General features: G+C 50.7%; 3 protein-coding genes across 7 annotated transcripts; 1 reads left to right on the top strand and 2 right to left on the bottom strand.

The window, feature by feature from the left end:
- Positions 1-4,450: 4,450 nt before the first annotated feature.
- OSER1 (oxidative stress responsive serine rich 1) lies at positions 4,451-13,478 on the bottom strand. The gene is made up of 4 exons (XM_040981443.1): positions 13,372-13,478; positions 9,750-9,865; positions 7,383-7,493; positions 4,451-5,478 (listed from the first exon to the last, which is right to left on the bottom strand). The coding sequence occupies exons 2-4, from the start codon at positions 9,824-9,826 to the stop codon at positions 4,791-4,793; spliced, it is 876 nt and encodes a 291-aa protein (XP_040837377.1). The 5' UTR covers positions 9,827-9,865; positions 13,372-13,478; the 3' UTR covers positions 4,451-4,790.
- Positions 13,479-25,727: 12,249 nt separating this feature from the next.
- Positions 25,728-46,283, top strand: GDAP1L1 (ganglioside induced differentiation associated protein 1 like 1). 5 transcript variants are annotated; one of them, XM_040981095.1, is made up of 6 exons: positions 25,728-25,982; positions 33,731-33,976; positions 34,649-34,822; positions 37,443-37,540; positions 38,217-38,331; positions 45,917-46,283. In XM_040981095.1, the coding sequence occupies exons 1-6, from the start codon at positions 25,733-25,735 to the stop codon at positions 46,258-46,260; spliced, it is 1,227 nt and encodes a 408-aa protein (XP_040837029.1). In that variant the 5' UTR covers positions 25,728-25,732; the 3' UTR covers positions 46,261-46,283. The 5 variants fall into 5 exon arrangements, with proteins under 5 accessions (XP_040837029.1, XP_040837030.1, XP_040837032.1 ...); XM_040981096.1 differs by having other exon boundaries at positions 25,738-25,982; positions 33,784-33,976; XM_040981097.1 differs by having other exon boundaries at positions 25,803-25,981; positions 33,774-33,976.
- Positions 46,284-52,394: 6,111 nt separating this feature from the next.
- On the bottom strand, positions 52,395-57,154 carry FITM2 (fat storage inducing transmembrane protein 2). Its single transcript, XM_040981442.1, has 2 exons — positions 56,958-57,154; positions 52,395-55,486 (listed from the first exon to the last, which is right to left on the bottom strand). Exons 1-2 carry the CDS (start codon positions 57,128-57,130, stop codon positions 54,871-54,873), a joined length of 789 nt encoding a protein of 262 aa, XP_040837376.1. The 5' UTR covers positions 57,131-57,154; the 3' UTR covers positions 52,395-54,870.
- Positions 57,155-61,996: the final 4,842 nt, after the last annotated feature.

Genomic DNA, 61,996 nt, shown 5'->3' with positions numbered 1-61,996 from the left:
GATGTTTGTTTCCTTCCACTCCACTGTCACAGGAAGCTGAGGTAACAGGTTAACCCTCTCGCATTAAATGCCCAGCAGGAGCAGGTGTGTGGCCTGCCAGGTAAGATGCAGGCTGAGATGCCCACGGCCCCGGATCAGAACATCTGAGTTTGATTCTCAGCTTCAACTTCGGACTCCAGCTTCCTGCTATTGCAAATCCTGGCAAATGGAAGGAGGCTCAAGTGTTGGGCTCCTTCCCTTCATGTGGGAGACCCTGATGGGGTTCCCAGCTCCCCACTTCACCCTCAGCTCAGTTCCCACCATTGCAAACATTTGGGCAGGGGTAAACAAGCAGATGGGCGCTTTCTGCCTCTGTCTGCTTTCCTCTGTCTCTCTGCTTCTCAACTTTTAAAAAAAGATTTATTTTCTGTTTTATTGGAAATTCAGATATACAGAGAGGAGAGACAGTGAGGAAGATCTTCCATCCGATGATCCACTCCCCAAACAGCCGCAATGGCCGGAGCTGCGCCGATCCGAAGCCAGGACCTCAGAGCTTCTTCTGGTCTTCTGGATGGGTGCAGGGTCCCAAGGCTTTGGGCCATCCTTGACTACTTTCTCAGGCCACAAGCAGGGAGCTGGATGGGAAGCAGGACCACTAGGATTAGAACCTGTGCCCATGTGGGATCCCAGTGCAGGGTGAGGACTTCTTCTCAAATTTTTAAAAGACTTTCTAAGAAATGCCAGGCAGGTGGCCACAGTTCTGTGCTATATCTCACTGGCCAATGCTAAGTGGAGCTGCTCCCCAGGGGCCATTGAGCCAGGCAGCTCCTCCTACGGGTACAAAGAAGCACCTGCACGACTGAAGAAGATTCAAGAGCTTTACCCCAGACCCAAGAACTGGAGAGTCGGGGAGCCCCGCGGCCACAATGCTCTTTTAAAAAGCTCCCCCGAAAAATCTCTTTCTTGGTAGTCATCATGCTATGTTCTCAAATATATTTATAAACTCATGAATCTGTTTATAACTGGCTAAACAGCATAGGCAGATTGGGGGTTAGATATGTGTTCAAGTTCCACTCCTGTCCCTCACCAACTGTGGTTCCTTGTTGACTGTTCATTTCTCTAAGCCTCAAATCGTTCATGGCAAACGGTCCCCACCTCCCAGAGCTACCGGCATCAAAAATGACGGTGCACCTTGACTGGGTGAAGATTATGTTAGATAATATGATTTTTAAAAAGGTTACAATAAACTAAACACATGACAAATGTTACCTATGACAGATATTATCCTCACATCATAAATTGCCTTTTACACCATCATGCAGAATAAAATTGCCACCAAAAAAGGGAGATGTCCCAAACATGAAATACCCTGACATGGAAACATTCTTGGTCTTCCCACTCCATATTAGCCTCATTTCCAACACTGCTTAACCAAGTCACCTTCAAAGAAACTTTGTAAAAGTTGAAGCTCAAATGCCAGATTTGCTACTGACCTTACACGTCTGGTTTGTTCACAAAAACAGGGAAAAGGAGACCCCTTGTGGCCATATGTGCATTACAACAGCTTTTCCTCAGGCAAACAATTCTTTAAACTCACTGGATTGACTAAACATGAAAGGAATTTTAGCTGTTTTTAAAGGGAGTTATGACATTCTCTCTTCCTCACTCCAGGGTTCTTTCCTGTTATGAGAAGCAGCCACTTCCTCCCTCCATTTCCTTCTAAGCATTTCAAGCTTGAGCTTGCATCCCAGGAAGCATCCAGAACAGAGGAGGACAGACCATGGATGTGTCCTGAGTCCTGCTCAGCCATTACAGTGCTCAGCCCCCCAGGCATTTCCTGGCCTGGTTAGGCACCCTGCTTACGTGTTGACTCTATTCAAACTGAGTTGTTTGAAGCAAGGGTTATCTTCTTGGCAGGCTGTGCACCTGTCACTCTGGGCCAGCTGGATACAGAGCAGGTCATCCTTGGGCAACCAGGTCTCCCTTTCTTTATTCAGTGTTTCGAGTCTTTCTCCTGGTTCTGCCCCTCCTTGCAAGGCTCCTCTTAGGCCCTGACCTCAATTCCTTGGGAATATCCCCAAGCTTCGCTCTCTGACTTTTCTAGCTGCACTCTCTTCCTAGGTGATCCCCTCCAGTCCATGGTTTATGACAATATTTGTAGGTTGTCAGATTTCCATGTTGGTGGGTTCCAAGTTGGCAGTCAACAGGCCACAGGTAGAAAAATATTTTGAATTGCATCTGAACATGTTATCATTTCCTTGACAATGCAGGATAACAGCTATTCACATCGGCTTTACATTGCATTGGGTGTTGCAACCTGGGGACTGAAGTATGCAAAAGGATGCGCATAGGTTCTATGAAAATAGCCTGCCATTTTACAAAAGAGTCTTGCACATCCAGGGCCATCAGTATCTGTGGGAAGCCCTGGAACCAATCCCACAGGGACTTAGAGGAACAGGTGTAGGGCACATGGCCAGCCTGCACCTTTCCCCTGATCTTCATACTAACAACTTCCAGCACAACATTACAGGGTCTCATAAGCATCTCAGATTTGACCACCCAAAACGGATGCCTGCTTCCATTCCAACTGCTCCACTTCCAATCTTATCCCCTCCTAACAGCCTAGGAAAGCAGTTGAGGATGGCCCAAACTCTTGAGTTCCTACCCCCCATAAGGGAAACCCAGATCTGGGGAGTAAACCAGTAGATGGCAAATTTCTCTCTTCCCCTCTCTCTGTAACTTTCAAATAAAAATCTTTCAAAAAACAATTACACAACTGGTTTGCAAAACAAAAATAACTTACATGTCATTTCGATACAAGTAGCATGTTAAGCCCAGCTCACATCTATTCGCATTTTTCAGGTAGTTCCACAATCTCCAGGTTGAAAAAAAAAAAGGTGAAACACTGGTTGTGGACAAGCTAGCATTTTTATAACCAGAAACATAAATGCTCTTGCTAAGGGAGTCTCCTTGAGACAATCTAAGAGGACAAAATTGGCTCCACATTCATTTTCCAACAGGTATGCAATAGTTTGCTGACGTACAGTGTGTGATATGGTCACTGAATATGGGCAATGCTAGATTGCCTTCTATTAAGCCAGATTTCCAAAAAGTGTAAAACAGTGTGCCTCTTCTCACATATTTTGGGGTTTTACACTTTTTGTTCTTTTGCATCAAGGCATGTTCACTTGTAACATTTTACAATTGAGAGGAAAGATCAAGATCCCACACACTGAACCATGGCCAAAGCAGGTCTCCCACATGGGTGGCGGGAACCAGTTCCCACAGCAGTCACTGCCGTCTCCCAGGCTCTGCCTTTCAGGAAGTCGCAGTCAGAGCAAACTGGGCATCTAACCCTTGCACTCTGACATGCAATGCAGGTTCCCTTGCTGGTTAGGAAAAAACATCCACCCTATTTCTTAGACAGTATCTTTAAAAATTTCTGAACTGGTAAACACTGAGACCTAACTCACTTGCTCAAAATGTCATTTTGGGGCCTGAATTCGTACTGAGTCCAAAATGCTTTGGGAATTGCTGCCTTACACTCTAGCCTATCTGTGTCAGCAGGATTTAGGAAGCTCAGTTCACTTCTGGTGCTGTGGTGGTAAAGCACTCTTCCTCTCCCCCCCACAGCAGCTCTAAGCTCCATACTAAACTGGTATGAGCAGGGCTCTCCCACTGCTAAGTTCAGGGCTTTTCTAGACCTTCCCCCCACTCTGAGTACAAGTCAGCAGAACCAATCTGCCCATCACGAATCAGCTGCAGTCAGCGGCAGGCCTAGCAGAATCTTGTTTACAATCTCAATAGATTTGTGGGTAACATGGGCTAGACACTTTCATTAAACTTGGTAGCATGCTTAGGATGGTGTGACAAAATCTAAGCTACGAATACATACAAAGTTGATTTTGGGGCCACCTGAGCAAGAATTCATCCTTCAGGTAAGACTAAAGATATTCCCCCCACCTCGCCCCACTCATCTCCACAGGAAATCTTGCAATAGCTGCCTTTAACAGGCACAAAATATTCTCAGGATTGCTGGAACGAGACGGCTAGTCAGAGATAATAACCAGGAAGAACCTTGGAGTGCAAGTACGGGACCTACGAGACCTGTGGATGGCAAGCAGCATGCCATCCATAAAAGTGGCAGAGAAGATGAAGGTTAGCTTCAACCCCACAACCCCTTTCCCCAAGGGAAGCTCGCTTGGAGGCACGTGCACCAGCAGGGGCTTATCCAGTGCGGTAATGACTCCTTCAAACAACACAGGCAGGCCAGCTAGTTTATTCAAATTGACTGTAAATCTTAGATACCTGGCTTAACAACAAGGTAAGAAACCTGAAAAGATACAGTAAGTCTGGTGTTAAATCAGAGATAGTTAAGTCAATCTTAACAACTTGTGATATTCCAGGCTGGCAACTACAACATGACAAACTTTCAATCCAGTTACAAAACCACATTTTTTTTTCCTTTTGGCTACCAAATCTTAAACAGACCTGAAAATGCATTGTTTACAAAGGTTTTTACAGTATGCTACTGCTGCCAGTCTCAAGTGGTCACAGTTTCTGTCCCTTGGGTACACTTGCAAATGGTGGATCTTGCTGGACTTTGATTTGCCTCGGTGTGGATATGTAAGAACTCTGAGTAAGTGTAAAGAATGAAGATTAACTGAGATGCCAAGAAAAGTTTTTATTGCAAGCACAGTGAGCAGAAAAGAGATGTCTTCTCACACAAAAGTAGCCACAAGGGCTGCCAGTAACTCAATCTCTTTGACAACCCTTCATTGGTTTAAAGCATATGAATTAGCATCTCTCTATCAGGTATACATCATTTCTGCCATGTGGGACATTTTCTTGGGTATATACAAGTAATACTCCATGTAGCCGGATAGGTCCTCAATGGTCACGTCATCCACATAGACCCGAGCCTGCTCAGAACAGGAGCGGGGAGACCCAGACAGAGTTCGGGTATGCAGCGACTGTGAGTAGTCCTCAAGCGTGGATCTTCGTTCTGGAGCCAAGGGAGGGACATTCTGTAGGCCTGAAAAGGAATACACTTCCATATCATGCCATCTCTGACACTGGCACGCCTTGCCTGTGCATGCACACGCTTTGCCCTGGTTTAGTTTGGAAACAGACTGAAAGTCAGAGAGATCATTGGCCTTGAGACTTTCCTGGGAGCCGTGGGTAACATCACAGGAGTCTTCCTTCTTACTCCCCGCCGGGAGCCTGGGAACCGAAGTTCTCAAAGGCTCAACGACTGCCCCTGTGTGATTGCCGTCGGCAGAGGTCGAGCTTTCTCCTGCAGTGAACTCCTTTGGGGATGACATTCCCAGCCCACTGCCGCCATCAGGTGAGTCAGTCTGGCTTTTGTGCTTGAGCTGGCTGCAGCAAGAAGACGCCTTTGTACTGCAATGGATAAACTTGGGAGGATGGAGTACAGGAGACTTAGAACGTCGACGGCGCTGTGTTCTCACTGCTCCTCGTGAAGACTTCCTGGTAGACCTAGAGAAAGGAAACAGGACAAACACTGGGATACAGAGCTCTTCCGGATTCTTCATGGTGACTAGAAATGTATCTCCTCTGGCGTTACCAGTCTCCTCGAAGGTCACACATCCCCTGCAGACAGACATGCTTGCCTCCATTTTCAAGCAATCTGTGTGTCTCAAAAACTTCTACATCTCCTTATTAGCAAACCGTGGCAGGTTAACGGAAACACCTGGATCCATCATGTGGTACACGTGCCCCATCCCCACCCGAGCTCCGGACTTGGGCAAGCACACCACACACAACTGGAGCTGATGCTGTGGAGCTCGACGGTGCGCCCACAGGCTGAGTGGAGTCACTTCACTCTAGCCAATGCTACAAAGGGCCAATACGCCATTATCACTAAGTAGAGCAGCAGACTGATGCACATTTCTTTCACTGGCAACAGCTGACCAAAACAAACATCAGATTCCTTCTACAGATTAGATTCCCTCCCAACTTCTGGAGATTTTTCAGATACTGGGAGTTACTGTACATAATATATAATCAGTCATAAAATTTTTAAATAGGGTCCGACTTGGCAACCTAGCGGCTAAGGTCCTTCTGTTGCATGAGCCTGCATCCTATACAGGCACTAGTTCTTTTCCTGGCTGCTCCACTTCCCATCCAGCTCCCTGCTTGTGGCCTAGGAAAGCAGTTGATGACGGCCCAAAGCCTTGGCACCCTGCACCCGTGTGGGAGACCTGGGAGAGACTCCTGGCTTTTGATTGGCTCAGCTCCAGCCATTACGACCACTTAGGGGGAAGTATACTATCCCTCCTTCTCTTTGTATATCTGACTTTCCAAAAAATAAATAAATCTTTAAAAAATTGTTTTAAACAAAGAAAAAACTGAGGGAGTAAAGAAAAAAAAAGAATCCAAACTATCAAGGAAATTAGGAAAACAAGACTTTAAGAAATAACCAACTATACTCTGAAAGACAAAAGAACAGAGTAAAAACATTGTAGCAAGTTTTTAAATATTAATTTTAATATTAATTTCTGTGTTTGTGAAAAGCATGCATGGTAAACTTTAGAGATTATCAAAAGGACAGAAACAAAGTATACAATTTCCAAACCAGTGAAGGGAAAAAATTAAACCTTTTCAAATTAAAATGGTAGCAAGGATAGGGAAGGCAGGAAAAAGAGGAAAAAATTATAGCAAAAGCACAATATATAAGCTAAAATGCCCAAGTACTTGTACTAAACTTAGCAATTTAAAAGAAAGTGAAAATGAGTAAAATAGAACAAAATAAAACCTAACCTAAAGCTATTTATGTGACACACCTAAAATACAGATTGGCTGAAAAAAAAAAAAAAACACAAGATGAAGCAAATACTACTAACTAAAAGGAAACTGGATTAGCTAATAGAATTCCAAAGTAGACTCTACAACATAGGCAATTATGAATGATTATGACTGTTACTGAATGTTTCAATTTACCAGGAAATAAAAAATTTCAAACTTAAAGGAACTCGGGCTGCCAAAAGCTAACGAAACCACAACCAGAATATATAAAACAAAAATACAGACCTTAAGAAAATGGACAAATATAGTTCTACAAGGGAAATTTCAACACAGGTCCCATTACTGACAGGTCTGACAACCAAAGGATTAAGCCGGTACATTCAATCGCCTGCCTCAGTAGACAGAGAACCCCAGAAGCTTTAGTTAAAGACTCACTCCTCTCAGACACACACAGCACAAAACTCACTACAAGCCGAGCTACCCAGAGAGCCTTAACAAATTCACTCACAATTCAGCAGAAGGGGGCCCCTCACCTTTTAGTCTTGGTTTCTGTATTAAAACCAGCTCTTTTCTAGGAACACTCTAGGAAAATTTTTTCAAAAATATTTAAACTCATCTCAATATAAAGTTCTTACCCATGCCAGCTGTCTTTAGCTGCACCTGCAGCCTTCAGCTTGGTATCATCCGCTGTTCTGACCGACGTTCGGACATTCGTGCCTTCTCCCACAGGCAGGGACGCCACGGACCTGGGGACACAACACAGTGAGTGTCAGAAGCCAGGCAGCGCTCTCCTCAACCCGAACACAACTTCTACCAATACCTTTAGCTTTCTTGTATTTCAGATTTCTCAAAAATTGCTTAGCTTTTAGTGTAAATTCTCCAAAACCAAATAAGGAGGCTCCGTAAAAGCCTAGAGCTGCAAAATCATAAGCCAAGAATGACTCTGAAGTATAGCCAGTGGTGGATATAAATAGACGTTTAGGCTGTTTATCTGGGGCAGATCAAGCCTTATACCCAGACAGAATGCCAACGACATGGACCATGTATTTATACAGGCAAACCAGAGCTGTCAAGACTAAGTCTAGGAAAAAAGACTTTAGAGAACTCAATCTAATTTGAAAATCAATACATTTTAAAATATTACACGACCTTCAGAAAAAATATTCTAATTTTCACAACCGATAAACTGTTACTCAGAGTTAAATCTCTAGGGATCAAAGGTAATAAAGGTTCCCAGTTAAAAAAAAAATTAATAAAGAAAAACACAATCACCTATAACCTCCTAACCAGAGATTAGCAACATTAAACATTAGCCTGTCAGTGTAAATCCTTGCAGCCCTTTTCAGCACATAAAACGCGCATATACACAAAGCTGACTATATCTAATGGCACTGACAGAAAAATCTCTTAGAAAAAGACATTAATACACTAAAGTAAAAAGATACTAATACATCACTTTAAGTAACTGGAAATAAACTAAGTATACAACACCTGGAAAAACATACTGACTGTACTCTATAAACTATAGCACAACCATACAGTGGAATATCAGAATGTACTAAAAATTAAAGATCTTTTAATGATGTGAGAGAATGCTTGGAATAGCAAGACAGCACGGGCAGCTCTGTGTATAACACACACACCCTCAAAACAAATGTTAACATCATGATCCCTACTTCCTTTCTTAGCCTTTTTTATTCTTGAAAATCTTTCTAGAATATGTGTGTATTATTTCATGGCCAGACTGTTATTTTATAATACATATATACAGATTGATCCTGATAAGACAAATACCATCAGGGATCAAAACCTGTTCAACAGGATCAAGCTGAATTCCTGAGCAGGCTTGGTCAGTGTGTGAGTCAGTCCCTCAGATGTCCCTTTTGTAAACAAGCGACAATATGAAACACTCAAGACATATGACACACTACGCAAGCTGTACTCTGCTTTGTCACACTCGTGACTCACCCCTTCCACTCCTATTTGGTTTTTCCAAGTGTTCTCCAAGGTTGTTGCTTCTATAATTTTGCTCAAGGAAGATCACAAGGCTACAAATGTGTAATTCTCAATCATATACTACATGTGTCAATAATTCAAAAAGTGTTTTCCATTCCAATGAATTTCTAGATGCACTGCAATGGCTGTATTTTATATTTCAGTCTCTTAAAGCCTCAGGAAAGCTGCCTATGTATCATTCCCATTGTAGTGATTTGCGTCTATGTTTGTATACATTCCTTTGTGACCCTCATCTGAAAATGAAATGACTGCAGTTTCTACCTTGTAAGATGACAGTGAGGATTAAATAATACACACAGAGGACTTAATCCAGTGTTGATACAGCAAATGAGTAACAAACATTAGCAATTACTACCATTATCTATTGTGAAATGTTCTATTCTGGTCTTTCAGGATAGGGTTTCATTCATGAAGATAAAAAGTTGTAAATCCATTAACATTCAGAGCTGTTTTGTAGCCTAAGGCAACAAGTCAGGGTGAGAAGTGAGAAATATTAACATTCAGATGGCAGCTGGGCTGCAGGTGCTCTAATTAGTGTGGCCAAAGGGTCCCAGATTATCGATTGTCAGAACACCACTGAATAGAGGTTTCCATAGTGATAGACTGCCATCACAGACCATGAAATCAGCAGCACTCCTTGGCAATGTCTACTGGGCCAAATCATTTTTAGTGAAAACCACCGATTCCTGAGAGGTATGAAAAAACCTCTGAAGGGACACCTGATAAAACAATGTTTTGGTTAAAAAGAGAGAGAGAGAACCCTCCTCAAAGTTACTCAAATCATCCCCCAAGGAGTAGAAAGCGGCTGCTACTCTATAAGCTCAACAGAAAGGTTTCATGTCTAAGAACTTGGTGGAATGAATTACTATACGCTTTTGCATCTTCCATTAATGAGAAGTATTAGAAAAAGAAGAGTCCTTCAGGGAAAGGGGCTATTTAAATCTGCTAAACAAATCCCTCAAAATAACATTTTACATATTAGTTACCCTGATGCATCCACTCTCAATTTCTTGAAAGCAGTTTGCAGACTCTCCTCCTCTCCGTCCTTGGCTTCAGATTTCATTGTTACAGGTTTTACACTACTGTGGACTTCCAGTTAATTCTAAAATAGAAAAAAAAAAAGTAATGTGAAAACAGGATTAAAAGTGTACCTCGTTAACAAGCCATATTTCTGATTTCATTTCTATCAGAAGAAAAGGAAAATAAATTTTCATTTCTAAAAGATCTCTGTAGATGACTGGGAGATTGTAGGCTTCATTTAAAAGGAAACAAATGAAATGATACAGAAAATGTACATGCAACAGGATTTCAACTGTACAAACACTTAATACTGTGGGAAAGTTTTGGAAACAGTAACACCTAAATTCTGCATTTCCATCCACCCCTAAACAGGGAAAATCTCCCCAGTAATGGAAGATGAGAAACCCGTAGACAAAGCCATCTTTCCAGCAGAAATAAGGAGGGAAAGCTGACAGCATGGTGCTTTGAGTTTTTCAAATGAAGCTGTCTGTTCAAACCCTAACAATTTAACATAAATTGTTTGACACAACTTCATGACTGAAAACAGTATTTCTCTGGAGCAATTATGACCCAGTTATCAACCTTGATGAGAATGTGTTTTAAAGAACCAGGTGCTGGGCCCGGCGCGGTGGCGCAAGTGGTTAAAGGTCCTCGCCTTGCACGCCCGGGATCCCATATGGGCGCCGGTTCTAATCCCGGCAGCCCCGCTTCCCTTCCAGCTCCCTGCCTGTGGTCTGGGAAAGCAGTCGAGGACGGCCCAAAGCTTTGGGAACCTGCACCCGCGTGGGAGACCCAGAAGAGGCTCCTGACTTCGGATCGGCATAGTATCGGCCCGTTGCGCTCACTTGGGGAGTGAATCATCGGACGGAAGATCTTCCTCTCTGTCTCTCCTCTCTGTATATCCGCCTTTCCAATGAAAAAATAATAAAAAATAAATCTTAAAAAAAAAAAAAGAACAAGGTGCTAGCTACACTGTTAAGGCAGGAGGAAAAGTCTATTTCAATTTCTGATTATTCGACACTCTATCTAAAAGAATATTTTCATTTTTTTCCTCATAAACAAAAATGAATTTACTCTTGCAATTAAAAGAAAAAAAAGAAAAATTAGAATTAGGAAGTAAAAATTATAAAATTACTGTTCTGTAGATGTGCCTCTAAATGATCTCCTCTAACTGAAGTTCTCCATTTCTTCTAGATTTTCATATTTAAACAGAGAAGGGAGAATGGAGGGTTAACCAGGGCAGCCAGAAACACAACAACAGTCTGTTAATAAACTCTAGAATCTAGTCTCTATTCTTTCACTCAGGACAATAAACCAGTCACTTTCAAATCCTGAGCAAAACATTAGCAAACCAGTATCTGAATGTATCACAAGGAATCAGAATTTTTTTAATTAAACAAGAAATAGAAGACCGGAAGATGTTACCAGCACCCCCTGCAGCCCCGTTAGGTGTCACAGCTGCGCCTCTCTCAGGGTGGGCTTGGTGTCGCTAGGAGACCTTTTAGAGGCCAAACTCAAGGTGTTACAATATGTTTGATATCATGGAGCCCTGTAGTATTACCAGCATAATAAGCTACACCCATTTATTCGTGTGCAAAGTTATAGTATTTTAGTCAAATCTCCTTGGAGAGCACTAAAAATAGTCACAAGAAAAATTCTGCTAGCTTTCAGCTTAAGCTCCTAAGACAAAATTTAAATACTCTTTACACATATTCTGCCGGGTTTTTTTTTTTAACCAGTACAGGAATATGAAGGAAAGGGTGTTCACAAGGCCGGCAGGCAGCGTCCTCCCCCACCCCACCCATGAATAAAGACCAAAGATCGCACATGCCAACACATCTGAAGCTCCAGTTATAAAGCGTGCTGTCGTCGTGGACTATCAATAAATTCTCTGCTGGAGGAAGACTAGAGGTTGGCTCTATCCTCAATGACCTGAGTAATTACTAACACAAGGAGTTACTAAATCAGCCGAGCAGCCGCCCCAGCCCGCAGACCCCAGATGACACCTTTCGGGCCACTCTGGAATCAGTCACCACCATAGTTTTCGCTATGGGCAAAATTCATTCTCTACTAAGATGTACAGAATTCCTGCTATTATGCTGGGTATCAGACCGGATGCTGGGGACAGAGGGGTGAAGCCGGGACTTCCACTTCTGAGAGGACTAGACTGTCCTTCCTGGCTTCTAGAAGCTCAAAATGTAACGCTGCGCTAAAAAAGAAAAAAAAAAATGGCACCTAGATATGTAACTTAATTACACAGCGCTGACTTAATAGCAGGGCAGCTGATCATCTAGATGTAATAACACACACTTAGTTAACGCACTTGTTGACACACTGAAAGATCTATCGTCTTAAAAACAAAAACCACATCAAAATAAACATCTGGCTACAGACTAAAAAAGTTCAGGACTGAAGTTCCATTTAAGCTATCTTCACACTTGCAGCACCTCGGGTCACTCTTGCCCTTTTTCTGTTATTTTAACGCACAGCAAAAGTGAATCGTGGACATGACTTTATGAGCCAAACTAGAACACGTTCGTAATTAACACGGTTATCACGCCCCTCTGGACTTCTCACTTCCCATTCGCTCAGACAAGGGCTTGTGTGATCCACTAACTCCCAACTCCACCAGCAGGACCCTGCTATGAACGCTAAACCGACGGCCGCCCTCTCTGCCCTCACTTCAGTCTCCGGGGAAGTTAAGCGCCTGTGAAAAGCGACTTTGTATGAAGTCGAACCACACCGGGCAACCAAATTTTACCTTGGATTTTCCCCTGGTCTCCACGGAACCTCTCAGAAATAACAAGTACTTTTTAAAGTTCCTCCCTCAAGAGGAAAAACGGCTTTTCCCGGACTTTCAACCGAGAGTCACAATCTTAATTAAGAATCAGATTCGACCGTTTCAAACCCAGCCCTCCTCGAACCTCCAAATCCGGCTCCCCGCCCCACATCTCCAAGAACCATCAGGAAGCGTCCTCTTCACAAAGTACGACGGCTTTTTTTTTCCCCCAACTTTCCCACCGGGAGGTGAAGCGGGGAAAAGCCCCCCGTCCAGCCCCCGGGACCGAGAGGCCCGTTCGCACCTCCACGCGCCCCCCGCCAACGCCCGACGCCCACTCCTCACTCCCAACAGGGCCGGGAGGGTTCGGACAGTGTGGCGGGGACAAGACCGAAGCGTCCGAGGTCCGGGACCCTCGGCCCGGCCCGCGCGAGAGACTTCCCCGGCCAGACGCGGAGGAGGCTGGAGCGGGGGCCGAGGGGCCGAGGGGCCGAGGGGGCCCGGGATCCCGCAGCGGCGCCGGCGAGGGCGAGAAAGGGCGGGAAAGGGGGGAAAGGGCGGCACTTGGGAGCCAAAAGGGGAAGCTCGGGCTCGGGCGGGACCGTGGACCGCCGCCCGCCGGACTGGCCAGGACAGAGTCGGGCAGCGCGGAGCTTCGGCCGGCCCAGGCCGCGGCGGAGCACGGCGGGGTCGCTCGGCCGGTTAGGCCCGACCCCAGGCGGGTCGGCGTCCGGAGACGACGCCCCCAGGGAGCCGCCCGTGGCCCGGCCCCGCCCGGAGGCGCCTCCCCGTCGCGGCAAGGGCCTCACCTCCGCACAGCCCGAGCGCTCCGCTGAGCCGGCCCCGTCGCTCCAGATCGTCTCGCCCTGGTCGCCGCGCCACACTGACCCGGATCCAAACCGGCGGAGGGGGCGGCCCGCGCCGCCCGAAAGTCGCACTGCGCCTGCGTCACCTAGGTCCACGCCCCGCCTCTCTGGTCAAGCCCCTCCCACCCCAGTGACTCGGCAGCGAGGTAGACGGCTGCTGCGCAGGCGCCGGACAACAGCCGCGCCTCTCCAACGGCCCGGGCCTGCCCCTCTCGGAAGCACGTGCGTCTTGCGTCATTTCCTGTTATTCTTCGCGCTGCCTCCTCCCTCAGGCGTGGCTTGGCTCGGTCCGCTGTGGGGCGTACATGCTTCCCCTGCCCTCAGGTGAGCGGGAAGGCGCTCTCGGCAGTCGCCAGGTCGGCTCCACTGCCTCGGGAGTCTCCTTGGAGCCCCCTTGGCCTCAGAATTCCGCGAGGGGTCACATGATGACTCGCATGATGGCTCAGACATCTTTTGGGGGGAAGAGGGCGTGCCCTGGGTGTGCCTTGGCCATCTGCTGTTTCCACCCTGCACGTCCGGCTCCCATCTATGGGGGCTGTCCACGAATCTTTTTCTCAGGCCTGGTCTCCTTTGGGGGGGTGGTGAGAACCTTAGGAGCACACCCCCGCTCCGGTGTTTGGCATAGAAGTCAGAGGGCTCTCACCACGTCGCTCGTTTTCGGGATCTTCCCGCATCTGTGATTCTGACGGTGGCTCCCAGAGCCGACAGCTCCAGCCCCGGGCCAGGCTCAGCTCATCTGGCCACAGTCCAGCCGCAAGCCTGCACATCTGCAGGCTTTCCAGGGAGAGATGGCTTTTCTGGATTGAGTAGGGCCCAGCCCTGCCCTCCAGGGAGGGTGTGTGTGTGTGTTTTGTTTTTGAGCCCAAACTGGCCCCATCCCGTTTCCTTCCCCAATAGCGCAGGGACAGTTACCTGGGTCCCGTCTGCAAACCCACAGTTCGTGGTATAGACGTCTCCGGTGTCCCCAAATGAAAGCGATAACCATACTTGGAATTTTGGTCTCTTCCCCAGCTGTGGACAGAGGCAGTGAGCTCTAGCTCCCTGTCAGTTGGGACTCCAACACTGCGTTGGGTTGCTTAGCTGTGATGGCAGCTCAGCCAAACATATAAAGTACATTTCTAAAGATTTGTCATTTATTTGAAAAGCAGAGCGCAGGGAGGGGTAGAGAAGAGATCTTCCATCCACTGGTTCACTCCCTCAGTGACCTCTGCAGTTGGGGATGGGCCAGGCCAGGTTGAAGGCAGAAGCCTGAAACTCCATGCAGGTTGCCCACGTGGGTGCAGGGGTCCCAGGATTGGGCCGCTGTCCACTGCTTTCCCGGGTACATTAGCAGGAAAGTAGCTACATGTTTGTAAAATCAATCAGGACTCAGACCTGCACTCCAGCATGGAATGCTGTCATTGCACACGGTGGCCTAACCCATTGTGCCAAGATGCTAGACACAAAAACACACTTTTGATTTAGCATACTTCAAACTTAGGTTAGTTTTATTGGGATGTAACCCCATTGCAAGCCAAAGAGCATCTCTGTACATGGTTACTAAAGCATGTAGTGGATCCTAGGTCAAATATTTAAATTCTCTCCTTTCATATGGGAGGCTCAGCAGCTGACAAGGTAAAAGAACATCGTTGTGGCACAGCGGGTTAAGCCGCTGCTTGAGACACCAGCATCCCAAATGCCAGTGCCTGGGATAGCGTCTCGCTCTGTGTCCCGTTCAGCTCCCTGCTGATGTGCACAGTGGAAGCGTGAGCACTTGGATCCCTGGCCCAGCCCAGCTCAGCTCTGCCTAAAGACCTTTGAGGAGTGAACTAACAAGTAGGAGAATTCTCCCTCTCTGTCTCTTGCTCTGCCTTTCAACTGAACAAAAATAAATGAACCAAGAAAAAAAGGCAACGAAACATGCATTGTACCCTAATAGAGGCTGCGCTCTGGAGAGCAGCAGTGGGGCCATGTGCTCCCTTTTAGTAATCCCGAGATGGTGACCAGTCTACATGCTGGGTAGACTGGGCTGCAGGCACTTACAAACTGGTTCTGGTTTCCTTTGTGTCAGGAATTAAACTGTCTAAAGCTTTTTAGTCCATGGCACCGTTCTCGTCTTCTTGGAGAGGAGTATGGAAACAGAAAACTATGATGTTTCTCCCCCTCCCCCTAGAAATTACCAATAAATTTTATCAAGACCAAATGCTTCAGTTGCCACTGCAAATCACAGCTTCAATTACAAGCTCAGCCACCCGTGAGAGCCAGGAATGTGTCAAGGCTGGCACATCGGGTGCCCAGTGTGTAACACGGTTCCGGGGGCTGGTGGGTGGTCACTACAGCTTTGGAGAATGCAAGTTCAAAATCTTGACAGAGTTTATTTTCCAACTCACATGGCTGCTGTCCTGCAGGTGGAGATATAGAAAAGTAGTGTTTTCTTGCGTTTCAGTCTCAGCTTATTCATTACCTTAATATACTTTTTAAATGACTTTGGGATAGAAAGTTGTGATAATAATAACATGTATCTTAATTTACAGTTATTATTTGACCTTCATAAATAACTTGTGGAATAGGTACTTTAAAAATTTTTTGTTTGTTTGTTTATTTGAATGGCAGAGTTATGGGGCGAGGGATATTTTCCACCTCTACTGGTTCACGTCCCAAATGGCCGCACTGGCCAGGGCTGGACCAGGCAGAAGCCAGGAGCTCCTTCTAGATCTCCCATGTGAATGCAGGAGCCCAAGGACGTGGGCCATCCTCCACTGCATTCCCAGACTTGTTCGCAGGAAGCTAGATCTGAGCCTGAGCCTGGTGCTGTATTGGATGCTGGTGCCACAGGTAGAGGCTTAAGCTGCTACCCCAGCACCAGCCCCAAAATCAGTACTTTTATTAGGTCCATTTGAGGGGATCTGACTACACCCACCCTCCTGAGCTCTAAGTTACACATCCGTCCCTGGCCGTTCCCCTCCCCGAGCCCTGTGTGCACCTCATTGCACCCAGAGTCCGGGGAATACCACTGCATTGAGGAATGCTGCGGCCCAGGCTCTCACGATCCAGCCTTGCCTGACTGCACATCCTTGAACCCCCTCAGACACTCCCCTCTCGAGTCTTTTCCTCTGCTGGGTCATCGCTTAGCCACTGAGCATCTCTTACTCAATTCCTGCTCATGTCAGTTCCTCAGAGAACTTTCTCCGGCCACCTCAGCAGCCCCCTTCACGCTGCGTCCCTTGGCCTTGATTGATTTTTCGTCATGGTACATATTTACTACCTATCAGCCTGTACTTGTGATCAGGCCCCCTCAGCAGAGTAGAGGCTACTTGAGGATAAAGATTGCCTTTTTATCATTACTTTTTTAAAAAAGGAATTGAATCTAAGATACTTATTGCCTCTTGATTTAGCACTCTGAAAATATGACTATGTTTTTTTTTTAATTATTTTTACTGGAAATGCAGATTTAACGAGAGAAGGAGACACAGAGCAAAGGGTATTCTATCTGCTGGTTGACACCCCCAAGTGACTGCAACAGCTAGAACTGAGCTAATCTGAAGCCAGGAGCTTCTTCTGGGTCTCCTACACAGGTACAGGTCCCCACAGTTTTGGGCTGTCCTGTACTGCTTTCCCTGGCCCAGCCCCCCCTGACACGCAGGAAGCTGGATGGGAAGTAGGGCAGCTGGGACATAAACTAACACCCATATGGGTGAGGACTTAGCCACACTGAGCCATCACACTGGACCATGTATATGTCTTATAATTAGTAGTGTGCCCTGGCTTAATTACAAGTATTTTCTTTCTTAGTTGTACCTGCAGAAAATGTTGAGTCTTTAAAATGATTGATGTTTTAGGGTTGATGAAAATTGCAGTAGAGTGGTGGGATAGCTGCCTCTCTTATCAGCGTGCCTAGGCTCAGTGCCTGTTCCTGACTGGCTCCATGCTAACGCAGACCCGGCTCATGGCTCAGGTGCATGGTTCCCTGCCGTCAGTGGTCTGGCTGTTGAGTTCCAGGCTTTGGCTTTGGCCTGACCCAGCCTCAGCCACTTGTGTTTGGAGAGTGAGTCAGCACATGGGAGTTCGTCCTCTCCCTCTCCTCACCTCACCCTCTTTGCCCTCACAACAAAAAAGACAGCGCAGCTCCAGGGCCTCTCCTGTGTGTGTGAAGGCAGTGAATGTTGGTGCCAGAAACTGTGTTAACATTCCAGTCCCTGCAGCTATTTTGTTAGGAAGTACTTCCCGTTCCTAGGGCAGTGTGGCAGTGGCCGTTGAGCGTGTGGGGACCGTTTTGGAAGCTGGGGAGGAACAGAGAGAGCTGTGTCCAGCTGACTCTGGCCACAGCGGATCGGCTTCCCTCCTGTCCTTAGTTCTGTTGTGCCCAGATTTTAGATACCCACAAATCACCAGGAGTCTGAAGTCGATCCAAGTGCACAAGGATGGTTTATTTAATCAGCACATCCGAGCCTGGGTTCTTGGTTGAGAGCAGGCAGCTGGTTGACCAACCGACCGGCCAGTCAGCGGGCCAGGACCGACACACCTTACTGGAGTGTGGCCCCGAACAGCACCTTTATAGGGGCAGGTCATAGCCTGCTCACATTCCCTACCTATCTGGCCTAGACAGCCCATGTCTCCAGCAACTAAGGGAAGCACCCACTTAATTATTTGGAGCCACCTGTGAGATAACCAGACTTAGGTGAGCCTTGATTCATAAGAATTGGGGCCCATCAGTGCTAAAGGTCACATAGGCCTTTTAGCCTGCAAGCTCATACAGTTTCTTAGTAGCAATGAGCCATGAGCAAGTGTTTGGGATTTTGATACTGAGGTTCTTCAGTTCCACTTGTCCTTTTCACAGACCACCTGCTGCTTGCCTGTCCAGCAGCAGCTTGTGGGCTGGTTGGGAAGGGATGGGAAACTGTGGGGGCAGTGCAGGGAGGTGTCTCCAGAGCTCCCAGGAGGAGGTTTTCAAAGTCAGGCATGGCCTGGGTGGTGGGAAGGGTTGGGTACTGGAGACCAAGGCCATATGTGCTCAAGGAGATAACCATGTGAGGGAGTTTGGATTTTTGTCCTGTGAGTGAGGAATTTTCTTTTAAAGATTTGTTTGTTTTTGTTAGGTAGATTTACAGAAAGAAGAAAAAATAAGAGTAAGATCTCTCTTCTGCTGGTTTACTCCCCGGGTGGCTACAACAACCAGAGCTAAACTGATCCAAAGCCAGGAGCCAGGAGCCTCTTCTGGGTCTCCCACATGGGTGTAGGGTTCCAAGGCTTTCCCAGGCAACAAGCAGGGAGCTGGAGGGGAAGCGGAGCAGTTGGGACATGAACTGGCACCCATACAGGATGCAGGCGCTTGAAGGGGAGTATTAGCCACTGAACCATTGCTGGGACCCAAGTCAGGAATGGTAGAACAGTGCTGTGCTGGTGAGCATGTGGTGCCAGGCTGGCAGCTTTTTCAAAAGCAGGAGAGACGTCAGAGAGACAAGTGGAAGACATTGGAAATAACCCAAGGGAAGGTTTGAACTAGAAGTAGGTGGAAGAACTTGGAGGAAGACATAGATTCAGGAGACTGGTGGGAGTGCTGGGCAGAGCCTGCTGGCTAGAGGGGAGCCAGTACTGAGCTCCGTTCGCTAGGGATGGAACCCCAGGCACAGGTTTGGGGAGCAAGTCAAGATGCTGGATCGAGACATAGGAGCTTGAATGCAGCTGAAAGCAGGAATCAGGTCGTTGGGGATCTTCACACCATAACCGGGGTTTATCCAAGATTTCTCCTAAGCGCACGACAGTTCCAGAAGCCAGGGGAAGTGACCGGAGTGCTTTTGGCAAGAAAGCTCTGCTTTCATCCTGGCTGGCAATGGTCTAAAGAGTCAAGAGCAGGGAGCTGCCAAGTATGTAGAATGGGTCCACAAACTGAAAAGTGGCAAGGATCAGGCTTTGGTGAGAGACAGAGCATGGATAGAGTGGAAACAGTGAGAGGAAGCAGAGCAGGATATTTGCCTTCCAGTTTGAGCAGCTGAATGGATATGGTTATTACTAGTTAAATTATCGCATCTAGTGGACAGGAAACAGAGGTAGAGTCCCAGGAAGGAGGGTGAGAGCAATGGCTGCTGTTTTTATAGTTCTCACTGTTCGCCAGAAAACTCCTTCCCATCTTCATTGACAACCCTAGGAGAGTATCATTGCCATCTTCAACTCCCGATCAGGACGCTGAAGGGAGAAGCGAAGTCACTTGCTTGAAGCCCCATCCATTAAAGTTTTACCTGGACTCCCCTTCCCACAACTTCTGTTCCCTTTGTGTAAGTTGAGAGGTGCTCCCACACACTTCTCACTTAGCTGCACCTGAGCAGCGGCCACACCCAGCACTGGAGCCCATCATGAAATCAATCAGCTCTCAGCAGAGGAATGCAGGTGCCTGCTGAACTGTGCTGGGGCCTGGGGCCTCCTTTGACATTGGATATGAGGGACAGGGTATTTAGCAACACTCTTGCCTTCCAGGAGAGTGGGGACTGATAAGCATCTTAGTCCTGCCGTGGTCTTCCTGTTCCCAAAGCTACTGTGGTCTGCTATCCTGAATGGGGAGTGGAGGGGGACTCTGTGGTGCTTCACCAGTGACCTGGCCTCAGTCTGCAGCAACTTCCATCCCAGGACTCGTAGCTCCAAAGGGGGATGGGGAACTCTGACCAACCACTACCTATGCCCAGCAGAGGGCGCCCTAGGCCTACAGGTTTTCTGTTCAATTGCTAAAGGACTTCCAATTTGCTGCCTCCCTCTACTTTTCACTCTGGACTTTGTAACCTTAACTATGTGACAGCATCAGGACTGCTTAAGGCTGAAAATAGAACAAGTAAAGCCACAGACGGGAAGAACCCAGACTGAGACAACTGAAAGCAGTGTTGCAAGAGGTTCCCCGGGGGCTGGCCTTACTGAAGCTCCATCTCCTGTTGGTGATAAGAATGTGTTTGGTTTGTAAAAACTGATCACACTGCAACATAGTGCAAGTACATTTTTATGTGCTGTTAAAGTTTAAAAAATTTTTAGGAAAAAAAAATTTTTCAACACACACAAAAAACTGCATATGCCACACATAGGTTCTTGGTTAGAGTGAGCTGGGATTTTTCTCCTTCCAATCATGAACTTTTTTTTTTAAGACTTATTTATTTTTCTTGAAAAGTCAGATATACAGAGAGTAGGAGAGATAAGAAATCTTCTGTCCACTGATTCACTTCCCAAGCAACCACAACAGCCAAAGCTGAGCCGATCTAAAGCCAAGAGCCAAAAGCCTCTTCCAGGTCTCCCGTGCAGGTGTAAGGTCCCACGGCTTTGGGCCATCCTCGACTGCTTTCCCAGGTCACAAGCAGGGAGCTGGAAGGGAAGTGGGGCTGCCGGGATTAGAACTGGTGCCCATATGGGATCCCGGTGCATTCAAGAAGAGGACGTTAGCAGCTAGGCTACCACATTCTACCCCAATCATGAACTTTATCCAAGCCTTGTGATCCCTTGAGACAGCCACAAACTCCAGCTTAAGAAACCTTGTGCAACAAAACACTGAAAGCAAACAAGGGGTATGAGGGACTGATGGCTCACAGAAGGGGGCATCTGATGGCCCTGACACGTGGGAAAGATACTTGACCTCCAAGTCATTCGGAGTGCAGCAGAAATGCACTTTCAGCCCCTACAGAACCCCAGTCTGGGGCATGCCCTCTGGTGGTATTATGAAATGGACAACCCTGTTGATTTGGCATTGTCTTATCAAAACAAAAAGCCTTGAAGCTACCCTGTAGATGACATCTGTGCACCTGAGTTATGGCTTAGGTAAAAGATTATCCATTGCAGCATCCAGTGCAATAGCAAAACCTTAGCCACAATTCCATGTGCAGATCATTGGAGGAGAAAGCCTTTGAGTTCCTTCAGTGAGCTACTTTGTAACCAGAAAAGAAGCTTGAGGGAGCTCCTGTGTCCTGAGAAAAGCTCTCTGAGATAATAAAAAAGAAGCAGATGTACAGCTAACAGCAGATTTGGGGGGCCCAGCATTTTGGCATGATTAAACCACGCCGTTATGGTGCCAGCAACCCATATCAGGATGCTGATTCAAGTCCTGGCTGCTCGGTTGCCAGCCCATAACCCTGCTAATGTGATTGGCAAATCAGAAGAAGATGACCCAGGAACGAGGCTCTGCTGCCCATGTGGGAGACCCAGAGGAAGTTCTGGGCTCCTGGCTTCAGTTTGGCTCATACCTGGACTTTGCAGCTGTTTGGGGAATGAAAACAGCTTGAAAAATTCCCTTACGTTGAACTGCAGCCTCTCTCCCTGTGACTTCCTCTGATTCCAGAGCTTCCTAAAACACCCTCTTTGGCCTAAATACCCAATCCTGTGACCTCTTCTTCAAACCTGTGCTGTCCTCCCTTGACAGGAAGGTCCTACAGGTTCCCTGTTGACTCAGCAGTCAGTGCACAGGCCCAGCTTTTCCAACGATACAACAGCATGACAGATGGCCACAGCAAGGGGGCCAAAAGGCCCAGCTCCTTGAGGACAGACTATGCTGGTGAGCCTAGCAAAGTTTCCACAACTCCGGAATTGGGTGGGGATGGATGAGAAGACAAGAGCAGCCCAGACTGAAGGAACTTATTCACCATCCTCCAAAACGAGCTCATGTCCCTCAGAACAGAGCTCCTCACACTTAAGCACCTGCTCATTTCCTGGGAGTCCGGCAAAGCTGTGGGTTTTCATTGAGCAGGCCTGATGCAACTGAGACTGTGTGCCTACCCAGTGATTTCCTTCCGATCAATTCCTAAAAAAGACAAACTCCAAGATGAAGCTATAGGCATATTACTGTTTTCTGTTGACCCACAGTCTCTTACCTGAAATGGAATTTTGGAATTCAGGTTTCCTGGGATCGTAAATGGCAACAGAATTGCCCTGATTGGCTTTGACCCTTGGGTGTAGGAGTGAGTCCCATCCTGACTCCACTGGCTGCCACATGATGGGTTGGGGGAGTCACAGGAGGAGCAGAAGGGGTGCGGGAATCTGTGTCCGCTTTGCAAGCTTGATTATGAATTGTCTGTTTATATGCTCTGTCTTCTGTAAAATCCTGATGAATTGGTAGGATCTTATATATGATTATTTTCTGGCCTTATATTTCTCCCAGTCCATGTCTTACCTTTCAACTTGATCTCATAACATATTTTTACAAACAAAAATAACAAAGCTTTGTGTGTCCAATATGCCAGCCCTTCTCTTATTCTTTTAGTTCAATCATGATGTGATATGATCTGAGGAGCAAAAATGACAGTATTTTCAAAGTCTTGATAATTAGAACTGTACCCAATGCATAATGATAGTATTCTGGAAACAAGAACCAGAAGAGTAAGACTGGGAATTTAGAGAAATGGAGAATTTCTCAGTTGCTTCAGCTTTTTTTTTTTTTTTTCATCTTCTTAACAAAAACAGTCTTCTCCCTTAGGGAAATTTGGATCTGGAAGGGGACTGCATCTTTTGCAGCTCTCGTAGAGACACTTACATCCATAATTAAGTCGTAGAGGAAGAACAAAAAACAAAAAACAAAAAAACCATAAATGTAGAGGCTTTTTGGGTTTGAATTACAATTTGAGTAGGTCTACCTTTGGAAACTTGGATCTTGCATTTAAAACTAATTTTTTTAGAAAGCTCTCATTCCAAAGAACCATCACGATTTTACTTTAAAAAAAAAAAAAATCCCTGCTTTTATAAATTGAGCATTCTCTGAGAAGAAGCAAAGCTCCTGCCAGCTCTTCCTCCACCTGCTCCTTGCCCCAGTCAGGGCACTCATTTCACTGTGCGGTAATTGCCCAGGTCCCCACGGAAACAGATAATTCACTAGGAATAAACTTAAAATGGCTCTTAAACGTTTGAGAAGATGATCAGCTTCACTCAAAATTAATGAAATTCAAATGAGGAATGCCAACCGATAAATGCAGATAAAAGGACAAAATTAGAATGCCATCATTGTGCAACCTTTGGTAATTGATTCAGGCAAGGACTCTCAGTGGATACACACCGGCGCGGGTTGGATGAGGAAACATGCAGATTGGCCGCAGAGGTGTGTATGTTACCTAAGCCTCGTAACCAAACTTGGGCATCATTAATAGTGGGAGATCCGGACCTGGTGTGCCTTTTAATGCAGGAAAATGAAGCACACAGTCTTTGGAGTATTAACTAAATTTTTGCCTCCCCACCCACATTAAACCTGAATCAAATGCATCCTTCCTTCTAGATGCTAGCTTATAGAAAACGAAGGGGAGAGTGTAAAAGTCGAAGGACACCACAAAGAATCAACCAACAAGACATATCCCATAGGGCAACGCTGTGCAAGACAATCGGCCCAGTCCCTTCAGAAGTCACGGTCAAGGGGAAAAAAGGAGTGGGGCCATTCTAGGTAAAAAGACACCTGAGGGATGAAACAGAATTCTCTTGATGGTCCGTGAAGGGATCCTCGAAGGGAAAAACAAAATACTATTTTTTATTCTATTTGGACAATGACAAATGAGCTTTGGGGCAGGTGTTTAGCCTAGTAGATAACACCCCGTGATGATCCCTGCATCCCACATCAGCATCCCTGAGCTCAGTGCCTAGTGTCGGCTCCTCACTCCAGCTTCCTGCCCCTGCAGACCTGGGGAGGCAGTGGTGAGGGCTCTGCTAATTAGATTCCTGTTACCCACATGGGAAACCTAGACAGAGTTTTCTGTATAGTCTTGGTAGATATCTAGAAAGGGAATCAGTGGATGGGCACACTCTGTGTGTCTTTCAAATAGAACAGAAGTCATTTTAAAAAGGGTTGCAAACGTGTTAGAAGAGGTGTAGGGAAATGAGCATATTCCTTTATTACTAATGGTGAATAAGCATGGAACCTCTTCAGTGGGACCTTGGTGAAAACATGTGCTTAGATCCAGCAATTCCACTTCTTTTTTTTTTAAGATTTATTTATTTTGTATTACAAAGTCAGATATACGGAGAGGAGGAGAGACAGAGAGGAAGACCTTCCATCCGATGATTCACTCCTAAGTGGCCACAGCAGCTGGTGCTGTGTCGATCCAAAGCCAGGAGTCAAGAGCTCTTCCAGGTTTCCCAAATGGATGCAGGGTCCCAAGGCTTTGGGCCATCTTTGACTGCTTTCCCAGGCCACAAGCAGGGAGCTGGATGGGAAACGGGGCCGCCAGCATTAGAACCAGCGTCCATATGGGATCCCAGCGTGTTAAAGGCTAGGCCCAAGACAGCATTATTTTTATAACAACAGAAACAGTATATATGCCCAACAACAACCTAACCTCCCTAGTATAGCCATCTGCATCTGTTGTCTCAAGATCAGCTTCTGTATTTGCTCAATGGCAAGTGAATTAAAACACGCTCTTTCTGGAAGAGGAAGCATGATGTGTTCAGGAACAAGGCATGAAGTGGAAGTGTTTAGGCCATGTGATAGTAAAGGCATCGAAGGCTTTGTCTAGACTCCTGTGATGGAGTCTTCTCTGGTCAGGAAACTTGTTGGTTTCCTGGGACAAAGGTGTGACCTTGAAGCCATGACTTGACATCTCTAGTCTTCCCTGCCTCATCTGGGAAAGGGATTATTGTGCAGGTGGAAAGGGAGTTTACATTGATGAATGCTTGCCGTGCTGCCGTCTGTTTCACCTTGTTGTCCTGACCTTGCAGCTCGGAGTTGGGTGCTGAAGTCAGACCGCCCAAGTTCAAGACTCAGCTCCACCACTCAGGGGACATCTGACCTTGGGCAAGGTCACTTAACCTCTCCGTGCCTCAGTCTGCTCCTCTGTAAAGTGAGGCTAAGAAATTCTCAGGAAAGCTCCATGATCAAGCTGTGAAGCCTTAGGGACAGAGTGCCTGGGCCCAGTCAGTGGGTGCAGTTATTTGTTAAATAAACCACAGTGTGATCCCTTCCCTCACAGAGACCTTTGGTGTAGGACTGGGGAGAATTGGGGGTTGGGGGTGTGCAGGGAAACCACAGTTTCCAAAAGAGAGGCCCTTCTTTTTCCGGGCTCTGCCCCAGCAGCTGTCGGGAGAGGTGGCTGCTCCTGGTAAGACAGGAGGCAAGAAGGCGTCTATAATGGTGGCATCTTTGACAGGTGGCTGGCCACCTAGGAATTGTTTGGAGATCCTCGCTCCCCTTCCCAGAAACCTGACACGGAGGAACTGGAGGATTTCCTTGCGCAGCGGGCCAGGGGCCGTGGGGTGCAAGGCGGAGAAGGAGGTGGGGGCGGGTGGGGGCGGGAAAGGAGCTCCCGGGATCCCCGACCCCTCCCCCCACTGGACCAGTGAGTAATGACATTCGCGGGGAGGGAGGGGGCAGGCTCAGCGAGGCCATGTGATGCTGGGCGAAGCGAGCCGCGCCGCACCGCCGGAGCCTCCTTCCTGGCTCCCTACGAGTGCGGGCCGTCATGGCGACCCCCAACAACCTGACCCCCACCAACTGCAGCTGGTGGCCCATCTCGGCGCTGGAGAGCGATGCGGCCAAGCCGGCGGATGCCCCCGACGCGCCCGAGGCTGCCAGCCCCGCCCATTGGCCCAAGGAGAGCCTGGTTCTGTACCACTGGACCCAGTCCTTCAGCTCTCAGAAGGTAGGGCCTCGGTGCGGGGGCTGCGGGTCGGGGCGCCCACGAGATGGCCGTGGCTTCTGGGGCTGGGGTTGCTCCCAAGTGGTGCCTGGCCCTGGGTGGGTCCCTGGAGCCCACTCCCTCCCCAATTCCAGGGGCGCCCATTCTGCCCCATCCCCGTCCCCACCCCGAAAGGGGCGGGTGCTGAGGGACCCGTGCAGAGACAAAGGCACGGACGCTGCTGCTGCGAGGGCGGCCGCGAGGGGCGCGGGTGCTGGGGGAAGGGGTAAAAGCACGTCCTGGGGTCCAGCCCTCTAACCGCCTCGCAGGCCCCTCCAGCTTGTCAGGGGCCTTCTTCGGGCTGGAGCTTGGAGAGTCTGACTAGGTGGGCTAAGTGCCCCCTATCTCGAGCTAAGAGGGAAGGAGTTAACCCATAGATAGCCTCAGGCCAGCCAAGCTCAGCCCAGTACCTCCTGGTTTCCCTCTTAAAGACAATGTCTTGACCATTTGGACCCTTTCAGACCCAGGGGAGCTGGGTGGGTAATGGGGAGGTCAGCCTGTGCCGAGCTGCTGGGGTTCCCTCAGCCGGAACTGGGCTGAAGCCTTACTGCACTCCCAGGGGTGTGAAATCCCACCCCATCCCTGGGGCAGGGATTCAGCACCACGGCCAGGGCCCGGGGCCAGGCACCCACAGGCTGCCTGACTCCTCTTCTCTCAGAAGATTCTTTTGTTCCAATCATTCATTTTACAGATGGAGAAACAGACACCATGAAAGGAAAGAGCCTTGAGTCCAAAGAACTTGGGTCTGAGCCTTAGCCCAGGGTGGTCTCACCATCTGGGAAGAGAGTGAATGTCAGGGGTGATAGTGACCATTGCTTCTAAGTCCAGGAGCTGCAGGGGCTGTTGAAAAGGCTATTAACTCCATGTTCTACTCCAATTTGAGTGTATTAGGATCATGCAATGGCCTTTATAGAACACGGATGGCAAGATTTTACCCCTGGTAAAACTCTGGTTGGCGAGTTCTGGAGTAGAGCCCCAGCTGTGCATGTCCAGCAGGGTGCTGAGGAGGCCGGCTCACCAATCTCCTCTGGATAGCCGCCATGGTAGAGCACAAACTCAGAGGGCCAGACTGTCCCCAACAGGACTGTTGCCTTCTAACTCACTGTGGAGCTTTGCACAGGTCACTTGGCCTCTCCAAGGTCTCAGTTGTTTAACCTGTAAAATGGGGCAATGCAGTAACCTCTTCAGAGGGCTGTTGAGAGGGTGGTAAGAGGTGATGCACAGCAGGTGCTGATGCTGATATCTGCCCAGCAGTCAAGGCCCTTCTAGTGGTGGGTGATGTTATTTCACTTTAGTGTCAGGTAAAGGAGGGGCCAAGGCTACACAGGTCCCACAAGGACTCATCCATGTATTTGGTTCATGTATACTGGATATCTACTGCATGGCCGGCCCTGTGCAAGGAACTAGGGGCTGGAGGTGCACCAAACTGACCTTCAGATTCCAGAACCTTTTCCCACCTAGCCCCTCAAGAACCAGGGCTGGGGCTGGACAGGAAGCAGGGTTGTGGCCTCTTCCCTTCAAGGGAGCTTCCTGTTTCCCCTCACCATGGAATAAGCCCCCTTAACCCTGAGCTTGGGGCTAATGTGGTCCCCTGGTCAGGGACGAGACTACCCATGGGTACCTGATTATTGACCAAGACTCTGCCTGAGCCAGCCCAAGCATCTCCCTGCGTCCCCTGCCAGGGCTTCGCCTTGCCTAGGGGCCCATCCTGGACTCTAGAGGCAGAATAGCCTGGCCAAAGCGCATGGGCTCTCAGTCAGATGACCCTGGGTTCCAGTCTCATTTGGGTGGCCAACTGGCTGAGTGACCCCAGACAAATCATTTCACCATTCTTTTCCTCAACATCATCAGCCAGAAAAGGGGATTTTCATATCCTAAAGAACTGCTGGGTGCTTTAGAGGAGTTGGACGGATGTTCAGTAGCTGCCATGCAGCGGGGGCTTAGTAGGCGAGTTCCCTTTCCTCCCTCTAGTCTCCAACATGCAGAGGATCCCCCACTTTGTGGAGAGTCCAAGAGACTTTCCACAACTGTACCTGCACCACTCATAGCAGAAAACAGCCCACCTCCAGGAGTACCCCCAGAGGGCAGCAGGACAGTGTGGGGGTGCAGGGCCCAGATCGAGCAGGCTTCAGTCTCAAACCTGCCACTGACTAGCTGCATCATCCTGCAAAAGTTGCTAACCTCTCATGCCTCAGTTCTCCACCTGTGTAAACCGAGGACAATGACAGAGTTGATGGGATTGTCGTGAGGATTCAGCACAGCCTATCCACACACACAACAAGCACCATTAGCAGGGCGTGGGCTTCACCACTGGCTACACCTCAACACCCAGCCCTGCCTCACATCTCTGAGGCTCAGCTTCCTCCTGGGTTGGGGGTAACTGCACCTGCCCTGGAGGGTCATGCAGAGTGACGTCCCATGTTATCACACACTCAGCACAGTGCATTTAGACATTCACACAGAGTGTGGACTTGGGAAATGATGGCTATGAATGCATAGGGCAGGTGCCCGCAAACACCCGAAGTTGTGATTGCCCCCATTGGTGGCAGGACTGAGGTGGAGAGAAGCAAAAACACAGGAAGTCCAGAGCCCAGGCCCCCTTTGCTGGAAGTCTCACTAACTGGCGATATCACCTGACCCTGCTGGCCCTCAGCTTTCTCACCAGGGTAATGGATTAATGTTGGATACAAACTGCCTCCTTCCCTCCCTGGCAGGAAGCTGCTCAAGTTTCTTTGTGAAACTGCCTTTTTTCAAAGATTTATTTTATTTTATTTTAATGGAAAGGCAGATTACAGAGAGAAGGAGAGACAGAGAGGAAGATATTCCATCTGATGATTCACTCCCCAAGTGAGCGCAACAGCTGGTGCTGTGCCGATCCAGAGCCAGGAGCCAGGAACTGCTTTCCAGGTCTCCCACGCGGGTGCAGGGTCCCAAGGCTTTGGGCCGTCCTCGACTGCTTTCCCAGGCCACAAGCAGGGAGCTGGATGGGAAAGGGGCTGCCAGGATTAGAACCGATACCCATATGGGATCCCGGGATCCCGGCACATTCAAGGCGAGGACCTTAACCATTACGCTATCGCACCAGGCCTGCAACTGCCTTTTGCTTCTCCTTCTGTCTTTACACCTGCTATTTTTTCAAAACTAAGGCTGTTATTTGTTAGCTGTGTGACTTTAAAAAGGAGGGTTATTTATTAACAACTATTCATATTTTATTTAAAAGGCAGATTTTACAGAGAGGCTCAGAGAGAAAGGTCTTCCATCCACTGGTTCACTCCTTAAATAGCCATAATGGCCAGTGCTGAGCTGATCTGAAACTGGGACCCTAGAGCTTCTTTTGGGTCTCCTTCCATAGGTGCAACAGCCTAAGGCCTTAGGTCATTCTCCCCTGCTTTTCTAGGTCACAAACAGAAAGCGGAATCAGAAGTGGAGCAGCCAGAACACAAACCAGCACCCATTTAGGATACCAGCACTAGCAAGCAGTTGATTAGCTTACTATGCCACTGTACCAACCCCTAATTAAGCATGTGAAAGCTACAGAAAGATATCCTCCATCCACTGGTTCACTCCCTAGATGGTTCAACGGCCACAGCTGGGCCAGTCCAAAGCCAGAAGCCACCAGCTTCGTTCAGATCTCCCATATGAGGATGGAGGCCCAAGTATTTGAGTCATCTTCTGCTGCTCTGCAGGGAACTGGATCAAAAGTGGAGCAGCTGGGACTCAAATCAGCACTTATATAGGATATCAGCACTTCAGGTTGAAGCTTAGCTTGCTATGCCATGGTGAAGCCTCTAGCTGTGTGACTGGCCATGTTACTGTCTCTGTGTCTGGGTCCTCTTGCGTAGAAGCAAGGTACCTGTGGATACACAGTCCATTGGAGTTCTGTGAGGATCAGTGTGTTAAGTACCTGTTAAGCTGTCAGAACAGCTCCCTGCATAGCTGACATGTTACATGAGAGCTCACAGTTGTTGTCTGAGGACCACCAGCAATCCCTTCAGCAGGTACAGCTCAAGGTTCCCTCTCAGTCCTCAGGATCTGCCCTTGTCTTGGATGTACCTTTGAGGAGCCCCTGACTCAGTCTTTGGCCCCTGAGGGTAACAGACTCAGGTCTGGGTCATGCCAGGGGCCAGTCCTGAAATGCAGGAAAGGCCATGGAGAGGCAGGAGAGGATGATGACTCCTGCGTCTCCCCCCCCCCCGGCCTTGTCTTTCAAACTCTAGGGCACTGGCCCCCCAGCCTGTCTCCTATGCTGCCCTTGACCATTCATGGCAATAGGTGAGAACCAGCAGGGCTACCTGCAGCCCATCTCCCTGTGCTCCTGCTCAGAAGCCCACAGCAGCTCCCCAATCCCTCCACAGGAAATCCAGAGCCTTCCCAATGGCCTCAGGCCCCACTACATGGGGCCAACTTTGCTTGGGTCCCAACCAAGTGAGGGGATGTATAGAAGCCCTTATCAACTGAGTAAAATAAAATGCATAAGAGTATAGGGATCAAAAAAGAAGAAGAAGAAGAAGAAACAAATCACACTTGAGTACAGCTATTGAAATATCTATAAAACCGAGTGTGTCATATGACATGTGTCATATAATGACATATGAACTCGTTTCATAAACTGACCTAGTGGCAGGTCTGCTAAGTGCTGTCATGTTGAAGTCGCGATGAGCAGACGTGGTATTTCAAGGTAACCCCAACATTGAGGAAGTGCTGTGAACACTGCCATACTTTATCGCCTACGTTCATAATTCAAGGAAACGCTAAATGTCAGCTTGAGATCGCTGACAGTAAACATGCAATTTTCCCATCCATCCCAGTTCAAAGACTGTGTTTATTGGCGGGCTTCTTGGCCTAGGTGCTACAGTGCCAAGGCTCTGCACATGGCCCTTTCTGACCTTACCTCCTCAGGATCTCCCTGTCCACCCTGCTGCAGCCACCCTGGGAAGCTACCAGATGTGTTGTCACCTTGCTGGCTGTGCACTGGCCCTTCCCTCTGCCTGGCACACCTGTCTCCAGGGCCCAGGACGCACCACTTCCTCACCTTGTCCCATCCTTCCCTCAAGGGTCACCTTTTCTAGCAAGGAGTGCCCCGATTAGCCACCTACCTCCTCAACCTGCAGCACCCCATTCTCCCTCGCTCTCTGGCAACCATACTGGCACAGAGTAGACCCTCCAGAAGTTTTCAAAAGAGTGATGTTACATGAAAAAGGTGTTACATTAAAAAGATATCTGATTCTGTAAACCTGAAACTACTCTAAAAATAGTCTTAATTTAAAAAAATATATATTTTAAATAATGTGAAGCTCAGAGATTTTCTATGCCTTTTACAAAGTAACACAGCAACTCAACAGCCTTCCCTGGGGCTTGGCTCACTGTCTGGATGGTTCGTGGCTCTGGGCCACTGCACAGCCTCAGCTGACCCTCAGGTAGCTCCACACAGGGTGATTTTGCCTCTGAAGGTTGTCCCCTCCCCAGGCTGCAGCCATGTCTGACCTGGGAGGAGCAGGGGCCACCCTACCAGAATGGAAAGCCAAGGGCAAAGGCTTAGTTTGATCTCCATTTGTGTACATTCACACAAGTTGCAGCTGGGAGGGGAGACTCCATAGCCAGGTAGAACCTTGGCTGCTTAGGCTGAAGGAGGCCAGGGCAGGTAGAAACTGGAGCCTGAATGGTCTTGCTCCAGCCAAATTCCGACCTCTACTGCTCTGGAGCTGCCACAGGACACAGCTGCCTGTGACCTGTGTCTCACTACCCACTCTCACCCACACACATGTCCAGACCAGCACACTCACACAGGACTGGAATGTTCATACACACGCCAGCTCACTCACATGCACTTGCTCACTCTCCCACCCCAACTCACACACACCCATCCCCAAACAGCTGCTGCCGGGGCTGCTCATGGTCTTCACCTGCTCCTTCCCATCTCCGTGGAGGGTACTGTGTCTGTCCCTGGCCAAGGAGGTTAGGACAGATAGCCGTATCTCCTGCCTGGCATGTACGTGGTATCTGCTCCCTGCAGGGCACTATGGGAACACCAAGTCCAGACCCCTTGTTTGAGGCAGAACAAGAGCTCAGAGGGGAGCAGTGATAACCCTGAGGCCACACAGCATTGCTAGGGCAGACCAGGAGGAGAGTCCACATCCCTGCTTCCCAGCCCAGGCACTCTTCCTGAACCACAGGCCCCACTTGTAGGATCTGCTTCTGGCTGGCAGAGCAGGCCAATCTGCCAAGAAGAGTTGCATGCTTAGGGCTCAACTCCCTCTCCCTCCTGACAGTCTACTTAACAGAGGAGCATGTTGAGGTTAGCTGGGAGGGTGGGGTGCCAAATATTTCAGAGCATCAACCAGGGATACAGGGGTTTCTGTGTGTATCTGTGTGTGTGTGTGTGCTAATAGTGATGAAACAACATGTACATAACCCTATATACTGGGCCTCCAGTCACATCACTCTATCCCAACCAATCCAGCTTCAAAAATGTATAATACATAGCCCATTTTATGAAAACTAGAGGTCAGAGAGATCAACTGACTCATTCAGAGACAGCAGAACAAAGAATGCAGAACGCATTTGCATGCAGGCCTGTCCAGTAGTCAAGACACATTACCCCTTTTATAATCCTACAAGGTCTCACTCCCTTAATCCTTACCATAGCCCTCTGAAGAAACTGCTGTGGGACTACCAGGAAAGGAAACCGAGGCACATAGGAGAGCAACTTGTAAAGCTCACCCAGCAAGTCAGTGCCCAAGGAGGAGTTGCGGCGGACCTGCCTGGGCTCTGCGCTTGACACCAGGTGGCCTCCACGGGGAGGGAGGGGAGGCTTACAAGGCGTCTGATGGCAGGAGTTGTGAGGCTGCTTGCTGAGTTGCTATCCATGGGCAGGGTCCTGGGCTGGGTGATTTCTAAGCATCACCAAGGACCAGGGGTTAGGAGCAGGCTCCAGTCTGCAAGCTGTCTGATAGCTTCCATCTGTTCAGATGTTTTTCTGAAAACCCTCTCCCAGGAATTGTAAGGGGAGACTTTGGGGGGGTCGTGGAGAAAGGCCCAGGAATCCCTGAAAGAACCCCTGTGCAGAAAGCCCTGGGATGGGAGTCAGGAACCATTGCTTCCAGGTTTAAGTCTGCTGCTCAGTTGCCCTTGACTTTGGAAAAGCTTCTTGCTGTCTGAGCTTTTGTGTTCTCAGCGGGAAGGATAGGGAACTGCCCCCTGCTCTGTCCTCTGCCAGAGGGCATCCAGATGGGAAGATGTTCAAGGGTAAGAGGGCTTGGCGGATGACGGCGAATCATTGTTCACTCCCTTCTGATCTTCAAATAGTTTAAGAAATTTAACAATTGACTCTGATGATGACTAGACCAAGCTGTGTCCTGCTCGTGACCAGTGATGGCGTAGGTATGTAGGTACCAGGTTCTGAGTGGTTCTGTTAACACCTCCAATCCTGCAAGTCGGAAAGCTGAGGCTCAGCAAGTTCAAGGTATCTGCCCAGCGGCACACAACCACAAATCCTATCCCAGCCATGCCCAGCTGTAAAACCCAGCTCCTTACTCACTCGGTTTCATTGTGCCTTGTCCCCTAGCAAGCCTGGACCACTCCTACTACCAAGCATCTGTCCTTAGGAGCCTTCCCCCAACCAGGTGCCCAAGGACAGGCTGAAGGCAACAGTGTTCCCTCCTGAGTGTGACCTCTGACCTTCCTCCTTGCACATCCCCGCCCTGCCTGGGCAGAGTGTCCCCTGTGTCTCCACCCGCCTTCCCCGCTCTGCCCCTGGCAACTGCAGGTGCGGTTGGTGATCGCAGAGAAGGGTCTGGCGTGTGAGGAGCGAGATGTGAGCCTGCCACAGAGCGAGCACAAGGAGCCCTGGTTCATGCGGCTCAACCTGGGCGAGGAGGTGCCCGTCATCATCCACGGCGACAATATCATCAGTGACTACGACCAGATAATCGACTATGTGGAGCGTACCTTCACCGGAGGTACCATCCCATGGGACCACACACATACACAAACCGGGAGGGCCCAGAACCCATGGGAACACGGGCGAGATTCAATAAGGTCACTGGTAATGAACCATGGGGCAGCAGGCAGGGCCTCAGGGGAGCCCCCTCTGGTACATGAGGAAGACAGCAGGGCCCAGACACCTGCCCCAGGAGCTTTGGAGTCACAGTCCCTCAGGACAGGATGGGGGTTCAGTCTCCAGAGTCAAGGTCTGGATCTCCCAGGGGTCCCAGGGCAGGTGCAAGGCACGGGCAGGGCTGGACTCCTCAGGAACATAGTACCCTGCTCCAGACACCCCAAAGCCCATGGCAGCCCATGGCCTCCCTCGAGCCTAGGAGTTCACAGTCCCCCATCGAAGTGGACAGGGCATCCAGGCGCACGTAGGTTCTGGTTAATAAGATTATTTGGTTGTCAGGATTTGAACCAAGGAGACTTCAGTTCTAGACTTCCAAGTAGCCCACTTCTCTGGAAATCAGGCAGCCCAAAGCTGAGATACCTGCCCAGCCACAGGTCTCGGGCAGAGAGGAGCTGGCCTTCAGAGCCCACCAGGAGAGGTGGCCAAGTCCTGCTCAGGGATGGGTCTGAGGCCCCTGGGGCAGGAGGTAGCTACAGCTCAAGGTCTGAGGCTTTGTCACTGGTGGTGCCCACAGAGCACGTGCTGGCCCTGATGCCCGAGGCAGGGAGCCCACAGCATGCCCGGGTGCTGCAGTACCGCGAGCTGCTGGATGCGCTGCCCATGGATGCCTACACACACGGCTGCATCCTGCACCCTGAGCTCACCACTGACTCCATGATCCCCAAGTACGCCACAGCCGAGATCCGCAGTGAGTGCTGGGTACAGCCAAGTGGGTCCCTCTGTTGTGCCCTTCATTCTTTTCCTCTCTTTTCAAGCAAGTCCTCGCTCCTAGACCTATTCCTCCCACTGCTTGGGTCTGTCTGTCTCCCTTTCCCCACCACTACTTCTTCCCTCCCTCCTGCTTTCTCTGTTGGTCCCTGCCCTGTGTGTTCCATGGTTCTTTCTCTCCACCACTTCCTGTTTTCTCTCCTGTTGTGCTTTTATCTCATCCACCCTATTCCATCTCCCTCTGCTAGTCTCTCATTCTCACTTTCCCTGCCCCTACTCTTGCCTCTCCTTGCCGAGCCCTGCAGCGGTTTTGGGGCCGTCCATCCTCTCCAGGCTGAGGATCCTTGGTAGACACAGCACTCACTAAATGACTGCTTCCTCCCTCCTACAGAAGGAGGTTGATGTTCAAAGGCAAGGAGGGGCTGTCAGGAGAGGAACTCAGCACTGTCCCTTTCAAGTCCCCTTGAATGAGACACGGGAGTTATCTATACTGTCCTGCCCCTGTACACCCAACAACACTTACAAAGCTTCGGGCAGAGGTCTAGGCACAGACAGGGTTGGCTTTTGCGCTTCTGGAGTCCCAGTTTTGTGGAAGCTAAGAGAAGTGAGCAGGTAGTTACATCGCAAGACAAAATAAGTTTAAACACCCCCTCTGGAGGATAGTGTTGTTGGTCCCTCCCAACTCTAAAGTGACCAACATCTTAAGAGTTATCCTGCAGTTTCACTTAGAAGTGGGCACCCACACATCAGTACAAGGCTCCTCGCTACAGCACAGAGGGCAAGAAAATTCCCCGGGAAATAGCCAGCTAGGCCTGACTTGAGGACTGATCAAACACATTACAGTACTTCCATACATGCAGACACTGTGCTGGTGCCTTAGAGCTAACAGGTGTATGGAATGCTCTCAGACAAGTACCAGTGGGAATCTGGTATGCTCTCACAAGTACACCTAAAGGGACTGAACACACAGGTGCCTGCAATGCAAAGGGTACTTCTGGAGGGATATGTAAGAAGCTGCCCAGTTTGTGTAAAGATTTGTTTGAAAATCTGCTAGAGTAGAGGAGAGCTAGATAGATGAGACTGATAGATAGATAGATAGATAGATAGATAGATAGATAGATAGATAGATAGATAGATATAGATATAGATATAGATAGATCGATCCTCCATTCACTGGTTCACTTCCTAGGTAACTGTTAACAGCTAGGACTTGGCCAGGCCAAAGCCAAGAGCCTGGAACTCAATTTAGGTCTCCTACATGTAGACACCAAGCATTTGGGCCATCCTCTGCTGCCTTCTCAGGCACATTAACAGGTAGTTGGATCAAAAGCAAAGCAGCTGGGACCCAAACTGGTTCTCAAATATGGGGTGCTGGCATTGCAGGTAGTGGCTTAGACCAATGCACCACAATGCTGGTCACTATGCTACACTCTTTAATATCTGAATGTTTAACAAGTATGCATGTATAATCTGTTCAAAAGTGAGTGTGACAATATTTCATCCAGCACCAGTCAGCATTACTATCAGGCCAGCATACAGGCTGTGAAACCAGAGTGCTGCAGCCTCCAAGGATGAGTAGGAGGTGGATGGGAAGGAGAGGGGTGTCCTTTTGGGTCCTGGGTAGGTCAGGATGTGGTGTGGTGGCGCTGGAGGAAGCTGTGTGTAGCTGAAGATAGCCCAGGAACTAACAGTGGCTATGATATAAGTCTGGGCAGTGGGTCTGGCAGGAGAGGGAGTGGCAGGAAGGCACAGGCTCAGATCTGCCCTTCACAAAGAGCAGTCCCCACAGAGAAGCAGGGATGAATGGCTCAGGGCCACGGCTCCTCTGTAGATGAGAGAGTGCCCATCCCAGGGAGCTGCCCAGGCTGCTCCTTCTGAAAAAAAAAGAGAGGTTCCCAGGGCTCCTGCCAGCCAGCAGAAACTTGGGGTTTGTAGACAGAGCAGCTCCTTGCCTGCAAAACCGTTCCAAGCAGCCCCAGGTCTTTCCTTAATCTGGCTTGGCCTCCTAAAGGTTAAAGAGAGCTAAAGTTGCATGGACAGCCCCAGAGGACTGGCAAGAGAGACACTGCTGCACTTGACCTTCACATTCATGAAACATCGATGAGACTTAATATAGCTCTGAAGCTGGAAGAGCTGGGAGTGTGTATGATGGGTGTTTATCAGAAAAGAGTGTCAGGCCAAGGTCAAGGTGATGGGGAGTGAAATCTTAGAGGACAGACACTAAACAAGGGCATCACTCATTCCATTCATTCACTCATTCATTCAGTACTCACGAAGCTCTTGTTCTGTGCCAGACCTATGCTTGGACAAGTCTGACACAGGTAGTGCTCTGCAGAAGCTTAAATTCTAATGGGAGACTTCCATATCAAGAGATGATGACATCAGTGTCAAATGCTCCATATACAGCCCAGCAGCTATGATGCCTATGTCCCCTGTGAGAGTGCCTGGGTGGGTTCACTGGGAGCCATAGAACAAAGACCACCGGCTATGCACTGCTTATGTCTGTTGTCAGAGTGGGACCCTCTTCAAGCTGTGCTGGGGAAATGGGTGGGAAAGCACAGAGTATCAGAGGGGTGGGACCTTCCCTCTTCTCCCCCCAGGACATTTAGCCAATGCCACCACGGACCTCATGAAGCTAGACCATGAAGAGGAGCCCCCTCTCTCTGAGCCCTACCTTTCTAAACAGAAGAAGCTCATGGTGAGTGCCCTGGCCTGCAGATAACACACACTGATGGTGAAATGGGGGGAAAAAATCATTGACTTGCTTTTCTAATTCCATCCCCTCTACTACTGACCCACTGCTTGATCTTGGGCAGGCCACCCTGGGGCCTGTCTCCTCATGTCCTAGGTTAAAATCAAAGGCTTAAACAGAGAGCTAAGAAGCTATTGTGGGAGCTCTTGAGAACATCCAGTAAGGATGGGAGGGATAGGGGAGAAGCAGCAGCCAAGCCTCATCCAATACCACAGGAAGCTTGGGAGCATAAAAGGTGGTGCCAGGGTAGCCCACCTGAGACCTAGATACAGCATTTCAAATCCCAGTGTCCCTGGCTGCCGACTGCCTGGTGGTGGATGGGGATGACCTCCCGGAGATTTCTGGTTTGGACAGACACTCATTGACCAAAAGCAATACTCTGGGAAGGGGCAGCTGTGAACCAGTGGCAGCCAGCCACCAACTATAGGAGTGAATGTGCCAAGGTTACAAGGCTTTTGTAAGCTGCAAAAGGGCTCTGTTACAATGGGATGCCTTTCCCTAAGGGGATATCTGGTTGCAGAGCTTGCAAAGGAGGTGTAGGCATAGTTCCCTGCACCCCTGGATATCCTGACTTTATAGAGCCAGCTCAGCCTTCCCAGCTTGCATTTGTCCTGCCCCTCAGGCCAAGATCTTGGAGCACGATGATGTGAGCTACCTGAAGAAGATCCTTGGGGAGCTGGCCATGGTGCTGGACCAGATCGAGGCAGAGCTGGAGAAGAGGAAACTCGAGAATGAGGGTGGGTGCCAGCCTGGGGATGGGTGGGGCATGCAGCCTACCCAACCCTCCCCATCCCTCTCCAGTTCCAGCCTCTTTTCTCCCTCCATAAAACTGATGGCCTACCGATTGGTTGGGATCATGGTCAATGGAGTCAGGTAGACCTAGAGGCAAGTCCTAGCTCTGCCACTTTCTAGCCAAGGGATCCTGCAGGAGGTACTCACCTCATGATCTCAGTTTCCCATCTACAAAGTGAGGCAGCAATAGGACCTATCTGACAGAGCTGTTGAGATGGAATGCGAGTGATACATGTGGAACACTTAATCTGGGGCTTTGCACATAGTGGGTGTTTAATAAAGGATGGTGAAGAGTGTAATGGCAGTGGCGGTGACCTCTGCCCACCACACTATCACAGTTTCCTCTTGTCATGACTGCTTCACACTGCAGCCAGACATTTGAGCTCATCTAGATTCTGTGGTCTTGGGTCTCTGAGCCTCACGTGCCAGCTTCATTCCACCTTCGTACCCTTGCTCCTGCAGCCAGAGTACCCACACCATTCCACTTGGGCATCTGTCTGTTACACCCCACCTTTTCCATAGTACTTCTTCAAACCTAATTTGGACCATTCTATTTTGCTGTGTTTTTTGAGACCTGAAAGCCCTATCTGCTCAACCACTACACACACATGGCTCACTGCACACACATGGCATGGGAGGGGCACAACGCCTAGCAGGAGGGACTTGAGTTAGAGTCCCAGCTTTGTTACATGTGACCTGGGAACAAATGACTCTCCCTAGTGTTGACTTGGAATGAGGTGGTCAGAATACAACTTAGATCCTTGACCCATCTTGTTGGATTAATTAGGAAGACTAAAATCGCTCAGCCCAGTTCCTGGCAATGCTAGTGTAAAACACGTGACGGCCAAAGGTGTGCATGTTTTCCAGATGTGAGAATACAGGCTCAGAAAGAGAATGACGAAGGACAGGGTGTCCCTATGGACTTGATCTCTTTCCAGCCTCAGGACACACATAGACACGTCCTGTCCAGGAACATCATTGTGTCTGTTGAAGCCAGCTTCCTTAAAGCTTTCCTGAAAAAAAAAAAAATGGTATGGCTAAGTGAGTCAACAGTGCCACCCCCCACATTATTCCCCTGAACCTCTCCTGTTACTATCAGTTTGAAGGCTCAAGGGGAGCCACCATGGAAAGGCTCCAGGGCCAAAGTGTGTGGTGGTCTGGCCTCTGTGGCTGGGGAAGTCTCGGCTCTGCCTTCCTCTGGCTGGGTGACCTTTGCTCTCAGTTATGTGATTTATATGTGCATTAGATTTTGGGACTGCCAAAACAAGTTGGCACAAAGTGCTATTGCCTGATTGTTCCAGGGGCTATAAGTTCAAGGGGAAGGTGTATCAGGCTTGTTCCCGGTGAACCCCTCTCCCCTGTGTGTCCATAGCCGCCTTCTTACCAGGTCCACACCAGGACTCCCCTCCATGCAATAGCCTGCTAGTGTCTCTGCCCAACCAAAGGTTCTCTTCTCACTAACTCAGCCCAATTGGCTTGGGACCCAGGCTCACGTCCCCAGTCTTAACCTTATCCCTTCTTTAAAGGCCCTGTCTACAAGTACAGACACAGCCCAAGGTGTCAGGAGTCACTGCCTGGCCACAACATTGTAAAGGTTCTTGAGTTCAGTAAGTGTTGGGGGCTCCACGCAGCACCCAGCTCTGTGGGGAGTACTCCAGGAACAGAACTTTACAAAATCATTATGATGATCTCCTTCCCTCCTTCATGGAACATCTGTGACTGTCCTGAATGGTACAACTGTGAACCAAAGCAAGACACTGTTCTTGCTGTCTTGGAGCTTGCCTGGGGGAGCAGAAGGCAGTCAGTCCAGTAAAGACATGGGAAGCAACACAGACAGGGACGCATACTGAGGCTGAGAATCAAGTGGGCAGTACACTTGGCTCGAGCTGCTCTGCAGAGGTGAAATTCAGGGTGAGACCAAAAGGATGAGGAGGAGCCCACCGAAGAACAAGGGGAGGTGGGTCCCAGGCAGAGGGAATGACATGCGGGTGGGAAAGGACAGGGACTCCCAATGGACTATGTGCTGTGTTGTGGGGACAGGGATGTGAGGAATGAGGTTGGGAGGAGCTAGAAGGGAAAAGGTAAGATCGTGGCTATGAACCTATATTTATAAGGTTAGATTTTTATACTAATCATAAGGGAAACTCCTAGGAGAGTTTTGTGCCCATTAGCTTTTGCTAAATATCAATCCATCCCACATATGAATGACTTAAAAGAAGAATGTTTTGTTTGTTCATGAGTGTGGCTTGGTCTGTGGGACGGGTTCTGCTGGAACAGCTTATGTCTGTCCTCTATGGGGACAGCTGGTCTCATTCCTGCTTTTGGAGCCAGAAGCAGTCAGTGTCTTCACAGGCATATCTGCAGCTGGCCACTGTCCGCAGGGCCCCAAGGCCGACTGGGCCATGGTTTGCCCCTCATCCAGCAGGTTAGCCTGGGCTTCTGTGGATAGTGATGGTTCCAGTGCAAGAGCAGAGACCCAAGGTACCAACCTTCTCCAGCCTCTGCTTGTCCCGTGTTTGTTCTGTGATCCTGTGAGCCCAAACAAGGGACCTGGGAAAGCCCAGGCTGAAGGGGCAGAGCCTTAGACTTGAACCCCCATGGCCACTCAGCCACTTTGCCAAGAGTGTATGTCCAGGGGCTTGTGACCCTTCTTACAGTCTATGCAGCGTGCTGAGTTCTGATCATCATGTGAAGGTGAATTCCAGGGAGGCAGATAACAGGCCACTGCAGCCAGCTGGGAGACCCATGATGTTGGCTTGGGCTGAGGTGGCCACCGTGGAGAGAGTGAGGTGGACTTGAGAAGGATTTGGGGAAAGGTCATGACCTTGCAGTGGGCTGTAGAGGAATGAAGGGTTAGGGGAGCTGAGCCACTGAAGGGTACTGTTTACAGACATGGCAAGGAGGAGCTTAGTTCAGTTTGGGGAACAGAGAGTGAGGGCTGCCTTTAGACACCCCAGAGGTGTGAGATACTCCAATCTGGCTCTTAAAGGAACGGTCAGCATTTGGAGCTGGAGACCTGGGCGAAATCAGCCACAACAGGATGGATAAGGCCACAGTGGTGGACCAGTTCATCTAAGGAGACATGAAGACAGGCATAGGACTCATTGGACCGAGTAACTAAGCACTCCCAAGCCCTGGGGTGTACACAAAGAAAGTGTTTCCTGAGGATCAGAAATTCTGGAGCAGCTTAGCTGGTTGGCTTATATTCAGAGTTGTCTGGTACAGGCCCCCGTCATGCTGCTGGCTGAAGCTATAGTCTTTCAAGGCCCAACCTGGGCTACAGAGTACCCTTGTGAGATGGTTCATTCCCAAGGTTCCTAGCTGGAGGCCTCAGTGCCCCAAGGGTGACCCGATCAGCAGGAGACCCTGGGTCCTCTTCACATGGTCCTCTGAAAGTGCTGCTGGGATGTCCTTGCATCGTGGCAGCTGGCTCTCTCCTGAGCAAGTGATCCCAGGCAGAGACAGAAAGCACAGTGTCTTCTCGGCCAGCCACTGGCAGTCATGTCTGCCACACCCTACCCATGGAAAATCACAGGACAGAGCCCCTTTGGGAGGTGGGAGAGTTGGGCCTCACTAAAGGCTGGAACATCAGAGAGCTGTAGATATTTTTTTTTAAGATTTATTTTTATTATTTTTTTATTGGAAAGGCGGATATACATACAGAGAGGAGAGACAGAGAAGAAGGTCTTCCGTCCGATGATTCACTCCCCAAGTGAGCGCAACGGCCGATGCTATGCCGATCCGAAGCCAGGAGCCTCTTCTGGGTCTCCCACGCGGGTGCAGGGCCCCAAAGCTTTGGGCCGCCCTCGACTGCCTTCCAGGGCCACAGGCAGGGAGCTGGAAGGGAAGTGGGGCTGCTGGGATTAGAACCGGTACCCATATGGGATCCCGGGCGAGGACCTTTAACCACTTGCGCCACCGTGCCAGGCCCAGAGCTGTAGATATTTTGACAAGCCTCTCACTGGCCCTGGGCCTCCCCAAGCCTCATCAGGAAAATGGACAAAGGAGCCAGTTGAGGGAGTGACAGCAGGATCAGAGGGTCACAGAAGCTCTGTCCTAAGGAGGCAGATGGTGTCACAGCAGAGGAGAGCACCCCCTGAGTCTGAAACAAAGGACTTGGCTGGGGCTCACCAAAAGCAGTTTCACAAGAATGTGGGTACCAAAGGTAGCTGGGAAGGTGCTGAAGAAGGAACCAGAGGCAAGGACCGAGATGGTGGATGGAGATAGCCGAAGTGCACAGTGTGGCTGTGGAATGGAACCGGAATGTGGTGGGAGCTGGAGAGGGATATGGACCACAGGGAGGCACATGTTTAACACAGGAGACAGACAGGTGAGCTTTCACACTGCTCAGACTGACGGCACACAAACAAGTGGAGGGTGCAGGAGCGGCCTCATAAAAGTCACAGGAAGATCGGAGGGGCAGGGAAACAGGCAGCATCCTAGAGCCAGGCCAAAGAGGGCTCAGCGAAATACTGTGGCAGGCCCCAGGGGTACAGTGAGCAGCCCCCTGAGCTACACATCCTTGCAAAGGATTCAGGGGTGTGGTGGGAGGAGAGGCAGATTCAGAAACTGGGACAGAGGTGGTGTGGCAGGGCCACCTGACAGGGGCTGTGACTCAGGGCCACCTGCAGAGGGGGACTGAGGGAGCTAAGTCTTTTGCCTCACTCCCTCCTTGCCTAACCCTGGGGAGCCAGTGGGCAGGAATCCCATGTCACCTCCATCATGCTGGCCTCCTGTGTTGCAGAGCAATGTGGGAGGATCTAGATGGGAAAACTGAAGATTCACAGCAGGGACAGCACCTGCTGCAGTGTCCCAGACAGTGACGGGCACAGGCGCACGCCTGCCTGCCTGCCTGCCTGCCTGGGAATTTGTGGGCTCCAAGGCAGGGAGTGAGGGCCTTTGTGGCCAAAGGCATCTATTTTCTGAATGAAGAGTGAGCCCCCTGGGGCAAGGCAAAGGCTGAGAGCAGCAGGCAAGATGCAGAGACATGCAATGGCCTACTCAGGGAACGGTAATAGGTCCCCCCACCCTGCCGTGCCACTGGCAGCACAGAGTGCCCTCCAGGGCTTTGTGGGCCTGGCAAAGTGTGGCTGGTCAGCTGCACAGAGAGCTGGCAGTCTTGGAGAAGTGCCAGGTGAGCCTCCTGCACAGCTAGAAGAGAGAGAGGCAGAAATGGAAGGGCAGGGCCCTACGAGCACTCACACAGACACTGCTGCACGTGGCAGCTATTGACTGATATTTGCCTGCTAGCGTCAATGCACCATTGTGACCTGCACGTGCATGCTCAGGACTACAGGCAAACAACGCCATGCTTATACACATGGTGATCCCACACCACAGGGAGTCAGAGGTCCCTGTGTGCAGGCACCCACATGCAAATCCACGTGGGGGATTTGGGCAGCAGACACAGGGGTAAACACAAACCATGCAAGACACAGACACATGACCGGGCCCATGTACCCACAAGGGCCCTGGTTGTGCATGGAGCTGCATGCTGTGCCATGTTCATTTGCATGTCAGAAGACACAGCAGCTTACCATGGTGGCGATGAGCATAGACTGTAACCAGATGACCCCAAGCCCTGCTTGGCCCTCTGACTACCGCTTTGTGGCTTGACCGAGTTACTTTGCCTCTCGTGCCTAGCTGTCCTCATCTGTAGAATGGAGGTAATACTACAACTACATGAAAAAGTTGTTAGGAGGACTATGGAATGGCCAGCACACTGATTGATCTGCCACCCACCCCTCAGGGTGCCTCGTCACAACCCCTTTCCTGGATTCACCTTGTTGCCCAGGATTGAAAATGTGAAGGTCTCCCAGGGCTCAATCATTTGTCCTTTTTGTAAATCTCTCTGCACTTGCTCCCGTGCTGAAATCACACAGTTTATTGCTGGGGATTGCATCTGTTCCTCCCGACTCCCCTCGCGATCCCTTGTGCCTATCCCAGCCTCACTTCCCCAGTCCCTTACCATAATTCCCAGGTGTGTCCCTGTGTGAGCCCTTCCTTCCTGCACCCCCAATTCCTATGGCATTCTCTTGCTTCATCATACTCGTTTTGCCAAACCTCAGACCTGGTTCAACCTGCCTCTCCCTTGCCAACCCTCTCAGCACCTGTACCTGTGATCCTAAGTGTGTCAGGACTCCCATGACGTCATGAGCAACTTCTTGGGGCCTTGGTGCTGCCCCCAGGCCCCTACTGTTCCCTCTGAGTGACCCCTTACACCTCGTGCCTCACCCTCCAATCTCCACCCCACCTCCCCTCCACCTCCTCACTCATGCTGATAACTTTCCTTTTTCATCACTGAGATAAACAAAGCTTTTTTCGAAGAGATGGGCACAGCTCCAGGCTTCACAGCTGCATCTGCAGGCACTGATGTCCACACAGAAACCGTTTCTGAGCAGTTTCAGGGCGCATTTTTGTCCCATCACGTCTTAACATCTCCGAATTGGGAACGTTTCTCACAACCAGCGGCTTAATTACCTCTCTTCCTTTTGGGGTGGGTGTCTTACATTTGATGGTGACTGAGATTGGATGAAATTGCAGCAGCACGCATCTCTCTTGTTGCCAAGGTTGAACTAGCTGAGGCCAGTCCCTCCCTTAGTGTGCTGTACCCGAGCCCAGTGTACCCCCTCAAGCATGCCATGGCCACGGTTATCTCTGCTCTGCTTGGCAGGGTCCTTTCCCCTCTCCACTGGGTCACTGCTGTGCTTTCCTAGGAAAATGCATTTGAGCTGTCTCACCCTGTTGGCCTACCCTCCTCACTACTGCAAAACTTGAAAGAGCAAACTGTTCCTTGCGTCCACTTCCTCCTTCCCACCTCAGACTTTCACTGTCAGCATTCTCTTCCACCTGCCTTTGTCAAGGTCAGCAGTTGCTAAATGCAATCACAGATTCTCAGATCTCCTCTACACAGCCTCTGGACACGGCAGAGCACTCACTCTTCCTAACACTGCTCCCTTAAGTGTGTCTGCTCTCTCACCTCCTCACCTCCTTTGCTGGCTTCTCCTTTTTGGTCAGTATCTAAGCCTAGAACCCCAGTATTCAAGTTTGGTGTGCACAGTGATTTAGACTAGGATGGGGAAAGTGGCATCAGCTCTGGATGGGTTTTAAAAATAAAGCTGATAGGGATTGCTGACCACTGTATGTGGAGGTGAAAGAATAATTTATGTGAACACTGCAATCTCTGGCCTGAGTGGCTGTAAGGGTGGAGGAGCTGCAATGAAATGGGGATGAGTGAGGTGGGCTGGGGATGAGGGTCAAAAATTCCATTTTGGTCACATCCGTTTGGACACTTTCAGAGTAGACAGCCAAGTGTGACTGTCAAGGGCAGCAGATATGTGAGTCCAGAGTTAAAACTTACACCTTCAAAGTCAGCTGACCCACAGAAAAAAAAAAGCCATAGAGGAAGGCTAGGGCAAGGCATGTGGCACCACAGGGAACAGTGGGGAAAGTCATGGCAGGGGGCAGGCAGGAGCCAGGGGATCTGGGGACAGAAAAGGGAGTGGCAGGCTCTGCTCTCTCCCACTGCAGGGCAGAAGTGCGAGCTGTGGCTGTGCGGCTGCGCCTTCACCCTCGCTGACGTCCTGCTGGGAGCCACCCTGCACCGCCTCAAGTTCCTGGGACTGTCCAAGAAATACTGGGAAGATGGCAGCCGGCCCAACCTGCAGTCCTTCTTTGAGAGGGTCCAGAGACGCTTTGCTTTCCGGAAAGTTCTTGGTGACATCCACACCACCCTGCTGTCAGCCGTCATCCCCAACGCCTTCCGGCTGGTCAAGCGAAAGCCCCCGTCATTCTTCGGGGCATCCTTTCTCATGGGCTCCCTGGGCGGGATGGGCTACTTTGCCTACTGGTACCTCAAGAAAAAATACATCTAAGCCAGGTCGGGCTTGGCGTCTGACTGCCAGTGTGTCTGCCGTGTTGATGCCCCGTGAGCTCTCCGTCACCCACGTTCCATGAACACACGGCAGCCCCTCCCCACCCCTGTTCTGAGTATTCCCATCGTCAGTGTGGACACGTGCCATAGTGTAGAAGCAGACATTGCCAAAGCCGCGACCGTGACCAGAGGCCATGGCTCTACCAAGGACGCGAAGAGGAAGTGAGAGAAAGTGGAAACTGAACACAAACACCTTTCTTTTTGACTCAAAGTTTTGGGACACAACTGTGGGGACTGGTTAGCACCTGAGGTGAGTCCCCCGCTGTTTCATCCAGCAGGGCTGGGTTCCAGGAGGTGCTGGGGCCCAGGGACCCCGATGCCTCATCTTCGCTTCCCTCTTGCCCAGGGAACTCTTGCCCAGGACAAAGCCAACTCAACTCTTCTAACCAGTACCTCGTGAGTGGGGTGAGATTGAGGTGAGAGTTGGGAGGTTGGCCAGAGATCCCCCACCTCACCCAGGGAGGCCCCTGAAGATCCGGGGGCTTCGTCCTTCCGGACATGGACTCAGGCAGCCCTGGCTCAGGCCAAAATGGTGGCACCACATACCAGGACCTGGTTAGGACCGAGCCTGTGCACACACCCTCATCGCCTCATGATCTGACATTGGAAAAGAAAGCCATGAAGGCTGTATTCATCAACCCTGCCTCTCTTGGCTTCCCCTGCCCCCTTAAGGCAGACATTCAGTAAAAGCCATGTGGACCTCCCAGAAGGTGAGGCCCAGCCCCAGGGCAGGGGTGGGTCCCTCTCCAGCCTCTGCCCACACTGCCTCTTCTGATGCACCCCTTCCCCATCACTCTTGCCCAGCCCTCCACATTGCGCCATGCCACGCAGGGAGGTCTTTGCATCCACACTGCCCACCCTGGTCAGGTTGCACCTTCCTGTGCCTTTTGCATGTTGGGAGAGGGTTTGGGTGTCACAGAGGTTCATGCTTAGAAACCACCGAAAGCCCCCAATAAAGCATCCAGGAGGAGCAGCTGCTTTTCATTTCTAACCCAGTGGGTCCAACCAACTCTCATCTCCAAAGCTGGGCCTGAGGGGTGGAGATGTGAGGTTCCTGATTCCATTCTCGGTAAGAACAAGCAGTAGAGGTTGGGGTGTCAGGTTGCGGGGCCTGTGGCTGGTTTCTAGAGACTTTCCGCAGCTCTGACCTTGACGGGAACCCACTGCACTTGGGCATGGTGCTGTCCAGCTCACTGAGCATGCTGAGCCATCCAGGGACCTCAGGCAGGTAACCAGGGCATGGCCCTCCACCCATCTCGGGCGGGGGTGGGGAAGAAATGAGTTAAAATTCTCAAAAGAACATTAAAGTGAAGCATAACAGATGGAATATAAGGCATAGTTGTATTTTTTAAATGATGATTTCTGTATTGTTTCATCAATGGAGAAAGAAAAAAACAGCCAGGGCCAGGCCTAGGGCGGGGGAGACCACAGACAGCAGTTGGCACTGCCCATCCCCCGGCTACTTGAACACCGCCACTGGCCCTACACACTCATAATTTTTTCAAAAAGATGTCTTTATTTTTATTTGAAAGACAGAATTTACAGAGAGAGGAGAGACAAAGATTTTCCATCTACCGGTTCACTCCCCAAATGGCTGTCATGTCTGGAGCTGAGCTGATGTGAAGCTAGGAGCCAAGCACTTCTTCTGGATCTCCCATGTAGGTGCAGGGACCCAAGGACTTGAGCCATCCTCTGCTGCTTTCCCAGGTCATAAGCAGGGAGCTGGATTGGAAGTGGCACTGATAGGAGATGCCAGTATCGCCGGAAGAAGATCTGCCTGATACACCTCTGCAGCAGCACCCTGCCCCTAGTAACTTAACCTGAGCAACACCCCATACTTAACCTAACAGGAGTATTCCCTCTCCTGCGGTGAGGACCTGCCCTTCTCCGAAAAATGAGACTCACCAATGTCAGTCTGTGTGCTGTTGGATTCTCTTCTCATTCTTCCTCAATCACATTTCCATACACCATCATCCCGGATGAAAATGCCAGCCTAGCCATCAGCAGCATTTCTTGCAGTCAGTGTGCCCTCATAGCATGGGTGAAGAAGAAAAGCCCCATCTTGGCAACTGATCTCGAAGTTGCCGCGGGCATTTACTGCTCTTGCCCTTGTAGCCAGCAGCTCGCCCTGGTGACAGGATATCAACTCTGGTGCCCCCTAGGTTGCTCTGCTCGCCCACTGCTCTTTCTGTATTGGACGTGGAAGTGTGACACGGGCATTTCATCTCCATACAGTCATCCATCGGGCAGCCCATTGCTAGCCCAGATCAGTCACCCCAGCTGGAGGAGTCACCCACTTCTTTGCCTGTCATCTTGATGACATGAGGAGCTCAAAATGGCTGAGGGCAAATTCTCCGCTTCTGCTTCAACTAAACCACTGAAGCCCAAGAAGCATTCTTCCCTTAACAGCCTATTCTCTAGATTACTCAAATCCAACATTTCATGGATGGGAAGGAGTCTTGTGGATGGGCTCCGCTTTCCAGGGCCCTGTCTGCATTTGCATGGTCAGAACTCAGGCAAGGGGCAGGCTTTTACCTGACAGTTGAGCTGCCAGCTAGGACACCCACATTACGCATCTGAGTGCCTGGGCATTACGTTCTGGCTCCATTCCCAATTCCAGCTTTCCTGGTAATGTGTATCCTGGGAGGTGGCAAGTGAACTCAAGTAGTAGATGGTCCTTGCTGCTCTGCCATGGACGTTAGGGCAGACTCTTTGAGCAGGGCCAGAGTAACTCTGTTCCAGAAAGCTAATCAGGTGACTCCCTGCTCCCCTGCCCATTCACCCCCGAGGCACTCAGACCTTGCCAAGCAATGCCCTGCTGAGAACACAGGGCAGGTGGCAAGGCTCCAGGAGGAAGCTATCAGCTCAGGCCCTTAACTTAAGCAGCCTGGGAACCAGGGACAGGCTTGCCTGTGAGTGGAACCAGACAACAACCTACTTTATCTCACCAAGAAGGATACCAGCCTACACAATGAATCCTTTCCTTTGATCTCTTCTGGAAGCCAGCTCTGGTTTTCCTGCATCCTCTAGCAAGCCCCAAGGCCAGCCTGTAAAGCCCCTGTGAGGTCTGTTCCCACGCTGGCACTCTGGGGCAGGCTGTGCCTGTCAGCCAACTCCAGGTCTATCACCACCAGGAAAGCACTTGTGTGCACTGCGCTGCTTTGGCAGGATCTGAAGGGAAGTGGTGGGACCGACAGCCCAGGAGGGACCTGCAGTGCACTTACACTGTGCCTTTTCTACTCTGGGTCAAGCATTTACCTGCTCACAGCCCGGGGAGGCAGGAGCTTACCTCCCATTTTACAGGCAAGAAAACTGAGGTTGACAGAAGGTAAGGAACATGTTCAAGTGCATACGGCAGAACTTAGATTTCAACCCAATCTTCTCTCTCCTTTGCTTTTCTAAAGGATTTATGGAAATCACTCCTGCTTAAGGGGTGACACTCTGTACACCATTTTGTTGTGCCCAGCTGAACTGTAGACCCACTGTGAGCAGGCCCATGTCCATGTGAATGCATGCCCAGCACAGAGCCTCAGCTACTGGAATATGAACATGGGAACCAGAAGAGACCTGTTAGCTCTGGTGCACACCTCACTCCCAGGGGCTCAGGACTGACCCGGTCAAGGACACACCCCCCTGAGTTATCCTCAGCCTGACCAAGCCTTTCTGCTCCCAAACTCCATGCTCTGTAGTGGCTACACTCTGTGACTAACATACAGTCACTGTCCTTTATTTAGCATGTTGGTGTTTGGGTTCCTCACAATTTGTCACTCTGGCAGATGATGCAAAGAAAACTTGGTGCTTGCTTTGGCTCATTTCTCTAAGTGCTTCCATGGCCCAAAACCCTACACTGTAGTTGCTGGATCTCACATCTCAAGCTGGGATGGGTCACCAGATAAACAGGGTCACCAGATAAACAGGCAGTACCAGTCTACCCGCCCCTTCCCCTGTGGTAGGAGAGTGCTAGTTTGCTGTTCTTAGTGTGTTCCACATTAAAACTCTGCAGACACTGCCGTAGAGATTTCTGGGGCAGGGTTTTGGTTTTTTTTGTTTTTGTTTTTGTTTTAATATATTTAAAAGGCAGAGAGAGAAAGAGAGAGCTCCCATCTGCTAGTTCACTTCCCAAGTGCCCACAAAAGCAGAGGGTGGGCCAGGTTGAAGCGAGGAGCTGCATCTGGGTCTGTACGTGCGTGTCAGGGGCTTGAGGACTTGAGCTGTGAGCTGCTGCCTCCCAGGGTGTGCATCATGAGGAAGCTGGAATTGGCAGCAGAGCTAGGACTCGGACAAGGCACTGAGTGTGAGATGTGGCTTTCCTGAGCGTTTATCTTTGTTGCTATACCAAATGGCCGCCTTTGGGGCAATTTCTGACGGTGTTCAAGCTGTACCAGGGTTCTCTTAAACAAGCCTCCCTGCTTCATAGACACCAAACATGGTCCAGTTTGGGAAACTTTTCCAAAGTCCACTGCAGTTCATCCCCCTGGGAATTAGGTCCAGTAAGCCCACAGGAGCCAAAGGGATCCGTCAGGTACTACATGGAGATGCCACAGCAGAGAAAAGAGGTAGGTGGTGGTGAACTGCCCCCACGGCCTCCCTGGCACTCACCAAGAAGCCAGCTGCCACCTCAGCTCTGAGGGGGAGTTTCTTCTCATGCTGTTTCCTAAAATAAAAGCTGCATGCAGCTCAGGAAAAACAGGGGAGCAAGTGAAGCTGCGAGCCCAAGGAGGGCTGGTGAGATTGTCTGCTGCCCCCACCTCATGGGTCAGATGAGGAAATGGAGACCCAGATGCATGGGCTGACTAGTTCAAGGTCACACAGAGCAGCAGGAAGAGCAGCTGCAGAGTCCAGGGCAGAGCCCGAGACCCTACCTTCCAACAAGCACTCTACGTGATATAGCAATCCTTGAAGCTTCCATCTTTAGTCTCAGCTGCTTTAGAAGACAGGACAGGAACGGGGCCAGCATGAGGGCGCATGGGTCCAGCCACACTGGAGTGCCCATTTGGGTCCCAACCACTCGGGGACTAGCTTCCTGCTAATGTGCTGGAAGGGCAGCAGAGGATGGCCCAGGGGGTGAACTTCCTGGCTCCTAGTTTTGGCATGGCCCAGGCCTGGCTGTTGCGGTCACTTGGGGGATGAACTAGTGGACAGAAGACCTTTCTCTCTGCCTTTCAAATAAATAAATCTTAAATCAAGAAATAAGACAGGACAGTTGGGTGTCTGAAGAGGGCTGAGCAAGCCAAGGTCCTGAGACCCTCTCTGTCTGTGGGTACTCTCCCATGGCCTTGGACTCCCCTCTCCGCCAAACCATTCACACTCCTCATTCTTCAAGTCCCCAAAGACCTGCTACCTCCTCTGAAAGCATTCCTTCATTCTCCAGAGCAACTGCTGGGCCCGTGCCCAGGTATGCAGGCCCCGACCTGGGCTCGTCCTAGGGGGTCTTTAGGGTGGCATAGTTCCTCTGCCCTAGAATGCAACAGCCTAATACACAGAGGCAGCAATGCACCAAAACCACCTTCAAGAACCCCAGCAGCAGCAGATCCAGCAGGGGGACGCAACTTTGAACCACAGCCTGCATGTGGCTTACTGCAGGCTCCCAGTGTGAAGCCAAGAAGAGTTAACTGCCTCCACAGGAATCTGGACTGGGGAATTTTGTCACAAAAGGAGATTGTACTCCCAGGAGCCACACGGAGCTTCTGGGAGACATCAGTGTGACCCAGAAAAGCCCAGGAGGTGGCCACCTGGGGACTGCAAAGCACCTGCAAAGATGACCTCACCTGGGGGAACTTGGGGACCTGCTCTGCAGAGCTCCCTCCAGGAGGCCAACCCCCACTTACACCAAGAACACGGCTCCTCTGTCTGCCTCCAGACTTCAGGTCTGTAAAATGCAGAGGGAAGAAGGCAGCCTGGCTAGGAAAGATGTGACTGAACGGCCACTGCCACCCAGGGCTTAGGAAGGAAATAGTTAACAACAGCCCCAGAAGGCCCTACACATACATGCACAAGGTACCCTAGAGTTTGGGGGTTCCTGGGCCCTGGCTCTCCGAAGGGCATCGGAAAGGAACACACAAGGCGCTGGCATGTGAGGGCTCATTATCTCCAGTTTATTTCCATGTGCTTGTTTACACACATATGACATCTGTGTACATAGCAGCAACAAGAGCCATCTCCAAACACAATCTGGTACCCAGACAAGGACAGACACCACGGGAAACAAGGTGCCAGGGACCGAACCTCAACGCAGGGAGGGACAAGCCACGGCAGGGGTCAGGGCTCTGGGACTGCTGAGGTCCCCCGCAACCCCCAACTCAGTAGCTGGGACAGCATACTCTCATCAAACCACGCCATGGGAAACCCAGGGCTCCACCATCCCGGAGAAGCTCATGTCTCAGGCTTCTCTTCAAAAGCCAGGATGACCAGAAGGCTCTGTCAAGAACTGGGCAATGAGGCAACTGCCACATGCGTCACTCTTCGTGTGCCTTACAAGACCCTCCACATCTGGCAGAGGACCAGGAGGCTTGCCCGCAGCCTCATCCTGCCAGGTGCTGGGCTGAGGCCTGCTTGCCTGAGCCCCCTACTCACTGCTCTGCCTCTGCGGGGCTGCCTCACAGGGAGTTCCTGAGGGAAAGCTGAGAAAAGAGGGGCCGAGAACTAGCAAGTGGTGGGAGCCGAATGCTCCTCCATGCCCACTTGGTGCCAAGCCAGAGTCACGGCCACTTGGCAATGTGTCTGGAATGGAGCGTGACTAGCGAGCTTCTGGGTGCTCCTTCTCCTGTGGGACCGACCAAAAGACACAGGAGAGGATGCCAGCAGGCCCCTCTCCCAGGCCCCTCTCCCGGGCCCCTGCCCCACCGGCCCTCCCACCCCAGTCTCTGCCCTGCCCTACATTCTCAGTGTCTGTGTTTGTTTCTCTCTGGGTACAATACTGTCAGCCTTATGTTTGGAAGGATAAAGCTCACCTATAGCTGGGTGGGATATAAAACATGTATTTTAAATATACCTTTTTAGATATGTATGTGATCTGTATATATAAATTGCCCTGAAGACTTGCCCTCAAGCTCCTGACAAGCTTAACTTGGGCCAGTTACGTGTAGTGTGAATCAGTTATGTCACCAGGCCTGTTGGGAGGGAGGGTGCCAGGGAGGCATCCTGTGTTGGGAAGTTCAAGGAGCAGACTTGGACCAAGAGAAATGAGGAGGTGCCGGGTCCCAGGGTGTGAGCTGTGCCTCTGCCAGTTGGAGGCGGCAGGATTCCCACCCCTGCCAGCGTTCTCCCAGCCAAGGCCACCGGATGGCTAAGGTGGACGCTGACAAGAGCGGCACAGGGGAAAGCCAAGGTCAGTTCATGCCAAGGGCAGGGGGACAGGCCCAGGCTTTGCCTTGTCTTGTAAGCAGCAGCTATGGCCAAAGCTGTTTTTGCCACAGGGATGCCTGTGCGAACAGGCCGGCTTCCTGCGGCTGGGGGCACAGCACCTCACACTGAGGAATCAATTCAAATCTTGAAAACGCCTTGGGCCCACAGCAGCACCATCAACACCTGGCCCAGACCAGGGTATGTAGCTAAGAAAGCTTGTGTCTAAACAAGTGTCTCCTGCAGCTGCTCAGGCTCAGCCTAGATCCACCCAATTACAATGAGAACAATGCTTTCCAGTTTTCTCATTTTGTTCTTCACAGAGAAAGCAACTGCACAAGGTGGAATTTAATACTGTGAGCCAAGAGCCAGGTTTATAAAAAGCAAATTAGTGTTCTAAAATAGACCCTCAAAACCAGCTACATGTGCCAACGCAGGGCCCAGGGGCTGCGACTTGCCCTCCTAGGACTCTGTTAATGGAGAAACGTAGGCTTGTTAAAACTATAAAGTGCTCACTTAACTTACGGGCAGAAGAGGAGGGGACAAGATAAATTGTTGTTCCAAAAAGGGCCATATAAGAACAGCCAACCTGGAGGGGAAACGTTGCTTTCCGTCACATGGGGAATCGTCTAGTGTTCAGTGGCAGAGGCACGGCAATTTTAAGGGCACATTTTGGTTGGGGGCTCACAGCCCGCAAGCCAGTGGCAAGAGGGCGGGAACAAACGCTACAACCAGGGGTTGGCTTTCAGGCATGAGGGTGCTGTATGAAGAAGCCAGCTGGGAACCAAAGTGCCCGCAGACCGACCGGAGGGAGGTGCTGTTCCCTCGGACCACGAGGGCCCTTCATACTGAAGGACGCCGGGCATCGGGGCACCAGCAGCTCAGGACTCCGATGGACGCTGCCCTTTCCCCTTCAGCCACTCATGGAGGTCCTTCCTGCTGAGCCTCAGCTCTCTGTGCTGGAGACAAAAAGGGGGCATCCCGGGCCACGGTCAGGTCTTGCCCGGGACCAGGAGTGTCTGGCTGGGAAGCAGGGTGCTCAGGACCCAGGCAACATGGCCAAGGGTAGCTCTCCACACTCCACCACCAGCCCCCAAAACTGCCCGGGAGCAGCAAGACCAGGAACTCCGCTGACAACCAAACCAAGGAAGTGAAAACCATGCCAGTCTTGCCCTGTTGTTCCCTGCCGCCCCCCTCGCCCGCTCCCATCTCACTTCTTGTAACCGTCTTGCTTCACGTTCAAGCTAGAGCTCTGAGGCGGGAGTCCCGGTGAAAAGGGCTTCTGGTACCAAAACCTGTATGTCCCGTACCAGCCCAGCAAGCCGAACATGGTGCCAAACAACTTCTGGGAGAAGTCATGGAAATACACTGCCGTGCACAGGAACATCCACAGCCACACACAGGTCAGGAAGCCCAGGGCCACCACCAAGGTGGTGACAAGCATGTGCAAGAAGTGGCTCCGCTCTGTCCTCACCGCGTGCAACACGGCCATCTCTTCCACGATCATGAGGGCACAGAAGGCCAGCAGGAAGGAGTGGCCGGAGATGTCGAAGCCGTGCCAGAAGCCTCCCTCCTGCTGGCACTGCGGCTTACTCTGGATCCCCTTCCGGAGCCCGTCCAGGGCCGGGGACTGGTAGCAGCTGCCAGTGTAGTGTTCGATGCAAGAGAAGAGGGCCGTGCAGACGTACCAGATGGCCGTACCCACCAGCAGGGTGCTCAGCCGCCGCACGACGAGGCTGGCCTGGCCCGTCAGGAGGTAGTTGGTGAGGGCAATGAAAGGCAAAAGGAGGCAGAACGTCCAGGCCCAGGCCAGTTTGACAAAGTACCTGACGGGGGAGGAGAGCGCAGGTGAAGGGTGGCCACGCAAGCTGCCCACCCGAGGCTACTCCGACAGAGGCAGAGAGAATCTCTGGGGTACCACCTGGGCGCCCCTTCCACGATGCCCAGGGCGAGGGTGGGAGAAGCACATAGTCACACTCCTCACTTTACAGGTAAGGAACCGAGGCATGGAGAAGTGTCCTGCCCTCGAAGGCTGGCAGTGGTACAGCCGGGGTTCAAATCCGGGGTCGGCCATGCTGACCACTCTGCTACCAGCTCAGCAAAGTAAAAGAAACTGAACGCCCAGAGCTTTCTCTCCTGCCCCACTGGTCATTCTGAGACGAAGGCTCTGTTCACCCCACTATACACACAGGGGATCTGAGGTCACACCCTGTCAGCCAGGCAGGCGCAGCTGACACCAACCTGGCTGGCCCCAAGCCCTGGCTACCATCCCACGGTCCTCGGCAGCCAAAACCATCTTAGAACTTGCCTTCCCGTGGCCGACCCAGGTTCAAAGCCCTCACTCCAGGTGCAGTGACTCCCTAGTCCCCCTGCAAGGAGTTGGCAACAGATCAGAAACAAAGGCTAGACTCACAGCTACCCCAAACAACACCAGCCCCTGTGCCAGGCTGCTGGAGCTCCCAGCTCCCCGGGCCAGACTCACCTGCCACGTGCCCACAAAAGGGGGCGGCCCTGGGGGGCCAGGGGCAACAAGCTCCTCTCCCCCGTGGGGTACTGCGATTTCCAGTCTGTTCTTTTAGGCCAGCACTCGGGGTGTGTTAGAGCAGCAAGTGGACTGAGGGCAGGAGATCCCTGGCCTAGCCGGGCATTCAAGGGCTGCCTGGCATAACCTGTATCCTGCCCCAGCCAAGCCTGTGGCAGCTGCCTGGGAGAGACACCCCCGGGGTATTAGGGTGTTACCGAGATAAGCTGGGCCCAGGGGCCGGAGGCACCCAATGGGGTTCACACCTACCAGAGAAGTAGTTTTACCTTCCCGAAAGTCCCTTAACTGTTGCAACAGTGTTTGTGCAACCAACCTATGATCTAGTTTTTCGAAAAGGCCCGAGTGGGTGGAGTTACCACGTCCCCAAAGCCCGGGGGGGAGACGGCTCTGCAGGGGTTGGCCATGCACTTGGCTGGGAAGGTCCAAGGAGGCCCAGGGGGAAAGGTCAACGCCTGGGTGGGGGGTCTGCAGACCGAGGAGGTGCTGCCATCTCTCCAAAAAGGCAGGTGCCAACTCCGGACACACCCTGACCCCACCCCGCCACACACACACACACACACACACACACACACACACACACACACTCGCTCCCACCTGTCACTGTCTCCGCCGGCCCCCACGACCTGCGAGTGACAGCCGCTGCCCCGGGTCCCTCGGTCGCCCTCCCTGCTGCCACGGCTTCCAGCCACCTCCCCGGGATCAGGCGGCGGCGGCGGGGCGCCCTGACGCGCGGAGGGACACCGGGGTACACTCACACGTTCAGGACGTTGCGCTTGTTGCTGAGGTAGCTCTCGGGCAGCGGGGAGAACTCCTTCACGAAGGAGCCCGCCACCATGGAAACCACGAGCGCCAAGGGCAGGTAGCGCCTCACGGCCGCCCGTACCAGCGTGCCCCGCAGGAACCAAGCGCAGCGTTCCAGGTGCTCCATGCCGGCCACCGTCCGCCGCCGCGCGCTTCTCGGCCACCGTCTTGCCCTTCGCTCGGGACGGCGCCGGGCCGCCTCTCTTAATGCGCCTGCGCACAGCCCGAGTGGGCCCCACCCCTGGCAGAGGGAGGGCGCTCCGGGGCGCGCTCCCCCTGGTGGCCACCGGCGCTCCCTGCAGCGTGCCCATGCTCTCCTTAATACAAAACTTTCGCAACTTGCTTTGAGTTGGGGAAAAGATTGCGGGTGGATTTGCTGCAGAAGATTAAACGCAGCCGAGTAGGAGCTGGAGCGGTGTTCGCGCCATCGTTTAGTCTGGGAGACGCCCCTCTGCACCTGAGCTGCTGCTTTCTTCTCTGTAAAGTGAAGGAACAAAAGGTCCACTTTTCCTAAGCGTTAGTTTATGAACTTGGGGAGAGGGGGGTGTGGTCTTGTATGGGCATGGCATCTCATTAGAAGTAAATCCTCACGCCTGGTAAACTTTAGATATGAAGTCGTTATTTTCCCGTTTGAGACAAGCACGTGTACTGAATGAAAAGGCTGGGTGGCAAGGTGTATGGAGACGCCTGAGGGGTTGGACGGCGAGCTGAGTCCTCCCCGCCCATGCAGCACGTCTCGTCTCTCTGCCTCAGTTTCCCCGCCTTCAGCCCTTTCCCGAGCCGCTGGTCTCGTTACCGGGGGTGCTTGTGCCTCCCTCCGTGTCTCTGCTCAGGGCCTCCCCTCCCCCGTGGCGTGTCTGTGGGTTGATTTTGCTCGGTCTTGCGAGGACACTGGCCCCTGGGTCTAGGGCTTACCCTCATGTGGAGGTCTTATTTTTAGGTCTGCAAAGACTCATTTCCAGATAAATTCACATTTCTCAGTGTCACAGATCATTGTCAGTATGCCACCAGTTCTATAACCCAATATTGTAATCTCTAATTGCTCTTTCAATAACACACATTAAAGCTTAATGACAGGGCCCTGTGCTGCGGCTCAGCAGGTTCAGGCGCCTCCTATGGTGTTGGCATCTGGATCCAGTTCCCTGCCAATGCTCCTGCCCTCCACACAGCAAATCTGGATGGAATTCCAGGCTTCTGGCTTCTGGCAGATGAACGCTGGCCATTGCAGCCATTTGTGGGGGGTGAAGCAATGTATGGAAAATCTGTCTCGGGGCTGGCAAGGGAATAGAGCTGGCCAGTCCTCCTCCTGCCTGTGCGAGCATCCCATGTGGGCACCAGTTTGTGTCCCAGCTGCTCCACTTCCATTCCAGCTCCTTGCTTATGCCCTGGAAAAGCAGCAGAGGATGGCACAAGTCCTTGAAATGCTGTACCCATGTGGGAGTCCCAGAAGAAGCTCCAGGCTCCTGGCTTAGGATTGGCTCAGCTCCAGCCTCTGCAGCCATTTGAGGGATGAATCAGCAGATGAAAGATCTTTCTAACTCTCCTTCTTTCTGTAGATTTGCCTTCCCAATACAAAATAATGCATTTTCATAAATAAATTAATATTTTTAAATAAAAAGATTTCTCTGTCCATATCTCTGCTCCTTTCCGCTCTGCTTTTCAAATAAATAAATAAATATTCTAATGAAAGTTACAAAAGTGGGAACAGCTGGCGCTGTAGTTGGGACTGGGCTCTGCTGGTTGAGATTGCCGTATTGGCAAGTGTCTGGCCCAAGCCCCAACTCCTCTGTTCCACTGCAGCCTCCTTGCCAGCTCACTCACTGGAAGGCAGCAGGAAATGACCTAAGTCCTTGGGCCCCTGCCCTGTGGGAGACCCAGCTGAAGCTCCTGGCCCTGGCTTGGTCCACACCACCCCAGTGCAGCTGGGTCTTTATTTCTGTACCCACCTCTCTGTCTCTGCTTTTTGAATAAAACAACAAACAACTTTTAAAAATATAAAAACCTGCTGCTAGCCATCCAGCCAGTTATCCATGCAATTAAGCATGGTGTACATCTGTAGAATTTTTCTACCACAAAGAAAACACATTGATTGAAATATTTATTTCCATTTGCTGCCTTCAATTATCTCATGTCCCATATCAAGGTATCCGGTGCCTTGGGGAAAACCTTGTCTGATTTCTACCTATGTCAGATTGCCACTTACAGCCTCCAATGCAGAGACACAGCAAATCAAGTCAAAGTAGTAAATCTTAAAGCCTTCTTCTTAAGATGATCATGTTTGGGCCCAGCACAGTAGCCTAGTGGCCAAAGTCCTCACCTTGCATGCACCAGGATCCCACATGGGCACTGGTCCGTATCCCCAGTTCCCGTCCAGCTCGCTGCCTGTGGACTGGGAAAGCAGAAGAGAATGGCCTTGGGGCTCTGTACCCATGTGGAAAACCCAGAAGAGGCTCCAGGCTTTGAATCGGCTCAGCTCTGGCTGTTGGGGCAACTGGAAGAGTAAACTAAAGGACGGAAGATCTTTCTGCTTTTCCTTCTCTCTGTAAATTTGCCTTTGCAATAAAAACAAATAAATCTCTTAAACAAAGATGATCATATCTCTAGGTTGCATTTACTTAATAAGGTCTTTTTTTTAAGTTTGCTTAATTTTTTTTTTTTTGAGAGGCAGAGTGAGAGGGGCGAGAGCGAGATCTTGCATTCGCTAGTTCACGCCCCCAAAGGATCCCAACAGGTGGGACTGAGCCAGCCGGAAGCCAGGAGCTGGGAACTGCATCCGGGTCTCCCGCACGGGCGGCAGAGAATGAAGCACCTGAGTGTCGGCCTCCTGTCAGCAGGTGCATTCCCAGGCAGCTGTACCGGAAGTGAAGGTAGGACTTTACCCCTGGCTCCCCAAAAGGGACAAGGACTGTCTCAAATGGCAGACTGACCCACTGCCTCACAGCATCTCTGAGCTTTCAAAAAGCTGGGCTTTGCAAAAGAAAACACAGCAGACCCTCGAAGCAGCTCCAGGGTGAGAGGGGCCCACCTCACCCGCCACCTCAGCAGAAAACCCTCCTCGAAGCTCTCAAGGAACTATGAGACGCCCCCCCGGAGGGTGGGAAGGTTTGCCAACAGCATCAGCAGCTGAAAGGTGAGTTTGTTCCATTTGGGTTGGGGTAGCTGCGTTCCTGCAGAGTGGAGAGCACGCTTACTCACCGTTTGACTCCCTCCAAATGGCCACAATGGCTAGGGGTGGGCCAGGCTGGGAGGCAGGGAGCAACTCAAATCTCCCTCATGGATGACAAGGTCCCAAATCCCAGCACCACCCCCCTTTGCTCCCCTAGCAGTCCTCCCCCCACACACTGCCTCCCGGGACCTGCTCTGGTCGGCGGCTGGAGCAGGAGCGGAAGGCAGATATCCCGTGACGTGGATGTGGGCATCTTAACCAGTGGACTAAACACACACCCCCATTCCTGGAGACTTTGAAGACTGACTTCAACTCAGGCCTGGAACCGCATTGGAGGTCTCGAGCACATTTCCATCCATTTCTTTTAAGTTTCATCCTGGACTAGGAAACACTTGTGCTGTGAGCTGGCTAAAGGTGCCGGGGCAGCTGATGGGGGCCAGTGGGCTGATTAACGTTCCCAGACGTTAACAAGCTGATTGTGGGTTTTTTTTTTTTTAAAAAGATTTATTTTATTTTTATTGTAAAGTTATAATACAGACATCTGAGAGTTTCCCTACTTGTCCACTATGCGACATATACTTTCTAGTATAAAAAGTTTAATGAAAATATATATGTGTTTTCTACTACATGTTCCCTAGAGAGCTGGCTCTTGGGCGTCTAGCCCCACAGCGCTGATCTGACACACACAGGAGGAATGCCTGGACACAGGATCCCATATCAGAGTGTTGGGTTAGCGTCCGGCTCTGCTCCCACTTCTGGTTTCTTGTCCACAGGCGTCCTGGGAGGCAGGAGGTGATGGCACCTACGTGGAAGACCCCAGCGGAGTTCCCAGCTTCATTCTGGTCCAGCCCAGCTGCTGTGGGCATTCTGGGAGGGCACCAAAAGATAGGAGTATCTCTCCCCCTCTGCCCTTTCCTCCTCCCTCTCTTCCCGCCTTCCTCCTTCTCTTTCAAAGAAATAATAATTTCCAATAATGTATTGGAAAGACAGATGTACACAAAGACCTACCATCTACTGGTTCACTCCCCAAATGGCCACAACGGCCAGAGCTGAGCTAATCCAAAGCCAGGAGTCGGGAGCTTCCTCCAGGTCTCCCACATGGGTGCCTATGGCATCCGCTACTGCTTTCCTAGGCCATAAGCAGAGAGCTGGATGGGAAAGGGGGCAGCTGCGACATGAAGCTTGTAGCATATAGGATGTTGGCCCTTGCAGGTGGAGGACTGGCCTGTTGAGCCACCTCACTGGCCCCAAATAAATAATAATTTTTTAGATATTAAAAAATGTATGCAGCATAAAACAAACATATTCTGTTAGTAAGTATATACAGCTGTCGCTAGAACTGCATGACAGTTCGTGTTAGGATTTCTGTTGGTGTGTGAGGCACTCTGACATTTTCTACTTAAGTTTAAAATTCAGTTTTCTAAAATGCTAGTCATGATCCACAGAAGTAACTTGAAAACCAGTAAGTAACTTGCTCAGAAGTAACTTGAAAACCGGTGCATTAGGAAATGAAGCTGTTTGGGCCTGGCACCATGGCTCCGTGGCTAACTCCTCGCCTTGCAAGTGCGGCATCCCACGTGTGTGCTATGCCAGTGGATGAATCTACCTTTCCAATAAAAAGAAAGAAATGGAAAAAAGAGAAAGAAATGGAAAGGAAGGAAGGAAGGGAGGAAAGAAGGAAGGAAGGAAGGAAGGAAGGAACGAAAGAACGAAGGGAAATTAGAGAGTGCCATCCCACTATTGCCCGCCAGAGGGGGATACAGGGCTACCGAAGCCAGACATCCGTCCTCTGGAGACTTTTGGAAGTTTGACAGAATTGTTTGCTGG

The sequence above is a fragment of the Ochotona curzoniae genome, unplaced genomic scaffold (assembly GCF_017591425.1).
Source record: "Ochotona curzoniae isolate NIBS_2020 unplaced genomic scaffold, NIBS_Ocur_1.0 contig_3520, whole genome shotgun sequence".
In the NCBI taxonomy this organism is placed as follows: Eukaryota; Metazoa; Chordata; class Mammalia; order Lagomorpha; family Ochotonidae; genus Ochotona; species Ochotona curzoniae.
The sequence above is the reverse complement of the archived record's forward strand: the minus strand, read 5'-3'. Positions and strand labels throughout refer to the sequence as shown.

Bases quoted from the DNA above. Each gene is read 5' to 3' on its own strand.
- OSER1 (XM_040981443.1), bottom strand. From the start codon at position 9,826: ATGAAATCTGAAGCCAAGGACGGAGAGGAGGAGAGTCTGCAAACTGCT. The intron at 7,494-9,749 runs GTAACTAATATG...TTGTGTCCCCAG, and splicing joins TTGAGAGTGGATGCATCAGG to GTCCGTGGCGTCCCTGCCTG. The intron at 5,479-7,382 runs GTAAGAACTTTA...TCCTTTCTCTAG, and splicing joins GCTAAAGACAGCTGGCATGG to GTCTACCAGGAAGTCTTCAC.
- GDAP1L1 (XM_040981095.1), top strand. From the start codon at position 25,733: ATGCTGGGCGAAGCGAGCCGCGCCGCACCGCCGGAGCCTCCTTCCTGG. The intron at 33,977-34,648 runs GTACCATCCCAT...TGGTGCCCACAG, and splicing joins GGAGCGTACCTTCACCGGAG to AGCACGTGCTGGCCCTGATG. The intron at 37,541-38,216 runs GTGAGTGCCCTG...CCTGCCCCTCAG, and splicing joins CTAAACAGAAGAAGCTCATG to GCCAAGATCTTGGAGCACGA.
- FITM2 (XM_040981442.1), bottom strand. From the start codon at position 57,130: ATGGAGCACCTGGAACGCTGCGCTTGGTTCCTGCGGGGCACGCTGGTA. The intron at 55,487-56,957 runs GTGAGTGTACCC...CTCCCCCGTCAG, and splicing joins AAGCGCAACGTCCTGAACGT to GTACTTTGTCAAACTGGCCT.